A 61871-nucleotide genomic window follows, 5' to 3' on the forward strand; every position below is an offset into this window, starting at 1 on the left:
TCATAAGATGAAAAATACTCCAAGTTTATTTATAATTTTGTTTTTATTCCTTTCCATGATATTAAACATAGTAGCAATAAACATTAAATGCCAGGCTTCTGGTAATAGTAAAAGTTGTAGTAGTAAATAATAATTATCAAACCTCCAATAATAGTAAAATTTATAGCAGTAAATAATAATTACCAGACTTCTAGTAATAATAAAAGTTATAGCAGTAAATAATAATTACCAAGACTCCAATAATAGTAAAAGTTGTAGCAATAAATAATAATTATCCGGCCTCCAATAATAATAAAAGTTGTAGCAATAAATAATAATTACCAGACCTTCAATAATAGTAAAATAAATCAATAATTTCCAAATATTTCGTAATTTCCAAAATCGTTGTTGTGGTAGTAAAATCCTTGTAATACCAAAATTCCTTCAATACCAAATCCCTTTGATGCACTGAACTTTAAAATTTAATAATTCGCAATCCAACCGTTAGATTGAGCTCAAATTTTTTGAGAAGTAAGGCAGTACCCTTAACTCTTTTATATCCAATTTTCAACCATTGATTCTTTACAAAACTCTAGATAACACAATTTCAGTAGCAAAGCCTTTACATGTTGAATTTCAAACACCTATATACTGATTTTGCGATTTCTTACAAACCCAATATTCAAATGACATGTATTTTTTTTTGTATAGCTCTCAATATTATAACTACACCTTTGGCAAGTTTGAGCCAAAATTCATTCAAAAATGCGTAACAAAAAATGGCTCAAAATATAACCATCAACAATTCGGTTCACTTACTTCCTTAATTTGTAAGCTCTGACTTCGACTAGCCATTTCTTCTTCACTTTAGATCTGATTTCATCAAATCTTGCACAATAATTGAAGCCCTTCAAGTCAAATTTCCAGCTCCACCTTCCAATCATTAAATGCCTTTCTACAACTCTTTGTATGCTTGAAAGAATGACAGTAGGTACAAATTTCACATCTAGACTTTAAACAGCCATAACTCTCTCATTGTAGACTCAAAGTTAACAACCCTTTCACAAAAATTGTAGTCCTTCAAACCAGCTTTCCAACGACACCTTTCGTTTTCCAGAAAACCTTCTACAACTTTTTTATGCTTAAAAGAGTGGAAGTCAGTAAGCAATTCACACCCTAACTTCAAACAACCTTAACTTCTTCATACAAAACTCAAATAACAAACTTTATACACCAAAATTATAGCCCAAAACACAAGCTTTCTGAATCTCTCCTCTAAACCCTCGAATGCCCCCGAAGAAGTGGCTTCCCCTTCAGTTTTCTCTCGGATAGCCCCTTGAAGCTCATTGGTCATGACCTATAGCCAATGAAAGTGAAGATCCTCTTATCCTTGCCTTATCTATCCACGTAGATGGCCTAAGGCCACAATACTATAATATCAATACCCATATCTTTCTATATTTTCCATATTAAATAACCCTATTACTTCTACTTTACTTATAAAACTTACACAAGTTATTTAAGATTTCTATAAACTATGAAATTCTATAGAAAATAAATCATTATTATCTAAGGTCATTATTAAATAACATCAATATAATAACCATTATTTTTACACTAAGAACAAATTACAACACCACACCGTTGTTGTGATGCACTTAATTTAAGTGCATTAAAGATATTTAGAGGGTAATTAATTTTACTTATAGGAAGGAAGAATATAATGCTAATACATTTATAAATTTAAATAGAATTTAGAATATGAAATTTTTCTCTTGAATGGATTATTTGAGCTTGAGAGTATTGTCTTTTAGGATAGATAGCTGATTCTACAATAGTTTAAGATGGATATTGAAAGAGGATTGGGGATAGGGATTTTTGACATCAATGATTTTTTTTTTTTTTTTTTTTTTTTTTGGAGAGAGGAGAGAAGAAGGATTGGAGATTGGCCTCCAAAGGAGGGAAAAGAGAGGTTGCTAGAAAGTTTTTGGAAGGAACAAGATTCAAGCTTGATTTGGAGTTTTGAAGGCCACATAAAGAATTTTCATCTTTTTATTTTGAGATTTTGAGAGAAGTTAGATTGCATTGTTAGCTTTTCAATAAACTATAGTAAGCAAAAAATGGAACTGTGAAGAAGGAGATCCAAGCAAATTTATGAGAAGGGGGTTGCTAGAGTTTTTAGGTGGCTAGATTCAAGACTAGTTAGGAATTTCTATGTCCTTTCTTGTATTTTCTTCTTCTTATTTTGAAATTTGTAAAAAGCTAGATTTCATTGTTAGCTTTTCAACAAGCTATTTCACGCAAGAAGAAGAACTATAGTAAGGGAGATTTACATGAATTTGTAGAAGGGGATTTGCTCAAGTTTTTGGGCACCAAAATTCAAGACTAGTTTGATATTTTCTATGCCATTTATTGAGTTTTCTTTCTTTTGTTTTAAAAATTTGGAAGAAAATAGATCTCATTGTTAACATTTCAAAAAGTTTTAGTACTTAAGAAAAAGAGCTATGACAAAAGAGATCCAAACTAATTTGTAGACTGAGGTTTTGAGAGCAATAGCTACAGCAAGCAATCATTTTTTTTTTCTCCGTGATTTGGCTCTCATTTTTTTAAGTTTTTATAGATAGTCTTTGACAATTTGAAGTTTGTAGCTCGAGTTAAGCTCAACAAGCTAAACTTTGCCTAAATTGGATTAGTAATAGATAAGTTAAAGGTATTTTAGTAAGATGAGATTTGGATTTAAGATTTGAATTAGGAGTTGGATAGCAACCATCAACCATCAAATTTTTTCTATGATATGATATTTTTTCAATTTGACGTTGATAAGAAAGACTTAGTGTTGTTATGAATGTACTTGAACATATAATGTAGTTGATGTCCAATAGCATTATAGCTAACTAAAATTGATCAAATATAAGATTTTAATTGTACATCAATACCTTCATAATAACACTTTTAAAAAATCTCATGTTATGATAGTGGCATACATGCATTTATTTAAAGCTTGCTTAAAACTTAATTACTTTGATTAAATTCTTAAAAAAGAGAGATAGAAAAATTTACATATTGTGAAGATTTTTTATAAAAATCATGATTTATATCTTCATGGCCAAGTATTTACATGCAATATAGTGATGCAACTAAGGTAGAAAGTACTATTTGTCTAAAATTTGACAAATTATTATTTATAAAGAATCCACAATTTTTTAAGATATGCAATAATTTTTTTTGTAGAAGCAAAAGCATACATGGCACAAAAGTTCATCAATTATTTGTCAAAAATTTCCTCCAAAGAAGAATTCATCACTATTATCCATTCAACAAAAAAGACAAACCAACCATTATCTTCTTTTGATGAAAAACAATTCTTAAAATTGGCTAAAATATTCTTTTGAATGTGCTAAATACAAAAAAAGATCTTAGATATAAGAAAAATATCTTTATTGGTATTTATGAGTACCAAATTCTTATTAGCACTAATATTAATGAACGACAATTTTCCATATAGTAGCTTAAGCTACATCAGCACTTAGTACAAAAATACTTATGTTTCTTCTTAGAAAAATATAATCCTAATTATGAAGGATATGTTGAAACTTATGACATTCACAACATATAGGATAGACATCCTAAACATGTTTGTTTTGTATGGGTAATCTATAACTATATTATATGGATGCATTTTTGCAAGCTATATTTAACTAGAATGAGCAAAATAAAGACTATTAATCTTATCTGTTACATCACATTTGTATGCATAATAGTATGAAGCATTGCAAAAACTTTCTATTTAGGTTTGAATAGACAAACAACTATAAAAATGAGCCAGACAAACTCACTGGCACTCATTATGGATAGTACATGCAATTGCTAGAGTTAAAGAGTTTTTTTTTATATAGACTAGTAATATTTCTTGGAACTACCCTTACAACAAGTGTGTGAGCTGTGAAAGCTTTTCGTATAGGTTGGAGGCAACTAACAATTAAACGTAGTGCCAATGATTTCAAAGGACCATAGTTGTGACTTCCATTTCAAATAGACAAATACTAATATTTGTCAATATACAAAAACAAGCATATAATTCAAATGGGCACTTAGTTAATTGCATGGTTGAACTATGTTAAAAAAAATATGCTTTAAATCAATTGTAAGTGTAACCTCTATTATACTTAAAAATAATATGACCTTTATTAAAACAACATTGACATATTGTATAACCTTAGGTGTGCAAAAATCAATCTAAAATTCTCTTTATTTATTTTTTATATATGAAAAATAACATCTCTAATAAAAGATCTAAATATAATGTATTTTTTTTTATTTTGAAATGGAAGAATTCCAAGATGCCTATTGCCTCTCTTTTTAAGTAAAAGATAATACAATATAAAGTTACAAAATTACTATTTTGAAAGTAGAAGAAGGCCAAAGATAATACTATAAATTTAGAATGGCAATGAATTCAACAACTTCAATGATATAAAGTCATTGTTATTACTTATTATTAATATCAAATATAAATTATTCTATTAATCATGTTTCTATTATTGTATTATATATATATACATATTCTTCTTGATTAATACAATTGCAAAGCCAATAATATTTATTGTGACATATTGTACCTAAATAATGTAATTCTTAATTTAAAATTCACATAAGTATTGTTGACATTAGATAATTATATAGTTTCTATTCAATTTGATGATAGGTGGATTTAAATAATAATAGCTTGGATTAATTTGAAATTTTTGTTAAATATTCTAAAGCTTATAATTGTATACTACTTCATATAAATAAATTTTAATTGAATAAATAAAAGCAATATTTTTTTATAATTAATAATATAATTAAAATTTATTTTATTCAAAGAAATATGTATATAAAAATAAAAAATATTTTTTAATTTAAAAATTAATTTAAAAATATATTTTATTTTTATGTATATTTTTTTAAATAAAGTAAAATAATCATTAAATTTTAAATTTTAAATAACAACTTATTATATTAATAAAATTACTTCTAATTACATTATTATATGCACACAAAAATTAAATTAAAAAATTAAATATAAGCAATTTTATATTATATTACTACTCCTAAATTCACCTCCAAAATATATTGAAGTAATGATATTCATACACTTTATGATACTTCATCAATTCTTCAAATTTATTTGAATTCTTTATTTTAAAAAATATTTAAATTTTTTAATATAAAATTTAATAATTATTTTTTGACAATTAATATTTAATTATCTTTAACTTTTAAAATATTCTCATATATACTATTATTAGATATAAATGGTATAATAATTTATTACTAACTCTTTTATATTAAAAGATTTTGACTTGACAATAAGACACAAAATAGTTCAATTAAAATGCCTTCACTTACAAATTTTATATCAAACATGCAACTTCAAAATGGTGTTACAAAAGGCCTTATTTATAATAAAATTTAACTTTGTTAATATCCAATTCAAAGATTAAATGTTGGCAATTCATATTTAATCATATTTTACTTCTAAAATATTTTTATCTTTATTATTATTAGAGAAGTTGTTAAAGCCATATTCCCATTTTATTAATGCCATAGCCCTTTGCTATCTCATGACTAATTCAAACTATCTCTCATCCATATTTCGTGTATGCAATCTCCTCATTTCACTTCTATATTTCCAATCTCTCATTTCCTACTCTTATACCATGATTCTCATTCCAAACTTCTAATCTAAGTCTTTTATTTTTAAATCATATTTTCCTTTCTATCTCATATCTGTTGTTTCTCATTCCCAACTTCTATCTCCAATTCTTTATTCTCAGCCCCATCTTCTATCTCAAATCTCTATATCTCTATTATTAAAGCTTGTTCCATATTTTTATTCTTATCAAGATAAATGGCAGTAATAACCTTAAACAAAGATGTTTTTCTTATAACATTACTTTGTAACTAAAATATCATTGATATTCTATTGCAATTATCTTATTGCAAATTAAAACTAATACATCTTATTTAAATCTAAAATTATTGGATTACTTAATAATATGTTGTATATTTCTAAAATTTTAAGTTTTTCAACTAAATTTTTAATTGTACAAGTCTTTTGGAATAACTATTATGTATAGATCCATGGTTAACAAGTTTTGGTTTGGTTTTCCAAATAAAATATGATAAGCTTGAAATATTATCATCATTTTTTATAAATTAGAGACTAACTCTACATATAAAGATAAGAAAGGATTGAAACAAGAAAAGAAGATTTGGAACAAGGAAAAAGGTTTTGGAGATTAGAAGTAGACTGCATATATTACAAATGGAAAAAAAGAGTGGCAATAATAAAGTGAAGGTATGGCTGTAACAACTTCCTATTATTAGATATATATATATATATATATATATATATATAAATTAATTAACAAAACTTTGACACTGAATGATTTTGCCTTGACAACAAGACACAAAAAAATTGAATTGAAATGCCTGCATTCACATATGTTACACCAAGCAAGCAACTCCATAACAATATTTTGAAGTTGCTTGCTTCAAAACAACTTCATAACTTCAAAATGTTGTTATGAAGGGCCCTCTTCGAAGTATCTCTCGATGTTCGACGACGAGAGGATAGACAAGACTCTCCGCTTAAGTTCGACGGTGATCTTCCAAGTCTTACAACAAGTGGCGATATACTGCAAGCTACCAGGTCCCTAATATATATGTCCAGCAGTGAAAGTGCAAATGAGCAGAAACTAACTCAAATAATCCATGCGTTACAAAAATAACAAAATAATATTCAGCTGAATCAATGTGAGGGACAGGGTTAACATCATCTGGGTTAAATCTACCAATTTATGGAACCACCCACAAGAAAGAGGTTAACATGGAAACAACAAAACTTTCGAACACTTGGGGCTGAGACATGAAGCAGCTCATCTTTACAGAGTTACAATGATTTTGTTCAATTCATAAGTAGAACTCGGGTGATGTTCGTGTGGAAACATTATTCTCAACTAAGGACATGATTGATTCTACAGACTCAGGTAAAGTGATAAATGATAGAACCTGACGACATTAAAGATTTCTGGAGAGAATTACTAAATATTATGCAGCCCCAACGCTAACCACATGACTTGGTTGGCTGGCGAAGGTGCGGCAAACGCAAACACTACACAGCACTTTTTAAGCGCGATATTCACAAGCAATTAACCCAGACAAACTGAACTCTCATAATTCGAAGTCGCAGGGTAAGAAAAAACGCAAACAAACGACCGTTGCAAGCTCTCACCATTTAATCGAGCACCACAAAGCTCCGAAAAGAGCACAGATAGTATTCAGAATGTCAAACCAAGTCACTGGTTAGGCTTAAGAAAATGAAAGAGAATTAGGTCAAAGGCAAGTGGTATTCAGACTAGCACCCATCGATCTCATCGAATGGAGGAATATCGACAGAATAAAAAAGGCACGTCTGTCAGAAGAACACAGAAGAGGGTAAAGTTGGCGTTTTTCTCGAAGACACCTATATCCGATAAAGCTATCACATGCAACTCATTTTAAGCACCGTGATTAACTTGCCCTTGTAACAATCAGGCAAGGATACATACTCTTACGTGGTAGCTTATACAGCAACTAATCATCATGAGCAATGTTCGAAAAAAAGCATGGATTGCGTCCGTCCGCTGTTTTCCAATGTACCGAGAATCCACTTACGAGGAATCAAGTGTAGCTCACCTGCGATTTGCTACATCACAGATTCAGCTGTCAGATACAGTGTCTGTGACAGAAAGCAAGTGCGCTCATCGATGCCAAGAAACATCACAATTTATGATTGATGTGACCATAATAAGCTATTGGGAAGCAACAGGCGGCAGACGAAGCTCAAAAGCATAGCACAACCTTAGAGTAAGACCTATCGAACTTAGCAAGCTGATCACAGTGCAATTGAACACTCCAAACCTCAGTCTCAAGCTGCTGATGTGTTTCCATCACCAAAAAAGAGAGTAAAAAAAGCAAAAGAAAGTGGAATCTCGGAGAAACAAAATCTAACAACTCCGCCATTGCACATCACAGTTGGCATTGCGGGAACATCCAAGCCGAGGCGGACATTCAGGGCTCGACCGTAAAGGCACAAGGACAATCACGTTCCTCCCAAATTTCCGCGCACGAAGTCTTTCGCAATGTTCCAGCAACAACAGATACGAAGACATCACTCTTTCACCAAAATATTGTTTAAATAACTGCGAGACGAGGCGACCCCGCGACTATCCCAAGCCCCTGCACAACGTGCCACTTTCAAATTTAAAGTCGAGCCCGTCGAGATCTTACCCACCCCGCCAAAAAATTCGACACGCGATGTCGACAATCATCAGAACACGGTCATGGGCCAGACCACCATCGCCGAAAAAGGCACAAAGCAATGTTGCCGCGGAGATGCGAGCACATTCTCTTACTTGCTTGACCATGTGGATGCGAAACCCCTCCTCCTCCTATCAACGTGCCCACGCATCCTCAGCCTTTGTGCATATGTGTGTCAGGCATCACAGCGGGGCCTTCACTATGGATGCCTTAACTTTTTAAATACATCTTTGTAACTAGAAAAAATAATTTATTATTGTTGTGCATCTTTGAACTTTTCAAAAATAGAATATATGGAGAAACTGCAATCATTTTCTATCCAAATATAAAGTCTCACTTAGACTTGATATTTGACAAAAGAAAAAGTAAAAAGAAAAACCAAAATTTACAGTTTGTAGTTTGAAATTACTGTGAAAGAAGTAAGTAATTAATAATGTATGATTTTTTCAAAGCTTCTCAAGATTGTTATGAAAAAGGAAATACTTAATATAATAATAGGTTTTATAGAACAAGGACTGGTTTTTATTGAGATCATTAAATATAGCCAGCGCTCTCCATAATATTTATTGTAGACTACAGTAAATATTGTAGCTACAGTATTTAGAGTCTAGTGGAGAAGTACTATTTATCCTCTCCTCTTTTCTCTTCTTGTATATGAGACACAACCAGATCAATAGATTTTTGTGTGTGAAGCTCTCTCTCCTTAGAAACCCTCTTATGTGTATGACTTACTACTACTCTTGTGTGTGTGTATGACTTACTATTACTCGTGTGTCTTTCTAAACATTCTCAACACGTTATCAGCACAACTCTCTTCTACACACTATCACAATTTTTTGCTCTAATCGTTGACTCTTCAAACCTATTGCTACCCTTGCTCAGTGTCTGCCTCATGATCTAGTTCTTCTTGTTGGCCCCTCACACATTAGCTGCTTGCTTAGAGCACTTGTTCCACTCTCTACCTTGCTTGCTTAGAATACTTGATCCAGCCCAACTCCACCTCAACTTACTCCCTGCTCCCTATTGCGCCTTGCGTGTACCGTTGAACAATCGTCGAACACCCCCAAACAGCCGCCAAACAGCCACCGAGCTGTCGCCAAATCCGCCACTACCACCGCTGCTACCCTGTCGCCACTAACGCTGCCGCTTGCTGCCATTGCCGTCCTAATGCCGTCGCCCGCCGTTGCTCGCCATTGTCCGCCGCTGCCGCTGCCACCCTACCGCTGCTTGCTGAAACCATCTTATTACTATTTTGCTGTCTTAATCTACAACTCTCTCTTTAATAAATATATATATATATATATATATTTTTCAAGTTCAAGTTTATCATTTTATTTGACTTTATATTTTAAGGTACGTTTTACTCAACTTTTCTACTTGATCTTGTATTTTCTTTATAGATTTATTTATAATGAGTGCTTTAACATCTTCAATTGCTTCTACTATGGTTCCAACTATTACCAATGCATCCCAACATTTTCAAGCTCTTTTATTTCTACCATTGACTCTGGATGGAAACAATTATCTATTATAGGTAAAAATGGTAAAAACAAATTTATTTGTAGAACAACTCTCGGATGCTATTATGTTTGAAGAATCTCCTACAACAAGTATATCTATATCTCCTGCTATTTGTTGGAAAGCACTTCTTCTCCTTTGTCATCATCTTGTATCTGCATTACAACATCAATATTTGGAAATGGAAGATCCTGCAAAACTTTGGAAGAATCTTAAGTCTAGGTTTGATCATCAAAAGACCATTTTTCTTCCACGTGCACATCATAATTGGACACATTTACGTGTCTTGGATTTTTCAAATTTAAATGCTTTCAATAGTGAAATGTATAGTATTGTCTCACAATTACGATTATGTGGACAAAGCATTTCTAAAGAAGAAATGATTGAAAAAACTCTCTCTACATTTCCTCCTATATCTGCTGTGTTTGCACAACAATACACAAACATGAAATTTCAGAGTCATTCTGATTTCATGTCCTATCTACTTCTTGCAGAAAAGTAAAATGAGCTACTCTTGCGCAATGCAGAAGCTCGTCCTATAGGAACTACAATTCTAGAATCTCATGCACTTAATATTTCAAAGTCTAAGAAGAAATTATATAAACATGGGAAACATACTCATAAGTATCAAGGTACTCATAGTCAAGACCATTTCTACCCATATGGAAAGAATAAATGTTCTACTATTAATTATAATAGAAAACAAAAATCAAAGATGTATTCTTACCATAAGTGTGGAATGATTGGACATTTAGTACATGCGTGCCGTATTTTAGAATATTTTATTAAAATATTCCAAGAAAATAAGAAATTGTGAGTTGAGGCTCATGAAGTTCATACCATAGATGCATCCATGGATTCAATTGGTGTTGATGACTTAAAGGCTTATATGAATGATAAAACCTCTGATGATGAATCAAATGATGCGCTCATTGATTCTGCAACAATACATACTATCTTGCAAGATAGACGATTTTTTATTAAAAAAACTTCAACTTGGCAAACTAAAAATATAATGACCATGGCTAGAGAAAATGTGTTTTGTTTTCAAGAGGGCACAGCGATGGTAAAATTACCTGCGAGTTCCATCATAAAATGTAAATATGGGATGTTTGCATCCTCAGCACTTCAAAGTCTGATCAGCTACTGAGATGTGCGCATTAATGGTTATCACTTCTTGATCGCCACTTTAAATAAAAAAGAGGTTTTGGTTCTTGCAAAGAACCATAAAGTTGTTGAAAAAGCTTTTGCTACAAAAAATGGTTTATACCAAATTGTGATTCGGCCTCCCATTATATTTAATTTTGCATCATCTATCTCAAAGAGTCGTGTTTCTTTCTGACATGGATGATTGCGACATCTATGATCCACATTATTTAGAAAGATTATTCCATGTATAACTGAGCACAATTTAAAGCCTACAGATGTAGACTCTATGGAATTATGTCATATATTCATGCAAGGTAAAATGATTACTCGGCCTTCAATTTGGAAACTTCCACAAGAATTACTACCAATGCTTGAAAGATTTCATGGTGATATTTGTCGTCCTATTAATCCAATATCATGACCATTTCGTTATTTTTTGGTCATTGTTAATGCATTAGGTAAACAATCACATGCTTCATTATTATCAACTCGAAATATGGTGTTTGTGAATCTTATATCTATGCTTATTCACTTTCGGGCACATTTTCTTGATTATCCTATAAAAACATTGCATATCGATAATGCAAAAAAAAAAAAAAAAAAAAAAAAAAAAAAATACATCAAAGTCTTTTGAAGACTATTGTAGTGCAACAGGAATCGAGTTGACATATTGTGTTCCATATGAACATGTTCAAAATGGACTTGCAGAGTCATTTATAAAGTATATACAACTCATTACCCGGCCACTCCTCCTTCATGCAAATCTACCTACATCTATGTGGAGTCATGCAGTTTTACATGCTGTAGCATTAATATGCCTCTGCCCTTCTTCTCTTGAAATTGATTCACCACATGAGCTCATTTTGGGTCGTGTTCCAAATGTATCTCACTTACAATTATTTGCTTGCTGTGCTTGGATTCCAATACTAGAACCTCAACGGCGTACCATTAGAGCACATCGACAGGAAGGCATATGTATTGGTTTTGATTCACCAAGCATTATTCATGTTGTTGATCCATCAATTGGCACATTATTACGTGCTTATTTGTAAAATTGTTGTTTTGAAGAAACTGTATTTCCATCTCTTCAAGGAGGAGTATCCAATCAACAAAGAAATAAAGTACTCATATTTGAAGCACCAGAAATGTTTACAATGAATCCCGATCCTAAGACATCTTTGGCAGAAACTAAAGTTGCTAAGATTTTGCATTTAAAATGGATCGCGGATGAAACACCTAATGGCTTCAATGATGCATCTAAAATTATAATAGTTCCTATTAATGAGGCTCAGAATGTACTTGCTCAGATTGCAGTGCCATTGACTACAATACCTCAAGTTATAACAACAACAACTAACAGAACTCGTGGACCAGATAAGCAACCACGTAAGAAGAAAGCTATAAAATTAACTAATTCTGGTATTATTTCTCAAGAAATTACCACTCATCTTGCAGGACTACCAATTCATGATGATATATCCTTGCATAATGTACCTTCAATTCCTATGAAAAAAAATCTTGGAATTCTAAAGAATAAGTACAAGTTGAGTAAAGAATTATCTATTTTGTATTGTGCTACAGATGATATTTGGGACAGACCATCTATTACGATAGATGAATCATTTGCATATATGATTATAGAAGCCTTTTCTTGCGAGGAAGATGATCTTGAACCTCAAACCATCAAAGAGGCAATGCGTTGCTCAGATTGGTCAAAATAAAAAACTGCTATTAAGGAGGAATATGCTTCTTTGCATAAGAAGAAAGTCTTTGGTCCAATTATAGATACTCTTACATCTCGCCCTATGGGATATAAAATGATATTAATACGTAAGCAAGGTGCTCAAGGCCAAATAACTCGCTATAAAGCTTGTCTTGTTGCTCAAGGATTTACTCAATGATTTGGCATTGATTATGAATCTACATATTCTCCAGTCATGGATTCAATTACATTTCGATGTATTATTGGAATGATAGTTTATGCCACCCTTGAGATGCATTTGATGGATGTAGTAACTGCATATCTATATGGTTCTCTTGATGCAAATATTTATATGAAAGTTCTACCTAGCTTAGAAACAGGAACTCCAAATCAACCCACTCCAGGAAAATATCATGGTATTAAATTATGTAAGGCCTTGAATGATTTATAACAGTCCGGACGAATGTGGTATCAATGTCTTTGAAATTATTTAATTAAAAATAATTTTATAAGTGATCCACTAATTCCTTGTTTATTTATCAAACAAGATAAAACTGGTTTTGTGATCATCATTGTATTTGTTGATGATCTTAATCTAGTGGATACTACATCTGCATGTGTTATAGCTACAAACCTACCTATATGTAAATTTGAGATGAAAATGCTAGAAAAAATAACTTTCTGTATTGGTCTTCAGATTATGCATCTAACAGATGGTAGCATTGTTTTCTACCAACTAACGTATATTATACGAATCTTGTGAAGATTTAATATGATTCATGCTTATCCATTGTCCACACCAATGGTTGGACGTGGTCGTCATGGTCATGATCCATACTATCCATGCAAAGAGGAAGAGGAAATATTGGAAGACCAATATCCATACCTTGCAGCGATTGGAGTACTTTTGTATTTAGCTACATCTACAAGACCAGATATTGCATTTGCAGTTAGTGATCTTGCAAGACATAGTACATGTCCAATACTACGACATTGGAATGGCATCAAATATTTATTACGTTATTTAAAAGATATTGAAGACTTGGGATTATATTACACACAATTCGTAGATCCAAAATTGGTTGGATATTGTGATGCAAGATATAAATATGATATTGCAACAGCTAAATCTCAAACAAGATATGTATTCTTAAGACATGGAGCTACAATATCATGGAAATCAATGAAACAAACAATAACTGTAACTTCATCCAACCATGCAGAAATTATTGCCTTACATGAAGCATCTCGAGAATATATTTGGTTGCGATCAATTGATAAATTCATTCAAACAACCTATGGATTTTCATATGATGATTCTCCAACTATCTTGCATGAAGATAATAGTGTTTGTATTGCACAGATGCAAGTTGGTTTCATTAAAGGCGACATGACAAAGCATATTGATCCAAAGTATTTTAGTTATACTCATGATTTGATTACTAATCAAGCACTTATAATTAAGAAAATTGAATCTACAAATAACCTTGCTGATCTCTTCACCAAAGCTCTCCCATTGAGCAACCATTGTTGACTTACTTATGGCATTGGTATGCGGTGACTTGCTTTTCTTGAATAAGAAAGTTAATGAGCTCTTTAAATAATTAAAGAAAATGATGTTTTACTCTTTTTCCTTCATCTATGGTTTTGTCCTTAAATAAAATAAGGTTTTCCTAGATAAGGTTTTAATGAGGCAACAATTGTTGATCTTGCAAGATCACAAAAAAGTATAGATTATGATTCTATTCAAATTTTATATTATGTAAATATTATGATGAGCGAGGAAGAGTGTTGAGATCATTAAATGTAGCCAGCGCTCTCTATAATATTTACTGTAGACTATGGTAAATACCATAGCTATAGTATTTAGAGTCTAGTGGAGAAGTACTATTTATCCTTTCCTCGTTTCTCTTCTTGTATATGAGACACAACCAGATCAATAGATTTGTATGTGTGAAGCTCTTTCTCCTTAGAAACCCTCTTGTGTGTATGTCTTACTACTACTCTTGTATGTGTGTATGACTTATTATTACTCTTGTGTCTTTCTAAACATTCTCAATAATTTTTAAACCTTTAGCAACAAGTTTTATATTATTTGCATTTCTTTCTTATTTTTTCTATTTAGACTCGTGCAACTAAATATTATTTAAATATTTTTTTCTATTAGAGATTTAGATGCATATGTTGTACAAATATTAGAAGGAAATTGGAATTTTGGAAAGAAAGAGTTAAAAATATTTATGGAGATGAAAACTAATAAGAAGTAGTAAATAGCTAATAAAAAGTTTACAAAATAACTTTAAAACATATATGTATATATATATATATATATAATTAAATCACAAAGAATTTTTTTTAATAAAAAAATAAAGATATTATATTATCTATTATTAAGTATATAAAATTAGAAATTATTAAACCAAGAATAGATTTCAAGGTACTGACAAGATTGACAAAGTCCTTGATGTAATCTCCATATATACTATCTAGCAAGAATGTCATGTAAAAGCTTCTCAATTACCACAAAGCTAGTAAGCAAAACACTTTAGTTATAAAAATATTTTTGTAATAATTTTTTAGAAGTAGATAAACCAATAATGGCATTAATTAAAGTAATTACTATAATAAATTCTAATTTTTATATTAATTAATTAACCAATATTATTAAATATTAAAATTTCTAATTAAAGTTGTATTAAAAATTATATTATATCTCATCATCTATCCAAAGTACAACATGTCTTTTTTAAAGATCTTTATGTCAATTTTGATACAATAATGTTTATCAAAAGCTAAGTGATTCATTTCAAAATTCTATAAATAATTAAATTATTAGAAAATATATATTTCTTTATTTTATCTTATTTAAGCAAAACCCACAAAGCATACAACAAGCATTATTATTTTATAAGACTATGCATAATGGAAAATATAAGTTTTTACAAAGACATATATTAATGGATATGGTGATGATTAAAAATAAATGTTAACATAAAATACTTCTAAATCTTATATTCAACTTAAATCATGGCATTATTAGAAGCCCCTTAACAATCAATAAAGTCATTTTAAAATAAATCTACTATAGCATACATCTTTGTAATCAATTACATAATTAATATTTTTATTTTTTTATTAATTTAACTGATTTTTAGAAATACTATATCTACAACAAATTTGATTGTATAGATTTTATCATAAATTTTTATTTTAAATAATTTAAACAATTTAAACCAACAGCTATTGTGATTTTTTTTTTTTTAACCATAAATTGTTGTTTTGTCATCTTTTATTTTAAAAGTAACATAACTATAACAAACTTGAAGCCATCTTCAATCTTTAATCTTTAATCTTATCAATACTTTTACAGTATTTAAGTCTTAAATTTTCAAATTTAAGATTTTAAATAATTGTCAATAGATATTTTGTCCTATATCTATCTTATAATTATAACTCATCTTTGTTTTTTTTGTTTTTTTTTTCTTCTAAAGATTTTTTAGTTTTATCTTATATTAATTGTATATTATTATATTATTTTTAAAAAATCTAAATATATTTTCAACCTTGACCATACATTATAAAAATAAAAAATAAAAAAGATTCAAACAACAATATGAGGCGTTTTTAAGATAATGTTTCATATGTAATTATCTACAAAATCTGATATATGATTAAGCAATATTTTTCTTTTCTTTTTTATGTTTATAATTTTTTATGTTATAATGTATATATATATATATATATATATATATATCATAATCCTAGTATGTAATGCACAAATCTTCTTACTACTTATCAAGTCTTTTTTATGTTGTAAAAGACATAAGTTGTGTAACATCAATTTTCATGTCTTTTACATCTAATTGCATACAATCAAGAGTTATAGTTAGTAATCTAAAATTGCACTAAAATATTTTTGAGGTAACTACATGACTTCTTATAAAATTCAAGTAATAAATTGTTACAGTTGATATCAAAGTCGAATGCTTAACTTAATATTTTGCAGTAAATAAAGTTCACTAATGTTTGTTTTAACTATATTTTAACTTGTGTATGAAAAAAATAGTTAAAATATACATTATTCTACATCACAAAAATTGCTAATTGTTAAAATTGTGAAGCATATAAAGATACAATATAATTATTTTTGTTTTGAAATTCAGGTTGTATTCATTGTTCTACAATACATATTATTTTTTATATATATGAATCAAGAATTATTATCATTATTGCATTCTACTTTTTGGTATTCTATCTTTTTGTTCTAAATTTTTTTTATAAATATAATTGAAGGTGGTCAAAAAAATAACATTTTATTATATTTATTTTAAGATTGTAGGAATGAATTTCTTCACGTTGGAGTTTAATTAAAATTTGTATTAAATAATTAAATCCGCAAAATCAAAATCTCAATTTAAAATCCTAAAAATAAAAATAAAAATAAAAAAATAGTTCTTTAACGGACAGGATTATAACTCTATAATATGATTGGTAGCTTAAAATAAAGTAGTGCTTTGAATAATTTCATAATTCTTCATATATTTTTAGTTTCTTGTTTGTAAAGTTTGTTGTGGTAGTAAATATAGTTGATGCATTATAAAATTTATTTCTCTCATTTTTCTTTGCATATGTATTGTGAAATATTGCACTGTTATGAAAATCATTAATAGATAAGATAATTATTGTTAATTAAAGAATTTTATACAAGAAATATATATGTGTATTAAAGATATTCATTAAGACATTCAGACATTCAAATTCATAATATATAAATCAAACTCAAAATTATTCTTTTCATCTGATATATATATATATATATATATATATATATATATTCATTAAGACATTACTTGTGACAATTGCTTAATTGAGTCGTATTATAAAAGCAATGAATCTTAATTCTTTTGAAAAGCACCTACCACATTTTTAAAAATATCAAAGAAGAATCTAATATAGTTAAAATCTATGCAATATATTGCAATTTAGCTTAAGCCATTTGCCTACAGAAAAATTTGTATATTTATTATTATTATTAAATAGAAATATTTTGTGTAATAAAACACTAACTAAAAAACCATCAGAATATGTAAATATTAAAAATATACAATACTAAAATGTAGATATAAAAAATATCAATTATCTTTCAATATAGGATTTTGAAATATAATAGAAATTTTGGATTAGATTCTACATTAACTTCAGTAAAAACCATTTGCCTATCAGTTGTTTATCTTTATTATTGCTTTGCTACACCAATTCATTGGACCTAAAAAGATTTAAAAAAAATCTTATTCTATGATATTTTAGAATCATTATTTTTATCATTATTATTATTACATCAGTCAAATTTTATACATGTAGAAGTTGTACATTTATATCTCCCAATTATTGAAGATAGTCAAAAATTGTGTAATTGATAACTAAGACACAAAAATTAGTTATTCTTTTTTAAATTAAAAAAATAGATTATAAGATTAAAGATCTTAGATTTCTTGTGAATGATTTTTTTTGTTGAGGATTCTACTAAAATATCTTAAAACATCCCAAATTTGATAAAATCATTCTAAAATTTTTCAATACATTCATAAACCCATGTGATAGTTTTTATATAATTTATACACCATTCACAATTAGAAATATGAAGTTATTAATTATTCTTCTTCAATATATATAGAAAAGAAATACAAGTGTATTTAAAAAGAAAAATACAAATGGTTTGTTGTTTATTATTATATTCCATAATTGTCCATTTATCCTTTTCAAATGTACTTAACTGTCATTAAGACCTACTTACATTAAATTGTAGAATGAACTTAAGGCAGATAAATGATGTTTTGACAAAAATATTATAACATTTTATTCATTATTCAAAACAATTCCAGACAAGTTTACATAATTGATTTTTTAATATGGATGATTTCTACTATAAATGCATGTGACTTACAAAGGTCTCAGAAAGAATGTACATATATATATATATATATATATATATACATATAAACATTTCTTAACTTATTAAAACCTTTATGTCTTAGTTGAAACTAATTCAAATATGATCAATCCAATTTTACACTTACCATATATGAAATAGATTTTTTTAATTTTTTCTTAGAATATTCAATTATGTCTCCATATATATATGTATGTATGTATGTATGTATGTATACACTCACATGTGCACTAAAGAAGTACAAACATTTGTTTTCAATTTTTCAGTTGATGGAGATTTTTATTAACTTGTTTTTAAGAATGGATACATCACTATCAAAATATGTGTCATCTTTTCTCCATTTTATAATAAATTTTCAAATTTATGAAATACATGTATTTTATAGAATAAGACAATACTATCACCATGAACTGAATCTTTTCATTTTTGTTTTTGAAGTTGGTTTCTAATCACTTTATTTGAAAATTTAAAAAATTACAATCACTGTTTTATTTTTTTATTTTTAATAAGTGCCATTCTTGTATCATTTAAATGGATAATAAAATAAACTGAAAACCAAAATATAACAATGTAACCAAAAATAAATGCTTAAAGTATAAAAACTACAAACTTGTACTTTCTTACTCCGAATAAAGAATGAGATTAATAGATGGAAAGGGTTTGAATAAATTTTGGTAGGCGTTTTATAAAAGTAAATTAAGTCTCGAAATTCAATTACAGATTTTTTTAAGGTTTTTCCACTGCAATCAGTAAAAGTTATTTTGGACCACCATTTATAAATTTGAAATTTATTTACATATTTTATTTATTCTATAATACATCAAACAACTTACATATCAAAATTTTAAGACCTATATATATATATATATATATATATGCACACATACATTCTTGCATAGGAATCTACTAAGGAACTGACTGATTTTACAATACCCATGTCCATTGATTTGCCTTAATAAGATCAACCTCATTATGGGTTCGCATGCTGAGTTGGTTCTGACATGAATTAACTAAACCAGTCCCAAAAATAGAACCCCCCCCCCCAAACACCTGCAACAAATAGTTTCATCATGCATGATTGTGCCCTTAGAGCTATGACTCAATTAGGAAGCTGTCTCTCACCCAACCTTGCAATCACAACTAAAAAGAACACATCAACAACAACAACATACACACACATGAATATAAAAAAGTGAACAGCATATTACCACACATGGTGCAGGTGCATTGCAATGGCCACCTTGTGAGTGGAACAGTAATGTCATCAGTCATTGGCAGCAGGATTCCTTCTACAAATCAAGCCATCCACTACTCCTCTTTACACCAGGTCTCTTTGATGTGCCATCAGTGTCTGTTCATAGTACATCAAGATCATACAGTCAGATGCTGAGAGACCCTTCCCTAGTACCAGTTTAAAAAGCCTTATTGGCATTTCTGGGCCACTACTTGGACACCCCATCTGTCTATCCACACCCAACTAATTCCAGCCTCTGATAGGCTCCACAGTCACAGCCTTCCAGGAGGTTTTTGTATTGGGGTTACCAACTGTGCCTATCAATCAAGCTGTTTTCTATTGCATGATACAGGAGAATGATAAAGATTTTTAAAAAAAATTAAAATTAAAAATAATGCTCAAGTCAGTAGAAATATGGTGAGGATTTACATGCTTCAATTTTGGACCCATTGATGGAAACCAAAAGAATGATGCTGTGCTGGTATGCTGGCATCAAATTCATGGTTCTATTATAAATGACTGAGGTAATAGATTTATGACAGCACAGCCTGGTGAATGTGACCTCCTACCAGTGCTTTTTTCCAATGAGCAGCCATGTCAAACAGAAATATTGTTGTTGGGGTGTTCTGACAATAAAATAAAATAAAGTAAAACAGGCTGAAAACATTTCACTGCTCCACTCATGAGCGGTATCAGAAATCATCTACCTTATCAGAAATTCCCAGTCTTAACAGAAATTTGCTGTATTATTGCATGGAGCCACAAGCAATTGGGATGGGGTTGGCAGCTACTTCAAGGCCAGTTTCCATGGGGCATGTAAGAAGAGGGCAACTCTATAAAAACAGTTTACATAAAGCAGTTCAAGGGAATAAACCAGAGGAGACAAAACCCATCTCTAATTGGCTGCTTATCTCATTGTTTTCATCAAAAGTTGAGTGATGCAACAATTCACAGGGCCTTGACAGAACCAGGTTTACAGAATCACAGAGGAAGTCTTCCAAAATATGCCAAGTTAGGTATAGCTGGATCCACCTTTTGGTGATCATTTCAATTCCCAGATGATATCTGAGCATTTGGCTGCCCAGGTTGAGAATATTATTAACAGGTCCCATGTGAAGGGGTGGGAACAATAATGAGAACATTTGGAACCATCACCCTGCTGCTGCTGCTTTGAAATAATGAAAGGGAAGAAGAAGTTAGAGCATGTTTGGATCTTTGACGAAAACAGTTTTTCAGCACAGGTGACGATAATGGGGGAGCTCACCGCATACACCCAAATGTAATATTATTTGTCACGTTGCCGTTTTCACACCCGTAAAGAAGAACTGACGTCGAGCTCCGGATCGTTGTCAGTTGGAGCGAGATCGTACGTTGGATCTGGCTTCCGCTTCCAACGTGCACTTAAAAAGATGAAAATCATCCATCCCAGCTTTGGGATCCAGTACGCCTGACTTCTGGATGTGGACTAACGAAGTTCCTTCGCTGGCTAATCGGATTTCATTCGTCGCTACTCGCTGGTGAGCGTGGGCGAGCGTTCTAACGTTCCCGGTGGCTGTTGACTGGCATCTGGCAGTTTGTTCCCAACTTTGCTGACGACGTGTTCTGGAGGCCAGCGGAACGTGCCCAAGCATAGCACAGTAGAAGTTATTTTTATTTTTATTTTTTTGACTCAATTAAAGAGAGTCTTTCCTGCAGTCAAGGTATGAATTCGGTTGTGCTGGCCAGGTCCGGCCAGCATCAATCACACACAAAACTACGTTAAGACTTAGTAAATTATCCTAGAATTTTCTAAAGCACACAACCCATTTTTGATAACTTAAGCATTTCTACACATATCCGGTAGGTGTAAAAATGGAAAAAATATCCCCATGCAAGGAAATAGAAATAAAGAGGATTTTAAGTGTTTTCACACAATTTTGGCCCAAAAACATAATTTGTATAGATGTTTTAGGTGAAGATTCTCTTTGACCCATTTTGGATATATAGGCCTACCTAATTCCAACTAGTAGTAGGTTACAAATTGGGAATCCAATTTTTACAAAATTATGGTGTGGCACCTATTAATGCTACCAAACTTCAACTAATTCCGTGCTACCTATAGATGTAAATGTATGGATGAAGCAACAAAAAATCAATCATGTTGTAAGTGATCCACCATGTCTAAGTTAGATTTTTGCCACCATTCTTCCTTGTTTTTGCTCATCTCCAAACAATATCTTACATATTCTCTATCTTCCAATCTCGCTCCAACAACTCCTTGATTCATTGATGCATATGTGCAACTTTATTAATGTAAATATTGATTTTGGACAGTTCATGCATATTAATTCTAAGTACAATGACTTGTTTATATTGCTCACAATTTATCATCATTTCCACTAGATTCCTAAGCTATTTCCAACTATCAAATGTTAACCTCATTTCTATATATAAATAGCTAATGTGTGTTCTCAAACTTTGTGCAAAACACTTCTTTATTGCCTTATAAGACAAATAAGACAACATTGATTGACATTATTATTTATTTTGCCCTTCTATGCATTTTCAGCTATTGAGCAATGCCATATAAGCAAAAGAAGATTAGCTTCTTTGTGCTCTCTCTACTTGTCCCACCCATTTGGTATCTATAATAGTCAATACAACATGCTGTTGTAGGAAATGCCAGAACCTCAAGAAAGGGGTCTTGCCTCACTAATAGAATTGCCTTAGATCCCACTCAAGGCTATGAAGTCGACCATAGAAAAATAATATGAGGATATTAGTTTCTTTAGAAAATATTATATTCCTATAAATAAATAAATAAACTAAAAATATAAATAAGAAATAAAGTCTTTGAAATACTTAATTGTTTGAACATCTTCTTCTCAAATTTGAATAAAAAAAATGAATGAAATAAATTGTAATTGTAATTGTACAATGAAATAATGTAATTGTAGGGCCTTGTATAAGCTTCGACAAAGTGACTTAAACATGGCAGGGTTAGGATCTTATAAATAATTTTGAATAATATATCTGAAGTGTTCAAGATAAATTATGAATTGGGTAGTAATAGTTCACATGCAATGGGTGTGTTACATTGTTCTACATGATCATTGCTATACCTTTTAAAGTACCAATAATGAGAATTAAAACTCATATTGATACTTTGCCTTTGATAATCTGATTAAAATGAATTTCAATCACATTATTGTGTCATGTAGTAGTTCATTGCCCTACAAATGAAACGTTTCTTTTGAGTCCATATTTCATACATGATTACCACTCATTGTGTTGTGCTATTGTAGAAGTAAATTGATGTTTTGATTAAAAAAGCAAGATTGGTGCCACCTCTCATTCTTACCATCCTCAACTCAGTACTTGCTTCCTTATATCTATTACTTCTTTCTGACTTCACCATAAGTATTTAGTTACTTATACAACAATTTTTTTCTGTACACCTCAAGAGCTTGGAGCAGGGAATACAGACCCCTTTCATAAATAGATATAGTACCTGCAATCAGTGCAACTACAACTAACAACTTAAAGAACAAGACAAGTTGGATGGGCATTTCACAGGCCTCCACAAAATCCAGCTCTCAGCCTCACACAAGATGCCCAAGTGTACTGAGGCTCAACAAAAATTAAACGGAGGGCGGTGCAAATGACCAAAGACAATAGTGTAATCGTACAAAGTCATTTGGGCACCATACTCCATTCACACAGCACTAAGCTTAAGCTGCACAACAACTAGTCAGTGTGGGGGGGGGGGGGGGGTGGGCTGATTATTGAAGGCCAAAGGGGGGAGGTGGGGTAAGGCTTTTTCTTTTTTGTCCAATGGGTTCCCTTCCGGATTTCACCACCCTTACTTGCACCAATGGCAAAAGGGTGAATTGGTCAGTCCAGCTTGGCACTCAGATGCCTAGCTGGACAACAAGAGTACGGCATTAAAAAAAAGCTGGATGAGTGGGTGTAAGTGTGCTTTAGACCAAGTCATTGGAGGAGGAGTAGGTCGATTGGATGACGGTGGGTTTGGAGCTCATACTCACATGGATCTAGTAGTCAACATTAATGTTGTTTTTGGTTGATTTCGTTACATCCATTTTATACGTAAAAAATGGAAAAATGAATAAAAAAGAGAGAAGACAATGGTAAAGATAATGATAATTACTGGGTGAATTCTTTTTCTTGTGCTTTGGATGTGTTGCAAGGGGTGGAAGGGTCAAGATAATTTTGTGGGTTGACTAGGGTTTGGGTGGACATTTCACAAAGAGGGTTGATGAATGAGTCTTTGGTAAGGGGAGGAGATTGATAGAAGTCAAGGATGAGTCTTACATATTTAGAAACTAGATTAAAATGGAGGGAAGATGAAAGAAAGCAGTTCAACTAAGACTTGACGTATAATGGATAATAGTCTACAATTTGCTACTATTTTGATCTAAATGCTATTGAGCTTTTCAAAAGGATACTGATATTATCTCTTATTATGATTTTAGCAACATGTGGAAGATTGTCGATTAAGATTCTTCCAGATTCAAGTTATAATTTAAAGGTGACCGTAGAAGTATAGGCTTTTATCAATTTTACATTGTGAAATAACACAACTTTTCATAGCAACAGAACTCTTACAAACAACCCACTAAACCAATGCAACTGACATTACTGAAGATGATAAATAAAATAAAATAAATACTCAAGCCACATTTGTAATTATGATTTTGATGATAATTTAGGTGAGCTCACTAAAATATGTAACATGCTTGCAAAGTTTATGAAGACAACATCACACTGTGCTTATATATATATATATATATATATATATATACTTAGTTTTAAAATTTTCATGTACATCAAAAATGACAGGTAAACAAATAGAATTGTGTGAGTTTTATTTTTATTTTTATTATTACAAATTTAAAACTGAAGAAGAATCGAGATAAAGTGATATGATAAATCTTCAAAAGTACAAATCATGCATTAGGGAGATAAAAGCATGCAAGTTTCATCCTGGCCAAAAAAATTAAGTGTTTTAGAAACAAAACTTGTATCTGATAAGTTCTAATTGCAGATTTGAAAGAAAAAATATTATACCAAGTGTGATTATATTTTTGAAAATAAAATGAAATTTCTATAATACGTTGTTGTGATTTCCACGTACTATTTTTATAGCTACAGTAAGGATGTTACCTTCATTTATTTATTCATCCCATGAACAATGACTTGCTTTTTGAAAGAAAAGAAAAGAAAATCAGTATTATTCAATGTAAAATTAGATAAAAATATAATTTTTGAATGATATACTATGATTTAATATAATTTATATATGCAACTTTGGTGCAATTTAAATATCAACTATTGCATGGCATTATTTTAATAATACAGGAGAAAATTGGTGGTATACTGAAAATTCTAGGATATCTATGATTGAACTATATATATATATATATATATATATACATATACATACATAGTACTGTATGTTGCAAAATTTTATTTATTCATAATATTCTATACTTGTATAAAGAAACAGTGCTTTTTGTTTCTTTGTCGAAACTACTCCTAATGCACATGTATTATGAGTAGCACTGATTTTAACTTTCAACTACCAAAAAAATCATATATCAACTATGTCATCTAAATACAATCTAAATGTAAAAATTCAAAAGTAATGTAGAATGCTTGCAATAAACTTCATAGCCTTTCTTTTCTTTTCTCTTTCTAATGTAGAATATTTTAAAATTTCCAACAAAATAATTTTTGATGATAGAAAAATGGTTTCATTATTTTTTGTTATATATTTTAGTTTCTTTTTTTTTACAAATACTGCAATTATTTTTCTTAAATATTTAAATATTTATTCAGGGGCTACATTATGAATGTAAAACTGATTTACATGGATTATCAAATCAATAATCAAATAATATCATCTTAAATATCGATTTTTATGCAATTCGAATCTGGATTGTTGACAATCCATAATATCTTCTGCAAGTGATGAATCATTTGTTAAACATATAATTTTTTTCACATATATGTTTTGCATATTCTCACATGTATATGTATATATATATATATATATATCTTAAGTGCTTCAATAAGTCACCTGAAGGAAAACAAGTTCCTGTATCACAAATTTGTCATTTTGGTACTAATCCAAAGAATGTCACACATTAACACACACAAAGACTTTGTAGTTGGAGTTAGAATCCATGAGAAAAAAAACAACAAACAAAGAATCACAAAACATGAATTCATCTTGATTACCTTTTTTTTTTTTAAAGTCTTAAGGACATTTTCAAATGAGCATAATATGTGTAAATTCTGTACATTTTCATGATCAGTAACAAACCAATGAGCAGATTTCATTTGTGTTTTTTTGTAACTTTTATGGCCCAATTCTGTGTCCACTTTGGTAGTCATTAATTACAGGTTTTAGCAGAACATTGCCAAAAATAACCCATAAATTACTCAGACATCCATATATATCTATGTATATAACTCTCTTCCACATGTGCTATATGTGTAGTTGTGCATATATAGATACTTTAGATTTTTTACCTGCACGAACATGAAGACATCAACTATATTAATACTTAGGTAATCTTCTTTTTAAGAGCTTCCAAAAATATTCCTCCATTTCCATTGCACACTTGGCTGCAATTTTTCTTTGGTGACTAAAATAAACTTACAAGCAACAAAAAATATATGGTAAAGAAATCATATGAAATACTCATCCCTTTCTTAATAACAGCACGACAGTGTCTCTCTCTCTCCCTCCCCCCCTTCTCTGTTTTATTTTTGTTTTGTTTTGTTTTGTTTGTTTGTTTGTTTTTTTGTTTTTTTTTTTTTTTTTTTTTTTTTTACTATTCACACTTTTATGAATGGATCACAAGAATAATTTAAGGAAAAGTGTGCAGACCCATATATATATATATATATATTCATTTCTTTTCAGGGTCTCCTTGACGGTTCCAAAAAGCTCCGTCTACCCTCTATGCATTTACATGTGAGGACAACACTTAATACTGCACACAGTACTATGGATATAATGAAGGGAAATATACCTGAAAGATTCAGTATTTACACAAGTACCCCTGTATGTTCCGAAATTACATACACACCCAGTTTAGGATTTAGGTTTAAGGGTTTTAAGGTTTAAGTTCTCACATGAAACACTGCAAGACCAGATCATTGTTCCCTTGTTCATCAGTCTGCTACAGTCTTCACTGTGACGATTGGCAATTGGAGTACATGAGTTTAAAGATTAATACAATATCTTACAGGGCCTTAATGTAAGTCCCCCCCCCGGAATCAAATCAGCTTACTTTTGCTTTTGTTCCATCTTTAACGGTTGCCGTTCGTTTTTCACTGCTGCCACGCCTAGGCACATGCAATGGAGCCCACTAATAGAGCATATGCTTTATGTTCATCCCTAGTCTAAAACGCGGAAAGATAAAGAGTGGAAAGATGTGGGTAGAAAGAAAAATGCAATTAAAGAGTGTGAGCGCGAGCTTTGTCTCGCTTTAACTGGCCGCTGCTGGCATCGCGGCAGCCATGGACTCATCTCCTGACTGCTCGGCTCTCTGTTGGGCGACGCTACAGCCTCTACATTCATTAAACATGTATCTTCCATATCTTTGAATATAATTTACTACATTAAAAGTGATACTTTTGTCAATTTTTGGCAAAGGTTGTTGGTCGTTGTGCCTTTTCAGAACTTGTCGCTTTTCTTTCCTCGTCCTGCAACTGGGATTTCCTCAACAGGGTTGGTTCCAGCGGTGAACACAACAATATATAAAATGAGAAAACTTTTCTCCTGCACGTTTTCTGATTTCACGGTCGAGTGAGTTTTAACGGTTTTTTCGGAGCAGGTGTATGTAAAAAGCAAAACACGGTGTGTCGACGAGGCAGGACGTTGCTAGTGTCGGTTGGCGAGTTCGGTAACAGTTCGATCTTGAGCACAGCTCTGACAGAACCGTTTCGCAGGAGCTCTTCATGTCTGCGGAATGTGTATTTCTTGTTTCATGATGTGTGACGGACTCGTACCACACAATAATCGTGCGGCATATATCTATCTATGCTGTTTGTTTTTTTCGGATCCTTTTTCTGCGAGAGATGCGTGTATTTTGGTTAGCTTGCGATTAATGTCAACTGCCACCATTCAGATGCTCGAAGCTTTGGGGAGCGAATCATTCCGATGTCCTCGACGAGGTTTTTTATGGGATTGCCGTGGTCCTCTCTGCGCGAAGCTGTCCTCCTCTGGTCACATGCCTTTCTCGTGAATCAAATCCACTGTAAGTCATTCTGTGGGGTCCTTCATTCGCCTCACGCGGACTAATCGGTGCTAGATTCTGCCGCTTCGAAGCCCGGATCGCAATCCTTTCTAGGTCCCGCAGCACCAGTCATTTGTTCACGGCCAGCGTTCGGGTTACGTTCCGCTACCTGGAACACCTTCGGTATATTCCAAATTGCTCCTTTGTCACTTAGTGTTGTGGATCTCCGATCAAGGTCCGATCGATGACCGATGACGCTGCGTGAGAGTTCGAGCTACCAATCGCTGCCTCTAGCGCTAGGGGCATTACTACTTCTGAGAATCTTTCAGCAAGGATTCTCATGGTTTCCCTGGTCGTTGCAGCCAGAGAGAAAACTCCAAATCCAACAACGTTTTTTTCAGGTCCTTCGTTTGTTTTCCTAAAACAGGTCAATTACGATGAAGCATCCACTTCACGCCCGCGCTGCCGTGATTCCCCGTGCCACCGCAACCGACATGACCACATGACGGCGACATGATTCCGTCTCCCGGGGTCCTGGCAGGGGGTCGGGCTAAGTAGCCCGGTATATGCCCCCGCATACAAATGTACATATTCCACATGTAGTAGTACGACCAAGAACTCTTTTATTTCTGCTCTAGACACCGAATGCATTCTATTTCTATATTTGGGTACAAGTCTATGCATACGTCCAGCTCCATGCCTAGCCACTCCCAAACTGAAAAGACCAGGTCACTACACACAATGGAACCAGCAGAACCAGGATTGGGAACTCTGACAGAATGCACTTGGATTATTCTGCTTGAAACAATGAGTAAAGAAGTACGTACACACATGTTTGTATTTCTCAACAAGAACAGGCACTCTCCTCTTCAATGCAATTTCTAACCAGCTTTCAGTCAGCATCATGTTCATCTTTTTGCAAAAAGAAACTTCAAAAAGTTTTTTCTTTGAGATTTGTTGCTTTATTTCAGGCTTCTGTTTCTTTCCTTGAGATCAACAATATCATAAAAATACGTAACATGAGTATCAATTCAAGCTTTAGTATCCATTTATACATACATACATACATACATACACATGTGACAAAGTCAATTTACTTCGGAAAGATAAGTATGAAAACCAAAAATGAAAAGGAAAAGTCACAATGTGCTGAACCAACCCAGAAAAGCTCCCCTCCTCAGTAAGCAGATGGGAATGAGAAATTGCTGGGGGTGTGTAACTGTGTGTGTGTGTGAGAGAGAGAGAGGGAGATTGTGTTGCTGAGTTGGGCCAAGTCCAAGTCACATGAGAGCACAGAGATAATGTGACAAAACCAACCTAAGAAATGGCTGACAGGGGCTGGCTGGGTAATGGCACCTAAGGCCACCCTCCCTTGAGAGCCTGTCAATGCCATCAGCATGTGGCTCAGAAGCAAGGCAAGGCTGCTGGAGCTCAAGTCAAAATGTGTGACTAGCCAGCCACACACCTAGCCATGCCAGGTTTGTGAGGGAGCTACTTGTGCCCATTATGCAGCATAAGCACACACACGGTTATGGGACCTCATGTAGCACTTGAAAAAAACACGCACCCACAGGAAACAAAAAAGAAAACGAAAAGGAAAAAAGGAAAGCCCTAATGCTATGGCAGAAGAGGAGGACTGTGAGAAACTAAGCAAGACAATTAGCGGCAGCTAATTTTGTGAAGCAGGGTAGATTCCTCGCACTTTTTCCCCCGTCTCGAGGCGTTTCTTTCCGGGTATGTGTGATGGGTTTCTTTTGCGGCACTGCAGAGTGTCAGAAGACCAGGACTTGTGGCACTCACCCGCTGAAATCAGGCACAGCACCAACTCATCACACCTCCATGGAAAGACGCGGACGCGGACAAAAATAGCACTGTGTCCGTGGCTGCCGTGCAAGGGGAAAGAAACCCAGTTGCGGTGGTGGAAGGAGCGAGAAAGAAAGAAAAAATGAGATGGAAAAGGAGAGGATGCAAAGGGGCTGGGATGGTGGTGGTGGTGGCGGGGGGCAATCGTCTGCCTCATAAAGTCGTGCGCTGCACTTGCAGAAATTGACTCTCCACATCGCCAACGTTTCTCGTTGCGCTCCCTCGCCATTCGCCTCTCACCGATCACGAGCCTCATCCTGCGACCCCCACCACCATCCGTCGTTGTGTGCGCAGTGAAGTGCCCTGCTTCGTGCTTTTGTTGGGGGCGCGAAGGATCCGGAGGGATTGCTGGGTTTGTTTGTGAGTGAATCTGGGGTTGGTAAGTTGGATCGAGAGAGGGAAATTGTGATCTGAGAGTATGAGAGTGAAGTGCCTGGGGATTTAAGTCGCATCGAGTAGATTTGGGTGGTGTTTTGTTCCTTGGGTCGGGATTTGTTGTTGAGGAGGGTCTGGGTGTTGTTCATAGGAGTGGAATTGTGAGCGGATTGTTTAGCCTTTGACGACGCTTCCTGTGCGGATTCGGGTAGTTGGGTATCTGTGAAGTGGTGTTTTGGAAGTGTTCTCGAAGGAGGGGGATTCGCGGAGTTGCCTGTGGTGGTTTTTTGGACCACTAATTGCCCTCCGTCACCATGAAGGCCTTGATTTTGGTCGGTGGTTTCGGTACCAGACTGAGGCCACTCACTTTGAGTGTACCTAAACCCCTGGTGGATTTCGCCAACAAGCCCATGATTCTTCATCAGGTGAGAATTCGTCTGCTGTTACCGCATTATTTGACAGTCGCGAGTTGGGTTTAACATATGTGGATCGTGAGGCGTATAGATGCAATCTCGATCCTTCAGGAAGAGGCATTCTATGGACTAATAGATCCACGACTACGATTGGCGATTTGAGTGTCTTGTTGGGTTTTTGCGTAGAAATTGGAGTCTCTGCGGATGTATGCAACCATTCCCATGCGGGGGGTTGTGATTCCCGCTAAAATGAATATTCCAATCTCTCTCTCTCTCTCTCTCTCTCTCTCCCCCCTCCCCCTCTGTTGTAGATCTGTGACAGTTGCCACAGCAAGTAGCCTAGAGTGCATGTCTTCTTACAGTTGTAATGGAAAATGGGAAGGCATGTCTTACGCCTACACCTAGTGAGTCTTGTGAAAGGTTCACTGTTGCCTTTTAGATGCTCACAGTGCTTTTTGATATCCTCTTGAAGCACTGTGTCGTGCCCTCATAGTGGTTACTCACATGGACTCTTTGCAGGACATTTTGTCTTTCTCTTGTAGTGCTTGAAGATGTCTGTCCATGACGGAAAGAGTGGCTGTTGACATTATCCCCTCGTCTCTGCTCACTAATATACTTACATTTAAAAATTTCCCCCCTACACCTGTCTTGTTTTTAGGCTCTATATTCATGCCCTGAATTCTGATTGATTCCCCCAAATTCATTTACGCAGATTGAAGCTTTAAAAGCAGTCGGAGTGGACGAGGTCGTTTTGGCCATCAATTACCAGCCCGAGGTACTTGCCATTTTACAGTCCTCCGTGAACATCGTGGCATTGACTTTAAATCACCGCTATCAGTGGTGTTTCTTTGGGTCGTTGTGGTAAATTTAGAATCTGCAAAACCAGCGTGTGTTGGCAATGATTGCCTTCACCGTGCCTTTCTTTGCACATTATTGACTACTTGCATGGAAAGATCATGAAAGTAATTTGTTTGAATCCATGATCAACATTGAGAATTTTTGCTACGTATACCGTGACCTATAATGTGTTCACTCAAAATTTTGTGTGCTTTACTTACTCTCAGACGTACGCTGTGAAAATATTTTTTCTGATCTGATGGAGACGGGAAGCTAATCTGGGTGTTTCTGTGAAACAGGTGATGATGAACTTTCTGAGAGATTTTGAGAAGAGCCTTGGCATCAAGATTACGTGCTCTCAGGAGACCGAGCCCATGGGCACAGCAGGTCCTCTTGCATTGGCAAGGGACAAGCTTGATGATGGCTCTGGTGAATCGTTCTTTGTGTTAAATTCTGACGTTATCAGTGAATATCCTCTGAGGCAAATGATCGATTTCCATAAGAAACACGGTGGCGAGGCTACCATCATGGTCACTAAGGTATATCACGGTCCACACCCTCAATTCTCTACATCCTACCGTCTCATAATCGTGCCAATAAGCTCTTGGGCAGAAAGGTTGCAGCCTCCGTGAGCACATTCAATGGACATCTTGTCCTGCTATTTTAACCATTTGGTTAAGCTTGTCAGTCTTTGATGTTAGGATCCCATCCTTCGTCTTCAGAGAGGGTTTTATCATTTCAATTGCAATGCCTGAAATAGTATTATTGCAACTTGGTTAATTACTCATTTTTCTGACGAATCATTGTTGCTCCTTCAGGTCGACGAGCCTTCGAAGTACGGAGTGGTGGTAATGGATGAGTCAAATGGTTGTGTTGAAAGATTTGTTGAAAAGCCTCAGCAGTTTGTGGGCAACAAGATCAATGCAGGAATTTACCTTCTGAGTCCGAGAACTTTGGATAGAATTGAACTCCGTCCCACCTCCATCGAGAAGGAAGTGTTCCCCAAAATTTCTGCAGAGAAGAGTTTGTTCGCTATGGTCTTGCCAGGATTCTGGATGGATATCGGCCAGCCCCGGGACTACAATACTGGCCTCCGACTCTACCTTGACTCTCTGCGGAAGAAGGCTCCTGAAAAGTTAGCCTCAGGATCCACATTCTTGGGCAACGTAATCGTCGACGAGAGCGCCAAGATTGGGGAGGGTTGTCTGATCGGTCCGGACGTATCAATTGGGCAGGGTTGCACGATTGAAGCAGGCGTACGTCTCTCCCGCTGCACAATCATGCGGGGTGTGCGCGTGAAGAAGCACGCCTGCATTTCGGGGAGCATCATAGGGTGGCACTGCACCATCGGCCAGTGGGCCAGAATTGAAAACATGACCGTGCTAGGAGAAGACGTACGCGTCTCAGATGAGATCTTCACCAACGGAGGAGTCGTGCTACCGCACAAGGAAATCAAGGCCTCCATCTTGAAGCCTGAGATTGTCATGTGATTGCGCCTCTCAACTTGAAACCGCACAAAAATCTCATGAAATCTGAAATCCTCCTCTCAATCAGGAGCTTGGCTGTTGTCAACTTTCCCATATAAGGTTTCTTTCTTATTGGACAAGATACTTAAGCCGTTTGCAGCACCAGCACCAGCACCAGCACCAGCAGCCCTGAAGAGCACCGAAACTTATTTATTGATCATGGTTCCTAACGTGATTTGAGGGCTAATTTTTTTGTCATATACGGACAGGTGATACACACCTACAAGAGAAGTCGATTCACCAGAGAGTGGCATAGTGTGGAGACTCTGACTTAGCTAGTAAGAAGATAGATCAGTGAGACGGTGGTACTGTAGGTTGTTAGTTTTTCACCGTGCCTAGTGCTTTACCGAGTGAGGCAATGTGCGGGTAGTGGACATGGAAGGAGAGGAAATTGCTTAACATTGGGATTCTGAATAAGAAGAAGGAAGACACGAGCAGATGCAGATAGATAACGTCACACGAATGATCAGATCAGACACACGATGGTGGGTATGTCTAGTATGATTTTTTTTTTTATGGGACCTGTTACTTCTAGGTGACTCGAGTTGGCACCACCGCTTGGGTTTTGTATTAACAGATGCTTTCATTTGACTTGAAGTTTTACGCTTCCATGCATTCTGCTTCTTCCTTAATGATCACTGTCAAGCCTTCAATTCTCTGTTTTCCTATTTCTAACAGAAATCAGTATACTGAAACACAAGCTGATCATTGAAGCTAGTGCCGGTTGATAGTGAGCTGGGTATCATAAAGATTCTGTGCAGAATGGCTATAATGCAATGCAACTCTTCCTATCTTGCAGTCTTTTTGACTTAGTCTCGGCGGTGGTGAATAATTGAAGTTCGTCCACTCTGCCTTAGCCGTTCGTCGGTTTCACAAATTGTCGCAACAATCTGTGAACCAACAAATGCGACACTGTAATGAAAAAAATGCCCTTTGCTTCCCTCATGTCTTACATTGTCGCTATCAATATAATTCTTGTGAATCTGCTTTTTCGCATCAAATCATAAGTACACTACTCGTTCCACATTTTAATTTGCCTCTGTCTGAATTTTGAAACAAATCACATTGTCTTAGACGTTAATTACTAATTGTTAGACAACACATTCAACAAGTGTTCGCTTTTTTGCAACTATCTAAAACAATTCCCTCTCTCTCTATATATATCCGTATTTTGGTCTCAGAAGTGCAGCGTGTAAAATCTTTGTGCTTCTATTAATATTATATATATATATATATATATATGTATGTGTGTGTGTATTTTGATAATATATGGATCATTCATTTTTTGACACGTAATCTATTTTTATCATTTTGACATTACTTAGATTTCATGATTTATTAATAGATTTAATAGTAAATTTCTATTCTTGTTTATTTATTTTATTATTTTTTTGTTTATAAATATTGCATTCACGTCCTTTGATCATTTACGGATGCTTAAATCAAACAAATCGTTTTTTAAATTATTTTACTAATATTACATTACAGTGGATTGAAATTATGTTCTTTTCTTTTTGTGAAAATTCCATTCTTATATTTGATAGTGTTTTGATTGATTGGTTATTATTTTTCTTATATATCATAGATAAGATTAAAAATATTTGGTATGCAAAACCTTCTATTCTGGTGTATTTGTAATAAAGATTTGATTTTATTTAAATTATTCATTAAGGAAAACAAGGTACTTATGCATATTCTATTGTAGTGGTCAAAATAACATATATTTTATGGAAGTAAATCAATGACTATTTTGCAAAACAAGTTATATAAGATGGACCTCCAATTTCTTAGGATGTTGAAAAAAATATTAAATAAAAAAACAAATTTAATGTGGCTTTGTTTAAAAAGAGTTTGGTTCAAAATTGGTTCTCTATAAAATTTATCTTGAAATTTATCATTTGATATAAATTAGTGTTTTCTAATTTGATTGTATACTTGCTGTTTCTTTAATTACAACAAGTCTATATATATATATAGACATACATTACAATTGGCTAATTAACATTCAGGCCTATAGTAGAGAAGTAATTTATTATCATAATTAACATGCTAAAAAACTTCAAGATTGCACATGGAATAAGAGATATTTATTTTGAGAAAAGGGAAAATGAAAAAAAAACCTGTATGTGTGAATAAAAAAAATTAAATCTAATCATTTATTACAGATTGTTAAAGTATTTCTGAATATAAAAGATGTAGTTTAAATACTAAACATTTTTTTAAGCATGATGCGATTTAAATACCAATTTAAGAATCGTAAGAATTATTTATATTATGTACATATTTTAATTTTATTAATATTAAATTATACACATAATATATTCTTTTTTAATGTATAATATGCATATTTTAATATTTTCATGTTTGGCCTAATACATGAATGTAATTGTATGTTTTTTACGTATTGAAAGATTATGAGAAAAACATAAAAGAAACACTGACAAAAATCTTACTTATAAAAAATAAACCCTGATTTAAAGAAACACTTTCAAAAACATCATGCTCCTGTGTATGATAAGATGTTCAGTTATGTATTTCAGAACAATGTCGTTACTATTTCACAACAAAATTATTCTACATATGCGTTTTTTTTGGTAAGATTTGATTGTTTATCTCATAAAAATCAAAACACAAATAATTTTACCAATCTTACTATTGCATATACAAGAGGTGATCGAGTAAATTCTTTAGAAAACTACCAAGATGAACACATATGTTGGTGTGAAAGTTGACAAATACTACAATTATACCTTCTAAACATATAGGAGATACAAACCTAATGATTTTAATTCGTTTAAAAAAGTAGAAACAATAGTGTAATAGAGTAATAAAAAAAACATATAAATTTTTAAAGAGGACAGTTTAGAACCAAAATCAATAAAAAAATTTTAACTTATGAAAAACACATCAGTATGATGCTTACAATCTTTTCATAGATTATAAATTAATTCATTTGTAAAATATTTTATTATGGAGCTTGTTAAAATTTTATTTTTTATTATTACAGTGTGGGTCTTACAAATATAAAGTTTTGTTTTGTCACTCTAAAATTATTATGATGGTGACACATTTATTTAATTTTTTTCCAAGTAATATTTTGAAAATTTGAAGCTTAGAGTTTCAAAAATAATTGAGAGGCTGCTATTATTTTCAGGTGTATATATATCTATATATATATATATATATATATATTAATTTTAAAAGTGTTTTTTTGTGTGCTATCTCATCAGTATGGTCATCTATTTGATGATGTATTAAAGATTAAAATCTTTAGATTTCCATCATCTTGGCATAATGTTTTCACAAAAGATCACTGTTCTCATCGTTTTTAAGACCAAAAGTCTAATTTTAAATGAATCATAATCTTATTTAGTATTTGTGTACCTAGCTAAGTACCAAATTTACAAAAATCTTAATTAATCTATTAATATTCTTATGTAAATTCTTTATGTGTATATCTAAAAATAATTCCAATATATTCTTAAATGATATTTTGAAGATGTGCAATAAACTTTATTGATAACTCTTAAGTATTTGTTACCAAGTTAGGAAAAGAAAAAATTCTCATATAATTAGCTTTTGAAAAATATAATCAAATACTCTAAAAACTTTAAAAACACCTCATCTACATGTTCTTACAGATTCCAGTTCTACTAAGACAATTGGTTGTAGTGAAATCTATAGGAAGAAGTAGCCTATTCAACAATTAATATTGTACCATTACTTTCAAATTAGATTTATTTTTATTTATTTTTAAATTTTATTTATTTATAACCATCTATAATGTTTTTAGATATCCATTACTATATTTTAAATAAATATTTTTACCTATAATATATATTTAATACATCAATTATGATACTCATTTTTTATTTTTATTCACATTAGTATCTTATATTTTTTTAGTTTTTAATTTTGATGTATATCTATATATATATATATATATATATATATATATAAATTAAAAATATTAATTAAATATATCTCTTCTTAAAATACAAAGTTTTAATCTTAAAATTATATAATTAAAATTTATTCAATGTAGATATTGAGTATTTAGAAAAAAGTCTTTGCATTACTTGAATTATAATCTTTACTATATTATTTAAAGATATCAATGTGTTTATGTTATTATATATTATTTTGTATTTTTTTATTGATATATTTGTCTTCACATTGAATAGACTTAATAATTTTATAATTTTATAATTTATAAAGAATATAATAATAATTTTTAAAAAGTATTTTTTATAACATAATATATAATTTATATAATTTAAAATACTAAGATTTTTTGTTTATATTTAATAATATTTTTAGGTTTGTAAAATTCAATGATCCAATAGTTTAAATTAGAAATTCTATTATATACATTATAGAAATAATTTATTAAAAATTTATAATTAAAATTTAATAGAATAACATAAAAATATAAAAATACATTGATTCATGTTTATATAATTATATATACAAATAGTTAGTAAAAGATTATTAAAATGTTTTTCAAATTTAAATTATATTGAAAGTGTTTTTTATTTTTATTTTTTAAATTATATAATTTTTAACATCAATAAAAAAAATTATCTTTTTATTAATTTATTAAAATTTTAAATTAAATTAATTAATTTAATTAATATATAAATGATACATAGATTTTTAATTTATAGAATCACATAATATTTTATGTATATTTAACTTTCTTCTATTGCTAATAAATATCTCTTGCATTTTAGTTATTAATCTCATTTCATTTGTAGTTTAGGTTTTTTTGCTTATGATTTGATTTACATTGTTTGATCTATTTTTACTCACTAAGTTTTAGATGTAAGAGTTATAAAGTGAATCTTTGACGTTTCTTGTAGGTTTATACATTTAATATTTTCTTCTAGATATTTAAAAGGATGTTGAAATAAGAAGTAAGAGTAGAAAGTTGATATTTTTTCAACATTTGAAAAGTTACAAAATTGCTTGCAATCAATTCTTGAAAAATAAATAATTATATTTTGTATTACAAAATAATTCTATTTATTTGATATGATTCATTAATTTTATAAAAATGTATCACATACATACATATTTATTCCAATAATTACCTTTATAACTATATAGCAGTAGATAAAAGTAGATTAATTTCATAATATCTTTTAAAAAAGCTTCTTAGAAGCATTATAGATGCGGTTTTGACTTTACACATATTTATAGTTGATTGGTAAGTTAAAAACTTGGTCAACAAGTTAACCATATGCCACACGTGTTAACAACTTGTGGAACAAACTAACTATATGGCACACATATAGAAAACTTGCCTTGCAAATTAAGACATGTGTCTAACAAAGTCAACATGTGTTGGAAGTTCTATAAAATATCGCCATGTAGCTTTTAGTTAGATAGTATATATAGAAACAAGAGTGAAACCTTCTTCACTCTTATCAATGCCTTTCTAGTCCTTAATCTTGTTTCAAGACTTTTTAGTCTTTTTGTCTTTGGTAATAGCCATTTTAGTTCAATATATTACCATCTTTTAGTGATTTCCTAGTCTTTTCAAGTAATACAAGAGGGTATTAAGGTTCTCTTTCTTTGAGATTCATATCCTTCATAAAATGCAATTATTATTTTTCAAGATCTCTAATTTGTTGAGATAGCAATATGTGGTAGATGTTGAAAATCTTCACTACCTACTATACTTTATAATAGTTTGTTGTAGATAATGTATCAAGAATAAGAACTCAAAATAAATAAATAAATAAATGGAATATATGTTAAAAAGAGATGACAATATATATGTACATTCAAGAAGAAACTAGAACAACCACTGCCAAAGTCTAAAACATTATAGACTCTTGAAATTAGACTAGAAGTCAGAAAAGAGCTAATAAGAGTGATGATGGTCTTACTCTTGTCTCTATATTTACTATCTAATTAAAAGCTACTTTGCAATATTTTATAGGAACTCAAACATTTCTCAAATATGAAAGATATATATCTAAATTGCAAGGCAAGTTTTCTATTTGTGTGCCATATAGCTAATTTCTACAATAAATAGCCAACTTATGTGATACATGGCCAAGTATTCAACCTATTAATTATGTACCAATACATATAAATTTAAAATCATATCTATAAATCTTTTAAGAAGCTTCTCTATAAAATATTATATAATTAATGTATTTTTATTTACTTCTATTTAACTCCTCTTATCTAGATAATTATCAATTTTAGTTATGCTTGAGATATAATAAAAATTTTGAAAAATTATTTTTAAATCTTTTTTTTTCAAAAAATATTTTTATTATGAATATTAGCACTAGTATTAATAATTAGAATGATAAAAACAATTAAATAGAAGCATAAGTAAGTAAATTTGATAATATAGAAGAGCTTCTTAGAAATTTTTTAGATGGAGATTTGACTTCACAAGTACTAGTAGGTGATTGAAAGGTTGAAAACTTGGTCAAAAAGTTGGCTATGTGTTGCACATGTTGGCCACTTGTGGTACAACACAATATGAAATTATGAAATTAATCTACTTTTATCTAATGTTATATAGTTATAAAGGTAATTATTAGAAACTTGTCTTGCATTTTAGATATATGTTTAAAAAGTTAGACACATATTGAATGACCTATAAAACATTGCTACATAGCTCAATATTAGTTAGATAGTATATATGGAGGCAAGAATGAGGCCTTCTTTCTCTTGTTAATTCTTTTTTTTATATTCTTTTCTTAGCTCAAGAATCTCTAGTCTCTTTATTTTTGGCAATAGCCATTATAGTTTCTATCTTGTATCTATCTTTAATTTGACTCTTTTCTTATTTTGAGTGTCATAGGAGTGAAATAATTTTTTAAAGTTTTGTTTTAATTCTTATCCTTGATAATTTTGCTAAAGCTAGTTAATAAGATATTCACAAAATTATTATTTATTATTTCAATTATCAACAAAATCCCTTCAAGTCATCTACTTGCATAATCTTATTGATATCTTACATTATTGAAATACCAAAAAGTAACAAATTTTTAGAATAGAAACATTATACTAGAAGAAAAAGAATATTTTACAAGCCTTGTATTAATTAGTAGATGTATTAGTGTGGTGTGTGGTTTGTACAAATGAAAACATTGCTATAAAGACTATTATGTAATTAAAACACTAAATTCTTACTTTTGTTAAGTAATGAAGTCAATAAAAATATAATAATTATTAAAAATCTGATTTTATTAATTATGCACCATAGAACAAAATTTGTTGTAGTTTTAATTAATTATTGGAGATCATTAGTTGTTAGAGGATAAATTATTAAAAAAAAATATGCATATACATATATATATATATATATATATATATAAACACTCAATTTACTTATTGACTTAGTTAATGCAATCATAGTGTTAAGTCAAGCTTAGCTCTTGAGAAACTAAAACTTCAGGTACACTAGTGATTGTTCAGAGTTGGACATAGTTTTGTGAGGACACTGGAGAGCGTTTGAAGTTTGATGCCAGGTGAGTTCTTTCACACTGAAGCTCTGTAGTGAAGAGTGGGATTTACAAGGGGTTTACATCACACAAGAGGACTGGCTAGTAGCCATATTAGGCCTCAGCAGCATTCAATCGACAGGCAAGTTTGCCAACTTCACAGTAAAAAGCTTCTAAAATTTAAAATTTCACAATTCGCTTTGGCGTGCACAGGCAGAGTGCTGTCGCAAGGCCGTCCGAAATTAAAATTAAAATAGAAGGGAAAGAGGACAAGATCTAATAAAAACACACTGTACACTGTAGACGCTGGAATTTGAGAAACAAGAATTGATTAATCATTCGAAAAAAATTCCAGACCTGCCATCCATGTCAAGTAACCATATTGCTTCTATAGATAGCATACTTGTTCAAGCAATAAAACCTTATCTAAGTAGCCCGTGTCTGCAATCTGAAACAAAGAGCGCTCTCAGGAATCAGGACAGCTAACACCTTGTAAAAAACTCGCAGCAGGATCTTATCAAGTACTTCTGTTGCATATAATTACATGAGGTTTGTCAACCCTGTGAATAAGGAGGCTGAGACTTCAAAAAACATTCATAATTATCGTTCCAGTTGTATTATACAGATTGCGTCGAATTAATATTTGTCAGCTTCTGTTGGGGCTCACGACGCAGAAGTTGGGGAATGTATGCATCTTCAAGTTGGACAAGATGCCTAGGATCATATTCGCTCATGTAGCCTTCCACAATGGCTGTGATGGAAGCAGTTCTGAAAACAACAAAAACGAACGAAGAAAATTATCGATATGATAGATTTCAGTGAGCAACATACGCTATTACTCAAGAAAAAGACGAAACGCCTATGCCCTATAAAAACAAATATTTCCAAGATAGACTAGAAACTGACTCAGATCTGGTCACCTCATCGTTCAAAGAATGCTCCAGTACACATTGATCTGCCTTTATGTACAGACTTACTTTTGAATAAGAATCTTGTATAAAGCTCGAAGGATGGGGCATAGCTCAACAGGTCGGACTGGCTTGCCAAGCTCAGGATGCATCACGCTTAAGGAAGGCTGTCGCAACAACTCATAGAATGCCTCCACGGCAGAGATACCCTGGACGTGGAAGTCAACTTCGTATAAGAGACAATTTTCTGAAACCCATCTTAAGCAACTACAAGGACTTCATAGCAATAATGCACCCAAGATAGGAGATCCCCTGACCTAGATTTGTGTAGTAAAATGGAAATGTTAGATTCCTGTGATAGGTCCCTAACTTGTGTAAGAGCTTCCACTTTATTACATGGAGAAGAGTTTGCTTCAAATAGCACAAAGAGGACACCGTTAGTTTCCAGCTAACCTGAATCGTACCCTTCCCGCTGAAGGTATCACCCGTTTCAATGGTAATTTCTCCTTTAGCAAGTTTTCCTCCATACCATGCATTCCGACCTTTCAAAAGCGTAACGTAAGTATCTGCAAGCAATGGACCAGCCAGTGGACCTGGGTTCTCTGCCAGTAAACGAGTGATATAAATCATCTCTGATGTCGAGTGTGAAAAATACACGGCCTTGCTTGTGGCTGACTCATTAGTTAAAGCGCCGACCATTCCTGCACAAGCCATAACTTATCTTAGTCAGCACAGGCCCACCATTTCCTGAACACTCCGAATTCCACGTTTGGCACTACCATCCTCTGTTCATTCTTTATATTAAACGAAATCTCCTATTTAGCGAGTCCATCAGTAAAACTAGAATGAGAAAATTTGCACAGTAGAAAAACACGAGGAGTCCTGTTAGTAGCTCACCAGCACCAATGGCGTACACATTCTTAAGACCTCCCATGACCTCATGTGTGATAATGTCAGGATTGTCCCACACAATAAAATGTGGCTGGCGCAGAAACTTTGCCAGCGGCTTCCGCCATTTCTCTGACCCACAGATCCGTGCATTGGCGTACTCCTTGTTATAAACTTCAGAAGCAATATTTGGACCTCCAAGATATAGGACATTCTCAGAAGGCACTCCGGCTGAATCACATCCCCCACCAGTCAGTTGCAATTCTCAAGCCAACTCATCTTATTACAACTTTTTAAAAAAACCAATTAGATGATACATACACACACAAGTGAATTGTACTAACATATTAAACACTGGTGTGGCCAAAGTCGTCGAGCATCAAGCAGTGTACGTTTCAAATACGAAAGCTTATTCTAAATGAACTCTGTTGCAGTGAAGCGCATGCCAGAAATTCGAAACCACAGAAGTTCAGACCAAAACTTCATGCAGAAGGTGCGAACCTGTATATCTGCCCTGAATAAGTAAACAATGATGAACCAATGTGCAAAGACAGTCTACGCGCTTTATACAAGCGAATTCTGTTGCTCAATACCAAAGGTTGATTCTGTAGCTGGAAGTCCCATACCCTATATATACAAACCTTAAAGTGCATTGTCCCAAGTCCAACAAAACTTTGTTCTCGAAACAAATTAAATTTGCTGCGAGTACCGCCTTGTTGTTTCTGACTCTAGCAATGAAATGAGATGCAGAAATAGAAGACACAATGTGAAAACAAGACTTACTCATATCCACAATCATCTGGGTAGGAGTGATGATGTGGGGGTGAGGGTCCAAGGCAGTCTCCACACCCTTTGCCAGAGAGATGATGATGGGCTTGGTGCGCCGCTCCCTCCAGTACCGACCGATATCTTTGAAAACTCGCCGAATTTCGGTGGAGGGAAGACCTGCAACAACAATATCTGCGTCCCACACGGCCTCTTCGAGATTGGTGACCACCTTTAAAGGACACAGAGGAGTATCAATCATGTTCACACAAAAACCATCTCGGAGTATCTCGTCGGCGTAGAGAATTCGTTCCCCAAGCCGGCCTTCTACGTATTTGAGATACGCACATTTGCGAATAAGACGACGTAGCACGTCTTCCCGAGAATTTATCACCTCAAACAGATGCTCTGCCGTTTGACGATCCACCTCCTTCCCTCCTCTTCTCCACAACCGTAGCTAGAACAGAATAAGAAATGAGACAAAAAGAAAACACGATTCAAGCACATTCCCAGCAGCAGCTGAATACACGATTACGTTGCAACATTAGAATTTCTCCCATGGCGATGAAACTCTTCAGGGTATTGAATTGATGCTCATCAATATACCACACATTCTTAAAAAAGAAAGAAGAGTCCCTTAAAAACAATCTTTGACATAAAATAAATTTGAGAGCACAAAAATGCATTTACCTGTATAGAATCACGGAAAGCTCCGTAGGTATCCTGCAGCATGGCAATGAAGACACTACCCCAAGCTCCCGCACCCACCCCCACTACACGCAACGGGTCTCCCTCAGCCTTCCCAAGCGCTTCTCTAAACTTACGCAACCTGGCCTCGTTGTTGTGCGTCTCGATAACCTTCTCCTCCTCCGTCTGCACGCCGTTCGTATGCCCGTTTGCGACATGGTTTACATTCCCTGATTCGTCCATCGTTACCTAAACGCAAGCCGGATAGTACATCAATTTCTGTGCTCAGAATGATCCAGATGCATTCCAAGAGAAACAGGAACATTTGCTTACTTGGGTGCCCAGCAGACCGATTGCAGGGTGCACGGAGGGCACCTAATCTGGGAGGAATAAAAAAATCCGAAGACAAACCTGTGTCCTTAATCGAAAGTGGCGGGCGCTTAAAGAAAAAGAAAAGAGAACGACAATGATGCGTGCGAGCAGATTCAATCAACCTAAAAGTTAGAGGAATTCAATTCGATACCAGTTGGGTGAAGTTCATGAGAGCATTAAACCGGAACATGGGTGGTAAACACCAGTGACGTCATCCGTCAGTGGCTCCCAAGTAACAAACCCTAAACTGCATACTTAATCGATCATCACGAAGTTAAGTGAAATGCAAATCGATCCCAGGTGAGGTTCTGGACTCCAGCGAGCCATTATTCATGAATTTGAGCTACAACTGATCACGAAAGGTTAAAAAAAAGATCGTCGATGATCAGTTGCGTCTAACTTCTCCCAGACGTCTCGTGCAGTCTGCTGCAACATTTCCGACTCACAACCTGGATCGCGTGCAACGAAATTAATGCAGCTAATCGGTTACAACAAGTTACGGCTTGTTAGAACTCCTTCGTCGAGAGCTTTCCACCTAGCCATGCCTCCCTCTCCCAAATTTAGTTTAGGTTCGAACCTCTAAAACTCAGGCCTCGACAGCTCAACCTCAGAAAACTCTTTGATCAGTGACAAGAGCTCACATTCTCACGCCACGATCACTCTGGAGTTCAACCACGAATGCAGAGGCAGAACCCCCTAGAATCAAACACCACAGACGATCAATTCAATCGAAGACGTTCGTTACAGCTTCGGATTCAACAATCAATTGACCATGCAAGCTAGGAACTCTAACCCCCCACTCTCAATTGAATGACACGTGCACTGAAACTGTGGTGAATGACCCTGAACTGCGCAAATGCAGAAAGAAAGAAAATAAACTATCGACTAGAGCCAGTTTACATGCGCAATGGTGACTGAAAAGTGGTGACGAGGATGGATTGGAGGGGAACGGAACAAGCAAAGGGAGTCACCAGTCAGAGGATGACGACCGGGGGCCCCCCGGCACAATAAATGTCTGAATGAACGTGATGGGTTCTCGGACCTCATGGACGAAGAAATCAAATCCTTCTCCGAATTTCTTGACTACAACTTTTTGCTTCGGAAGCACGCCGAAATTTCTGAAATCGATTCGCCGTTTTGAGCTTCACTCATGAACATCCAGCGGGAAGCTTGATCCATTCAGCTAATACAACCCACCCAGCGTAGCGGAGACGTCACCTTGAGAAACCGATTCTCCAACGCCTCGCGAGAAAACTGCTGTAATTACATCTTCAAACATTCTGGAGGAGAGTTGATTCGTTAGACACAGGGACGAGCAGATGATGACTGTGGTTGATTTCAGCATGCTACAAGCATCAGTACTAGACTGTCAGTATATTGACGTTAAACTTATGTACTTGTTGCCGGGGTCATTCACTCCTTCATCGATAGTTACATTTCATTTCCACTTGATGATTCGTCTGAGTGGTGAAGCTCGAGACAAAGCTCCGAGATCATGGGATGAACGCATCGCACACAATTCGAAGCTAACATCGACGTGGGCTGAGTTCAATGGTGTACAAACATCGACTGCATGAATCGCATCACTGTAGAGAATGTTCGATACGCTCATTTCTCCAGAATGGTGGATTATACTATCATGCCCACAGCATATTAGAATATAACATGGACAGCATCTGGGAAGTATTCCCTTCTTGGGGGTGTTAATGGTGCAGCAATGATGCTTAGAAATGAATTCCGTCGATGTCGATAAGTACCAACAATTAGCTGGGAAAATTAATGGAATTTCAGCGAGAGGGGTTCAAACCTTCAGTGACGATTCTAAATGTGCTGCTGTGCATGTGTTGTATGATTTCATGCTGCTGAATGTTTCCTTGCTGCTGCAAGTTCACCACAACCAATACCAGGGAGTCCTTAGTGCAGGACGAGAAGGAAAAATCAGCGAGTGGAGAAATAATCAGCGGATTAAATTATGAAAGTTGTTTTCAACGTCACATACTTTATTGAATATAGAATAAACTTATATAAGTTTATTTCATAGAGTGAATACTCCGGATTACAAGTCTGAGGTAGCAAAAGGAGAGGTTAAATACCTTTTGTTGCAGGAACACTTTGAATTTGAGATATTATTTTTGCAATTTTGTGTAAAGGGGGAGGATGCTCCTTATTCCATCAAAGTAGATCTTAGCAAATAAATAATTTTTGTCTATGCTGACGACATTGATGAGGCAAGGTGGCCTAGTAACACCTATGTTCACCATTGTCGCTGAGGAGTAAAGCTTCTGTTATTGATTTAATTGAAGAGTTTTTAGCTATAGGATACCAAGTCATGTCCAAAGATTGTCAAAAATCTTGCATCCAATGGCTTAATCAATATATTGGTTAGCTGTGATTGTATATTGACATGAATAATTTTGATTTCATTCAATTCTACGTTCTTTGACAAAGTCACAACGAACTTTTATATGTTCTATCCTTACATGAAATACTAGGTTGTTTGCCATTTTAATTATATTAGTATTGTTACAACAAATGGTCATTTGAGATTCTTTTTTGAGTAGTCTTATTTCACTTGTTAGTTTTTTTAACCAAATAGATTCTTTTAAGTCTTTGGCAACTACTTATTATTCCACTTCAATTGAATTCAAAGTGAAGGTTGGCTGATGCTTACTTATCAATAGCCAAAAATAAATCTATTGCTTTTTTGATCACCAACTCAATCTATATCTATATAACTTATAATATTGTTGTTTTTATTATATTAAAAAAGAATTTTATATTTAGTAGTTGCTTTCAAATAATACAAAACTCTTTTTGTAGTTTCAAGCATAGTACTTATAGATTTGGTATAAATTTGCTTAAGATATCTAATACATAGCTAATGTTTGGTCTAAAATTTATTAGATATAATTTTTTTTAATTATGTAATAATAGTTAGTAATATCTATAGGGTTACTATATATATCACTAATTAATTTAATATTTTATTTGTTAGGTATATAATATGTATTGCAAGAAATTATATCAAATTTAGCCAAAATTTTCTAAATATAGGATTTATCAACTCATAAAGATGATGTGCTTGAGATAATAAAATTTTATTTTCATATAAGAATTTATTTTATCCATATTTTTCATTTTTAATTTATTTATTAGTTGATTCTTAAGCCAATTAATTTTTCTTGTATCATTTCTTGTTATCAATAAGTCATTTACATATAGCCCATGAATTACCAAGCTTCCATTATTAACCATGCAGTGCACATTATAATCTGCATTGAATCTATGTGGTCTTTGATTTCTTATGTATGAATCAATTTTGGAATACCATGGCCTAACGATCTGTTTTAAACCATATAATTTTTTTCAAAGTTTGCATTTTTTTTTTTTTTTTAGTTTTTTTTTTCTTGCTACAATATAATATTCAAGTTATAATATATAAATTTTTTGAAAAAGATCTTTTTTTAAGAAAGCAATTTTAATATCTAGATCATATAGTTTTCAACCTATTTGAACAGATATAGCTATTAGAGCTTGTAAGATATTCCACTTTATTACTACCATAAAAGTTTCATTGTAGTAAATTTCTTTTTTTCATTCAAAACTTCTTCCTACTAATTTGGCTTTGTAAATATATTGTTTCAAATTATTTTCTTACTTAAGCTTGTATATTCACTTAGTTAATATATTTTTTTTATTCTATGATCAAATGACTAGATCTTAAGTATGGTTTTTGCGAATAGAAGCTATTTCTTTGTCCATTGCCTCATGTCACTTTGTGTCAAGGACAAAGACTCGATGAGGGAAAATATACACTAAAAGGCTATCTCGATATAATAAGTCAAAATATAAACAAGTAGGTATATTAAAAGGAAACTGGAATGGCTATTGCCACAAGACAAGAAACTAAAGACTCTTGAACCTGGACTAGAAGCAAGAAAAGAGTTGACAAGAGTGAAGAAGCCTTCACTCTTGTCTCTATATATACTATCTAACTAGGGGCTACGTGGCGACGTTCTATAGGACCTCCAATATGTGTTGACTTTGTAGGACACATGCCTTGACTTACAAGGCAAGTTTTTCTACGTGTGGGCCACATAGTTAGCTTGATCTTCAAGCTAACAACATGTGTGGCACATGGCCAACTTGTTGACCACGTTTCTAATCCAAAAAGTCAATTAAAGACACCTATGAAGTCAAAGCAGCATCTAGGAAGTTTCTAGGAAGCTTCTATATTAAATATTATAGAATTAACTTACTTTTATCTACTTTTACTTACTTCTACCTATTTCTATATGTAATTATTAGCTTACATGATTATGGCCGTGACATTACCCCCCCTTCTAGAGACGAGTTCCACGAGGAGCGGTCATCATATGTTGAGGAAATCTATGATGTGACGAATTGTATTCGCCACATACTCTGATCTCTGTTCTCTTCGAAGATGATTGATAGGGCCTCTCAACCATCGGTAGTGTCCCATACCAGGGCGGGAAGACCATCCAGTTATTTGATCATTATTGAGGCCTTCATAACTTCCTTCGAATAGAATATTCGGAACACCATCAGGAGTTGTTCCTACCTCTAGCAAAATCACCAAACATCGGAAGTCCCTTCCCAAATCGTGATACCAAACGCGTTGTATCTCACCATCTGTTCGAGGAAGAACATGTCGTTCTTGAAGATCTTCATCTCGATTGCGTCGTCTTGAAGGTTGTGACAATCGTAATGTCTCGTCCGGCAGGTCAGCAAATGAAGGTTCTTGAGTTGAATCCGCTGGTTGTTGGCTCTCCATCTAATTAGCGTCACAAATGTAAAGAAGTTACAAACAAGGATAGGAAATTGAATGTTATCTTGCCTCAATCTTGTCTCTTTTATAAGAGAGATTTTCATCTTGGTTTTGATGGATGTCATTGATGAAAAACTTTGACTTTAGCTGATGCATTTGCTAGATTCCTGGATGGCTCCCATGTGCGTTCACTAATATCATATCCGCACCAATGAACAAGATATTCCAGCTTATTTCGGCGCCGCCTTGAGTCTAACATCTCTTCCACCTCAAATTCTTCATTATTATCTACTTCTATAGGAGGCGGTGGCATTTGTCTTCTTCCTTGTATATCCACTGTCTTATATGGTTCAAGAAGAGATACGTGGAATACAGGATGGATCTTCATTGACTCCGGTAGATGTAACCGATATGCAATTGGGTTGATCTGTTCAGAAACAGAAAAGGGGCCAAGCCTACGATAGTCCAACTTGTCACAAGGTCGAGTAGTCTTGATATTGCGACGAAGTAGCCATACCTTATCACCCACGTTGATTTGTGGTTGCTCCTTACGATATAGATCTGCGTTTATCTTTTGTCGTTCTTGAGCTTCCTTCAATTGTGTCTTCATTATTGTATGTAACTCTGACAACCGATTTGCCATATCTTCTGCTGCAGGATTATCAACTTTTGAAAAATCAAAAGTATCAAGTCGTGGATGATAGCCATAATTGGCAAAGAAAGGTATTTGTTGCGTGGAAGAATGTACCGTATTATTATAAGCAAACTCTGCCAATGGCAGAAGGGTTGACCAATCATCTTGTTGGTAGTTGATAGTACACCTTAAATATTACTCCAAGACTTGGTTTACGTGCTCTGTTTGTCCATCAGTTTGAGGATGGAAAGCCGAAGATAGCTTTATGTCCACTTTTAAAATCTTGAAAAGGGTCCTCCAAAATCTTGACACAAATTGAGTTCCCCTATCCGATATGATATCTTTAGGTAATCCATGATAGCGATAGATATTATCAATGAAAAGCTTAGCTGTTTCTTCACCTGTGATAGATTTTGTACATGGCACAAAATGTGCCATCTTGGTGAAACGATCTACTATCACAAATATAGAATCATAAGATCTTGAGCTTGGAAGATCTGTGATGAAATCCATAGAAACAGAAGACCATGGTTGTTCTGGTATAGGTAATGGCTGAAGAAGTCCGTAAGGTCGATGACGAGGAATTTTTGATCTTGAACAAATATCACATGATTGTACAAAGTCTTTGACTGACTTCCACATTTGTGGCCACCAAAAATCTCTTGATATGAGTTTCAAAGTCTTATTATATCCAAAGTGCCCTGTTGCTGGAAAGTCATGACGTGCTTGAAGAACACGTAAACGTGCTTCTCCTTCTGGAACATATAGGCGTCCTTCAAAATATAATAGATTATTCTTGAACTCAAACTTAGAAGGATCATGAGACTTGGAAGAATTATTCTCGATATCATAAACAAGAGGGTCTGAGGACATACTGGACTGGATTTGCTTGAGAAAAGTTGAATCAACAGTCAATGTTGATTTCATTGCTCGGAGATGAAATTGCTCCGGTTTCAAGAAGACCATTCTTTGTTGCTCAAAACCTGCATCTCCTTCTTTTGGTACAAAATAAGAATGTCTAGATAAGGCATCGGATAAACCTTGTTGTTTTCCTGGCCGATAAGTGATAATGAACTCGAATCTTGACAAAGACATACTCCAACGAGCTTGACGACGATTCAACACGCGTGCTGACATGAAATACTCGAGGTTCTTGTGATCTGTATACACAGTGACTGGACTAGAAGCGCCTTCTAGATAATGACGCCATTCTTGAAAGGAATCCACGATCGCAAGAAGTTCTTTATCGTGGATCTCATAATTGATCTCGGTTGTTGAGAATTTTCTTGAATGAAAAGCTATTGGATGAAGTTTGTCATCTGTTCCCATTTGTGATAAAACTGCATCCAAGGCAAAATCTGATGCATCTGTTTCCATAAAAAATGCCTTGAAAAAGTCAACACGATACAAGACTGGTGCAGAGACAAACGATGTCTTCAAGGCTTCAAATGCTGCTTCCGCTTCTTGATTCCATTGAAATTTATCTTTACTAGTCAAGCGTGTAAGTGGAGCTGCAACTCGTGAGAAATCTTTGATGAAGATCCGATAGTAATTGGCAAATCCCAAGAAACATTGGACATCTCTTACTGTCCTTGGAATCTTCCAATCCATGATTGTTTGGACTTTCTTAGAATCCATCATGAGACCATCATTTGAAATGATGTATCCTAAAAAGTCAACTTGAGTAGTGTGAAATACACACTTTTCCATCTTGGCGTACAATCCTGCATCTCTAAGTTTTTGTAATACTTGACGAACATGTATTTCATGTTCTTCGACGTTCTTAGAATAGATCAGGATATCGTCTAGATAGCAGACGACAAAATTGTCTAAGAATTCACGAAATACATCATTCATGAGATGTTGAAAAGCAGCTGGTGCATTCGTGAGTCCAAAGGGCATGACATTATATTCGAAATGTCCATACATGGTTCAAAACGCAGTCTTCCATTCATCTCCTTCTTTGATCCGTACTAGATTATATGCTCCTCTTAGATCTATTTTTGTATAGATCTTAGCTTGATTCAACTGGTCAAGGAGTCCTGATATCAAAGGTAATGGATACCTGTTCTTGATTGTGATCTTGTTGAGTCCTCGATAATCAACACACATTCGTAAAGATCCATCTTTTTTCTTTACGAATAGAATTGGAGCTCCTGCTGGAGATTTTGAATGGCGTATGAAATTCTTCGCTAAATTCTCGTCAATATATGTCTTGAGTTCAGCCATCTCATCTTGCGATAAACTGTAAATTGGTCCAAATGGTGGTTGAGTTCCTTCCTTGAGGTCGATTGAACAATCATATGGACGATGCTCAGGAAGAATATCTGCATTCTTTTTCTCAAAAACGTCTTGATACTCCTGATATTGACTTGGAATGCCACTTGAAGTCTTTACGTTTTCAGAAATAGGTGCAGCATAAATAGCAAAAGTTGATCCTTCTTTTGCTGCGTGTATAAATGCTTTTGCACCTATCAGTACGGGTTTTACTGTACTAGACTTATAATTTTTTACTTGGCTCATAGAACTATTAATAACGCTTTTGGAAAAGTCAAGTTTACGTGAATTCCAATCTATTCGAGGGTTATATTTTTCTAGCCAGGATAAACCTAAAATAACTGGATTGGACGGGGATTTAATTATGTTAAAAGCTATGTAGCTATCATGACCGTCTATTGTTACTTTTATAGGATGAGTTTCATGAGTGACATCTCCAGAAGACAAGGGACGACCATCTATGACTTCTACATGTACTGGTTTAGGTTTCTGTATAAAGGGTATTTTACGACTTTTAACAAATTGTTCATCTAAAAAACATGCTGAGGCTCCCGAATCTAATAAAGCAGAGGCTTTGTAATTCTTAGGTCCTAAATATAAGTCTATTATAAAACAAGGAGAGGGTTCTGAGGAGAGGATAGGACCTTCATTAGGAATTGTACAAGGTTCCAGCTGCACGGTCCCTATTGTAGCTGGACGAATCCGTTTTCTGACATGTTGTCTTCTTTGACCGTCGTACCCCTCATTTTATAGTTGCGTCGTTTCTTTGGACAATGTTGAGCAGTGTGCTTAGGTTCTCCGCAATATAAACATAATCCTTCTTGACGACGACGAATCTTTTCTTGCTCAGTTAGAGGTTTAAAACGTACCGCGTCAATTTGCATGTCTTCTACTTCCGAATGTACGTTTGGCAAAGATGTTGATGTTGCCATTGAGTAATAACGTTGAGGTTCCCGTGAATGATTCTCAGATCAAAATTCAAAAAGTCGATTATCACATTTTACCGCAAAATCGATTGCTTGACTCAAAGTTTGAGGATCAGGTAAGTTTAGCATCAATTTCTTTACTTCGTATTGCAATCCATAAAGAAATTGACTGATGAGTGCAGCATCATCCCACTTGATGTCAATTGCAAGTTGTCGAAATTGTGAAGCATATACTGTTACTGAGCGATTTCCTTGTCGTAGAATTCGGATCTTATTTGTTACAACACGAGTTGCATAGTGTTCACCATACATAGATCGAAACTCTGCCAAAAAAGCTTTCAAATTGTCCAATATTAGATTTCGTTGTTCAAGAAAAGACAAAAACCACGATAATGCAGAACCAAAAAGTAGAGTGCCAATAAACCTGACTTGTGATCCTGGAGTTGGATAGCTTTGCGGTTGAAGTTCAATTGCCAATTGTACTTGATTGATGAACCCTCGAAACTTTGATCTCGTACCATCAAATTTCTCAGGTAAGGCAATTCTTGGTTCTCTAGTGCTTATAGGGTGTTGTACAATTGGAGAAGGAACGTGATTTGTTGTAGATGTTGAAGCAGCTCCGATCATCTCTATATCTCCACTTTCTGCTATTCTTGTTCTTTCCTGTGTTGGTGAATTGTGTTGATGCATCGCAAGCATTAACTCCCTCATTTGCTCTTGCATTTGTGCCATTGCACTCTTCATTTCAACAAGCTCTGCCATAATGACACTAAGAAGAAAAATTTGTTTGATATTGCTCAAGACAAAAGAAAAGAAAGACTTGATAACAAAGAAGATACTAAGAACAATATCAGTTTAGAAGTGGGTAATCCGCAAAATTCTAATATGCTTATGTCTTATCAAGAGAAAGGGGTAATCCACTCTTACTCAAGAAAAAACAAAGCTCTGATATTGTAAGTGTACTCTTGTCAATCTGTCACGGACAAAGACTCGATGAGGGAAAATATACACCAAATGGCTATCTCGATATAATAAGTCAAAATATAAACAAGTAGGTATATTAAAAGGAAACTGGAATGGCTATTGCCACAAGACAAGAAACTAAAGACTCTTGAACCTGGACTAGAAGCAAGAAAAGAGTTGACAAGAGTGAAGAAGCCTTCACTCTTGTCTCTATATATACTATCTAACTAGGGGCTATGTGGCGACGTTCTATAGGACCTCCAATATGTGTTGACTTTGTAGGACACATGCCTTGACTTACAAGGCAAGTTTTTCTATGTGTGGGCCACATAGTTAGCTTGATCTTCAAGCTAACAACATGTGTGGCACATGGCCAACTTGTTGACCACGTTTCTAATCCAAAAAGTCAATTAAAGACACCTATGAAGTCAAAGCAGCGTCTAGGAAGTTTCTAGGAAGCTTCTATATTAAATATTATAGAATTAACTTACTTTTATCTACTTTTACTTACTTCTACCTATTTCTATATGTAATTATTAGCTTACATGATTATGGCCGTGACACTTTGGCTTTTGTATTGCTTCAATAGTTTTATGGATTTGCATTTATTTTGACCAAGTTTATTGATTCTCTAAACTTTACAAGTTTTTATACTATTTTTTTAAATGTAGTGATAGTAAGACAAATTTGGAGTTTGATTTTGGATTGAAATAAATCTATAAGTTTTATTTTTGATTTAAGATTTATAATTGGATTTTTATCTGACTTTACCAAATTAGTTGGATTTAAGTTAATACTATTTAAAATAAAAGTGATTGATAATATTTGACAAGGTATTTTAATTTTATGTACTTTTTTATTTGTTGATGATATGTCTAAAAGAAGTATCTAAAATAAAATAAAATATTTTTATAAAATGTTACAACTTTTATAATCTAGATTTTTTTAATACTAAGATTATACCATCTATAATCTTTAAAATGATTTTCAAACTCTAATAGTATACATTGAGTAGCTGCCACAGACACAGAAATACAGACTCGAGATCTAACAAGAAGTTCAAGAAGAACTGGCAAGAATTAGATTAATCAGATGAATACAAGAACAACACCAGAGAGGTGACCTAGAACTCCAAGAGATGTGTTGTCGAGACTGAAGAACTTTTGAGCCTCGATTCCAATATATACTCCTATTTAGGAAGCTTCTCAAGCAACTTCTACCAACTAGGAAGCTTCTAGAAGGTTCTAGAGACTTGCTTCTAGAAGGTTCTAGAAACTTGTCTCTGGAAGGTTCTAAGGACTATGTCCTTAATATCTTCTACTAACTCAGAAGCTTCTAGAAGGTTCCAAAGACTTCTTTCTAGAAGGTTCTAGAAACTTATCTCTAGAAGGTTCTAAAAACTTGTCTCTAGAAGGTTCTAAGGATTATGTCCCTAACATCACCCCCTCCTTTAGCTTCGAGGTCTCTGAGAAGTAATGTTGTTGTCAATCAGTACCAACACAAGAAAATGAAGATTTGTCGCATAATGTCTGCTATGAACTCCAACTGTTGTTCACGAGGTAAGTGGTTCATCGGCCCTTGAAGCCAACGGTAGTGGCCAACTCCTTCAACTTCTGACCAAGCATGAACTTCTCTGTCTTCATTGTGAAATTGTCCTGCAAATATGCCTTCTGGTTGACCATCGTAAGCAGGCTCGGACTCAAATACAATCACCAGTGATCAGTTACTTGGTATCTTCTGTCGTTGTTGTGGTGAAGGTGGTTCTTCATCTCGGGGTCGCCTTCGTGAACTAGTTAGTTGAGATAATGTGACTGGCATAGTATCTATCTCTTGGCTATCCATATCAGAAGACCAAATTATGGCTACTGAAAAAATTCTATTTTATCTTGGAGAAAATAACTACATCAACTACGAATTTTGGTGGTACTCTCTTCCTTTCTTATATTCTTGGGTGAGCAAGCTTCAGAAAGAAGCTATTGTCGAACCGGCTTAAGTTTCTGAGGATGTTGTTGATGAAACTCCTATACCTTTTGCGGTGCATTGGTAAGATTTTCAGCTGGCTCTCATGTTCGCTCATTAATGTCGTAGCCGCACCAATGAATAAGATACTCCAACTTGCCCCACCTTCGCCGAGAATTCAGTACCTTTTCAACCTCGTATTCTTCATGGTTCTCGATCTCAATACTAGGTGGCGGACATTGCACTCTTCTAGAAAAAGATGACTCTTGATAAGGCTCCAACAAAGAAACATGAAAGACTGGATGTACCTTCATAGAAGCCAGTAATTCCAGACGGTACGCCACTGGATTGATTTGCTTTTGGATGATAAATGGTCCCAATCTTCGATAGTCCAACTTATCACATGGTCGCTTGATCTTGATAATCCGTCGAAGAAGCCATGCTTTATCTCCAATTTTGAAAGTAGGTGCTTGATTCCGAAATCTATCTGTAGACGCCTTGTACGATTCTTGAGCGGATTGTAATTGAAGCTTCAACGTATTTTGAAGCTCTGATAGTTGTTTCGCAAATCCTTCAGCTGCTGGATTGTTATTTGTTGACGCACTCACTAAATCAAGCTTCGGATGATACCCATAGTTGGAAAAGAATGGTGTGTATTGAGTCGACGCATAGAGGGTGTTGTTATATGCAAACTCCGCTAGCGGCAGATATGTGGTCCAACCGTCTTGCTGATAGTTGATGCTGCATCGTAAGTATTGTTCCAAGACTTGGTTCATCCGTTCCGTTTGACCGTCAGTTTGAGGATGAAAAGCCGAAGAAAGCTTGATATCCACCTTCAGTATCTCAAAGAGAGATCTCCAAAACTTTGATACAAACTGGGTTCCTTGATCTGATACGATATCATCTGGTAGTCCATGATATCAATACACATTATCGAAAAAGAGCCTTGCTGTGACTTCACTGCACGATGTCTTCTTGCAAGGGACAAAGTGTGCCATTTTTGTACGCCGATCTACCACGACAAAGATGTTGTCAAATGAGTTCGATGATGGCAGGTCCGTGATGAAGTCCATGGAAATTAAAGACCATGGACAACGTGGAATCGGCAATGGCTGTAGGAGTCCATAAGGGCGATGCCGAGGATTCTTGGATCTTGAATAGATGTCGCAGGAGAGGAAAAAATCTTTGACATCCTTCCACATTTGGAGCCACCAAAAATCTCGAGAAATAAGCTCCAAGGTCTTGTTGAATCCAAAATGTCCCGCAGTTGGAAAATCGTGGCGAGATTGAAGAACTCGGAGTCGTGCTGGTCCTTTTGGGATATATAACCGCTCTTCAAAGTATAAAAGATCTCCCTCCACCTTGAACTTGTCGTCATTGGCACGCTGCTTAATATGAATGGCTATTGAATCTTCAATGATTACGGCACGTACCTGATTCAGGAAGTCAGCATCAATTGACATAATAGTAGCGCAAAGCTGAAATTGCTCTGGCTTCAATAATGTCGTACATTGTTGATCAAATGCTGCTTCTCCAGCCTTTGGTACAAGATACGATCTCCTCAATAAGGCATCAGATAGTCCTTGTTGCTTTCCAAGTCGATAAGTGATAATAAAATCGAACCTAGATAGCAACATACTCCATTGAGCTTGACGTCGATTTAGAACTCGAGCCGACATGAAATACTCCAAATTCTTGTGATCTGTGTATGCGGTCACTGGATGTGCAGCTCCTTCAAGAAAGTGACGCCATTCTTGGAAAGAATCCATTATAGCAAGAAGTTCCTTATCGTGGATCTCATAATCGATTTTAGCAGTAGAAAACTTTCGAGAATAGAATGCAAACGGATGGAGCTTCTTATCTTCTCCCATTTGTGAAAGTATAGCTTCCAAAGCAAAATCCGAAGCATCAGCTTCTAAATAAAAGGCCTTTGTAAAGTCTGGATGTATCAAGATTGGAGCCGTAGTAAATTCGATCTTCAGGTTTTGAAACGCCTTTTCTACTAGAGGTCCCCATTCCAGCTTATTCTTGCATGTCAACTGAGTGAGAGGAGCAGCAACTTGAGAGTAATTCTTGATAAAGATCCGATAGAAGTTGGCAAAACCAAGAAAGCATTGTACATCTCTAACCGTCTTTGGAACCTCGCAGGACACGATTGCTTCCACCTTCTTGGGATCCATCTTCAAGCCTTTCGTAGTCGCAACGAACCCCAGAAACTCCATCTCTATTTGGTGAAATAAACACTTCTCCAACTTAGCATATAGTCCTCGCTCGCGTAGTTTCTCCAATACCAAACGAACGTGTTTTTCATGCACTTCTTTATTTTTGGAGAATATCAAAATATCATCCAAATAGATGACAACAAAATCGTCAAGGTGCTCTCGAAAAATATCATTCATCATATGTTGAAAGACCGCTGGAGCATTGGTAAGACCAAAGGGCATGACATTATATTCAAAATGGCCATACCTTGTACGAAACGCTATCTTCCACTCATCTCCTTCCTTGATTCGTACGAGGTTGTAAGCTCATCTTTGATCAATTTTTGTAAAGATCTTTGTACGTCCAAGTTGTTCTAAGAGACTAGAAATCAAGGGTAACGGAAAATAATTCTTTTTTGTTATTTTGTTGAGGCCTCGATAGTCCACGCACATCCGCAACGAGCCATCTTTCTTCTTCACAAATAAGATGGGTGCTCCAGTTGACGATTTTGAATGACGGATGAAGTTCTTGGTTAGATTCTCGTCGATGTACTTTTGCAACTCCACCAACTCCATCTGCGATAGATTGTAGATTGGGCCAAAAGGCGGTTGTGCTACTTCCTGTAAGTCTATGGCGCAATCATATGGTCTGTGTTCCGGTAGCATGTCAGCATTTTTCTTTTGAAATACGTCTTTAAAATCCTTATATTGCTCCGGTATACTTGCTGTCGAGATCTTCTCCCCGATAGTTCGAGCTGCATAAATGACAAACGGTGTGCCTTCTTTGGACAATCTTATAAATGCTCTTGCTCCAATAAATAAGGATTTCTCTATTCGGGGTTTTCTACTAGGCTTGCTGTTGGGTGGTTTTGTAGGAAAGGTCATCTTCCGCAACTTCCAATCTATGGAGGGGTTATGCTTTTCCAATAAGGAAAGACTAAGAATAACAGGATTTGATGGGGTTCTAATAATATTGAAAATAATATGACTACTATGGTCCTTAAACGTCACTTCTATAGGTTCTGATTCATGGGTGACACTACTAGACAATAAAGGTCGTCCATCTATGACCTCAACATGAACAGGTTTGGATTTTTGTACTAAAAGGATTTTATGACGCTTTGCAAATTCTTTGTCTAAAAAACAAGCAGATGCTCCTGAATCTAATAATGCTAAGGTTCTCAGTTTTTGAGGGCCAATAAGCAAAAGGATTGTAAAACAAAGGACAGGTTGAGCGGAAAGAAAAGAACCTGGTTGTTGTTGCGATATTTCACTGTCCAGCCGCACGGTTCTTATTGTGGCTAGGCATCCTCGTTTTCTTCAACAAATGCACCCTTAGTCCTGACAATACATCGATTTTGCTTCTTGGGGCAATTTCCAACTTTGTGGCCTTCTTCATCGCAATACAAGCATAGACCTTCCTCCATGTGCCGCTTTTTTTCTTCTAAAGTAAGAGATTTGACATGTACCGCATCAATTTGCATATCTTCTACCTTTGAATGTGAATTCACGCTGCTTGTCCATATAGTTGGGATGTGACGAACCGTATGTTGTCTTGAACGTTGGTCTTGGCGACGTTGGAAAAGGCGGTTATCGTAATTTATAGCTTGGCTAATAGCTTCGTTGAGCGTTTGCGGATCAAGAAGTGTTAACAGCAAATCTTTCACATCGTCCCGTAAACCCCAATAGAATTGACTCATCAACCCTTCTTCGTCCCAATTGATGTCGCATGCTAATTGCCTGAAGTCCGATGCATAGACTGATGTAGAACGCATTCCTTGTCATAGTGATCGGATCTTTGTTATAGCCCATCGATCCTTGTCGTATTCACCAAATGCTTCTGCAAACTCCTCCAAAATGGTTTCAAAGTTGTTTAGTATGGATGATCATTTCTCAAACAAAAGAGCAAACTATGATAGAGCTTGTTCTATAAGTAAGGTTCCAATAAGCCCAACACGTGACTCCTCCGTTGGATAGCGTTTGGGATGTAAAACTGTTATCAACATGATTTGATTGATGAATCCTCGAAACTTAGAATGTGTACCATCGAACTTGGCCGGAAGGCTAATTCAATGCTCCTTATGTTGTAGAACCAGCGGTGCTTATCGAACCTAAGGCAAAGTTGCTTCTCCAAGTGCAGAAGTTTGAGGCTGGTGCAACCTAGATTGTGCCATCCCAGATGCTCCATCATTATAAAGCCTTGCCACGACTCCTTCAATCTCTACAGTTCTTTGCGATAACGTAGCGAGGGCATTCATGATAGCATCTAACTTGGACTCTGAACTTTCCGTCATACTAATGTCTTGGCCCCTGACCATTCTAAGAGAAGGACAGAAATGACTGTACAAGAAGACAATATTGGTTTAGAGGAAGGTACTCCGCAACCTCTAAAATGCCTTAAGAGCTTCAAGAAAAGGGGTAATCCACTCTCTCCAAGAAGAATAAGACTCCAATAATGTAACAAAAGAAATATCAGTTTAGAGGAGGATAATCCACAACCTCTAAAATGCTAGTACACTTCCAAGTAGAGGGGTAATCCGCATTCTAACGAGGAAGAAACTAGCTCTGATATCTGAGGTGAGTGAAGTCTCGACAAACTGTCACGGACACAGAAATACAAACTTGAAATCTAACAAGAAGTTCAAGAAGAATTGGCAAGAACTAGATTAATCAGATGAATATAAGAACAACACCAGAGAGGTGAGCTAGAGCTCCAAGTGATGTGTTGTCGAGACTGAAGAACTCTTCAGCCTCGATTCCAATATATACTCCTATTTAGGAAGCTTCTCAAGCAACTTCTACTAACTAAGAAGCTTCTAGAAGGTTCTAGAGACTTGCTTCTAGAAGGTTCTAAAAACTTGTCTCTAGAAGGTTCTAAAGACTATGTCCTTAATATCTTCTACCAACTAAGAAGCTTCTAGAAGGTTCCAGAGACTTGCTTCTAGAAGGATCTAGAAACTTGTCTCTAGAAGATTCTAGAAACTTGTCTCTAGAAGGTTGTAAGGACTATGTCCCTAACAGTAGCTCTAGAAGATAATTTAGAATCTTGATATTTTTGAATATTATGAATAAAGCTTTTACTACTAATAGTTCTAAAATATGATATATCTAATTTTTTATATAAAGTTTTTTATAAGGTGTTATTTTAAAGTGAGCTCTGTTAGACGATACAATGATAATAAGGTTAGTTGTATTTAGTATCTTACTTCATAGTTATGGTGAAATTTTGGTATTAACAAGTATTACATGTGCCATATCAAAAATTATTTGATTCTTCCTTTTAATAACTTTATTTTGTAATGGTGTATCTGTTATAGTTGTTGTCAATTGATGCTTTAAGATTTGCAATAACTAATACATTTTGATGACAAGTTTTTTTTTTCCTTAGTTGGACTGAAAGACTTAATTTTAATAGTTTGAGTTTCTGTTAATATTTTGAAGTCTTTGAATACATTGAGTGTGTCCATTTTTTTATCTTAGAAAGTACAACCATGTATATTACGAATAATTATTGATAAAGGTTATAACATAGTTTTTTCCATCCAATGATGTTAATTTGTGTGAATAATTTCTATTAGAATGTGAATGTATATCAAGGAGATACATATTTACTTAAATAAGAAGTACTGGGTAGAAGATAAATGTAGGTAGATTTGATATTATCTTATGCAAAAGCTTCTTAAAAGCTTTTTAGACACATATTTGTCTTTATAAATATTTATAGTTAATTGATAGATTAGAAACTTGGCCAAAAAGTTAATCATGTGTCATACATGTAGATAACTATTGGTAGAAGCTAATAATGTGGCATGCATATGAGAAACTTGTCTTGCAAGTTAAGATATGTGTCTCACAAATTGGATACGTGTTGGAAATCCTATAGAATATC

At 34.1% G+C, this 61871-nt stretch overlaps 2 protein-coding genes and 2 long non-coding RNA genes across 10 annotated transcripts; 1 reads left to right on the forward strand and 3 right to left on the reverse strand.

Moving 5' to 3' along the window:
• Window positions 1-5731: 5731 nt before the first annotated feature.
• LOC149986437 (uncharacterized) lies at window positions 5732-8663 on the reverse strand. The gene is made up of 2 exons (XR_016500699.1): window positions 7867-8663; window positions 5732-7711 (listed from the first exon to the last, which is right to left on the reverse strand). It is a non-coding gene; the product is annotated as an uncharacterized LOC149986437 (long non-coding RNA).
• A 10168-nt stretch (window positions 8664-18831) lies between these two features.
• Window positions 18832-21168, reverse strand: LOC141044912 (uncharacterized). Of its 2 annotated transcripts, none has more exons than XR_012216711.2 (3): window positions 20911-21168; window positions 20308-20504; window positions 18832-19995 (listed from the first exon to the last, which is right to left on the reverse strand). It is a non-coding gene; the product is annotated as an uncharacterized LOC141044912 (long non-coding RNA). The 2 variants fall into 2 exon arrangements; XR_016500520.1 differs by lacking the exon at window positions 20911-21168 and having other exon boundaries at window positions 18832-19694; window positions 19853-19995; window positions 20308-20902.
• Window positions 21169-30187: 9019 nt separating this feature from the next.
• On the forward strand, window positions 30188-33750 carry LOC112276800 (mannose-1-phosphate guanylyltransferase 1). The gene is made up of 4 exons (XM_024508503.3): window positions 30188-30790; window positions 31491-31553; window positions 31915-32154; window positions 32434-33750. Exons 1-4 carry the CDS (start codon window positions 30680-30682, stop codon window positions 33103-33105), a joined length of 1086 nt encoding a protein of 361 aa, XP_024364271.1. The 5' UTR covers window positions 30188-30679; the 3' UTR covers window positions 33106-33750.
• Window positions 33751-40925: 7175 nt separating this feature from the next.
• LOC112276299 (putative glycerol-3-phosphate dehydrogenase [NAD(+)] 2, cytosolic) lies at window positions 40926-45585 on the reverse strand. Of its 6 annotated transcripts, none has more exons than XM_024507444.3 (7): window positions 45205-45585; window positions 43865-44110; window positions 43193-43631; window positions 42419-42640; window positions 41975-42222; window positions 41591-41730; window positions 40926-41381 (listed from the first exon to the last, which is right to left on the reverse strand). In XM_024507444.3, the coding sequence occupies exons 2-7, from the start codon at window positions 44102-44104 to the stop codon at window positions 41231-41233; spliced, it is 1440 nt and encodes a 479-aa protein (XP_024363212.1). In that variant the 5' UTR covers window positions 44105-44110; window positions 45205-45585; the 3' UTR covers window positions 40926-41230. The 6 variants fall into 6 exon arrangements, with proteins under 6 accessions (XP_024363212.1, XP_024363210.1, XP_024363208.1 ...); XM_024507442.3 differs by lacking the exon at window positions 45205-45585 and adding an exon at window positions 44811-45092; XM_024507440.3 differs by lacking the exon at window positions 45205-45585 and adding an exon at window positions 44195-45088.
• Between the last annotated feature and the right edge of the window lie 16286 nt (window positions 45586-61871).

The sequence above is a fragment of the Physcomitrium patens genome, chromosome 24 (genome assembly GCF_059467195.1).
Source record: "Physcomitrium patens ecotype Gransden chromosome 24, ASM5946719v1, whole genome shotgun sequence".
In the NCBI taxonomy this organism is placed as follows: domain Eukaryota; kingdom Viridiplantae; phylum Streptophyta; class Bryopsida; order Funariales; family Funariaceae; genus Physcomitrium; species Physcomitrium patens.

Coding starts and splice junctions, on each gene's coding strand:
- LOC112276800 (XM_024508503.3), top strand. CDS start 30,680: ATGAAGGCCTTGATTTTGGTCGGTGGTTTCGGTACCAGACTGAGGCCA. Junction 30,791..31,490: donor AGCCCATGATTCTTCATCAG/GTGAGAATTCGT, acceptor TCATTTACGCAG/ATTGAAGCTTTAAAAGCAGT. Junction 31,554..31,914: donor CCATCAATTACCAGCCCGAG/GTACTTGCCATT, acceptor TCTGTGAAACAG/GTGATGATGAACTTTCTGAG.
- LOC112276299 (XM_024507438.3), bottom strand. CDS start 44,423: ATGTTCCGGTTTAATGCTCTCATGAACTTCACCCAACTG. Junction 43,632..43,864: donor CTTTCCGTGATTCTATACAG/GTAAATGCATTT, acceptor ATTCTGTTCTAG/CTACGGTTGTGGAGAAGAGG. Junction 41,382..41,590: donor TACAAGATTCTTATTCAAAA/GTAAGTCTGTAC, acceptor TGTTGTTTTCAG/AACTGCTTCCATCACAGCCA.